Below are 72,089 nucleotides of genomic sequence, written 5' to 3'. Positions count from 1 at the left end.
GAGAGTCGATACTCCAGTCCGTTTTCCAAATTCACATACATTACAAAGTTACAAAACAATGCTCACACATAGGCTTGCACAACCATATAATTGTTGCTTTGAACCAGAATAATTTATTATTCTGGTATTTCAAAAATGACCCTTTTCGAAGAGAAACACTCTTTTACAATTACTAGATTTAAAATCATAGAAAAGAATGAACCAGCATTAGCTCACCAACAATGGAAACACTTGCTAACATAAAATAGCTTAAAACACTCAAAAACATTAGGTTTTTGTTTAATCATTCACTCACCGATGCTTAGAACAACCTATTTTACAAACATTAAAGGAAAATGTGGGAAAACACATCTACAACGATATTTAGTCATTTAAGGCATCTATTGGGGCATGTGCAGCTTACCAGAAGAAGTTCCATTTTCAGTTTGCCACACGGGACGGAGCAACACGTACAAGAAAATGCTCCGGTCAGACGACACAAAATTGTTACTCTTTTTTAACCTCCATAAGAACTGAAACTGCACATGTACAGAGGTTTACCTCACAGCAGGATATCAGCCCTAACATACAGCCAGAGCCACAATGGTCTGGAAAGGCAGTAGTTGTAAATTCATGTTCACACATCATCTCCATCTGACTGAGCTTTGAGCTATTCTGTGAAGAGGACAAAAATTCAGTCGCTCTGCAAAGCTGCTAGAGACACACTTTAAAATACACTGCAGCTGTAATAGCAGCGAATGTGGTTCTAGAAAGTGTTGAGTGGTGGAAAGTGAATATAAATGCTTTGCACACCTTTTACTTGAATTTAAAACCATGTACTACTTGGTGCTGGTCTGTCCTGTTGAATGTCAGTGAAAAACATAAAATGTAGTGGTTGTAATGTGACAAAATGTGGAAAATCTTCCAGGGTTATGAACATATGCAAGGCAATGAAATACGTTTCAGCAGCAAGCCATTTTTTTTCTACCTTTTTTCTTTGGATGTGGTTTTTAAAACATACTATTCAAATGCACTGTATGCACTATTGTTTGGGTCTTCCAAGGCCAAAGGATGCGTCCAAAGATGTGACATTATGCAAGTTATTTTTCAGAAAATGCTGAAAAGTCAGGCCTGCAGAGGCAAACAGTCATAGCGTTGCATATTTTCCTTTTTCAAAAGCATTGCAAGTCTCCCACAGTCAGGAATACCAATAAGTATTGCATAAAATATTTAATCCACCCCTCACTATGCTAATTAGGGGCAAGGTACTCAAGAATTTGTGCACAAAAACAAATATTTCAGTAAAAGTGAGCGAAAGGCAGGGCTGATAGATTCACTGCAGCTGTTTACTAGAGCACACGAGCCAGAAAATACACCAGAAATTCAGAGATTAGCACAAATAACTTTTAGAAAGATGTCTATCTTGTCTTTTTTGCCTTTAGTACGACATGTACAAGTCGTCAATTTTGTCAAGGTGCTCAGTTTAGGAAATTCTTTTGCTTTTTTTCTTGGAATAAGTGCCCTCCTTTACTCTCTTTCTCTCTCTCTCTCTCTCTCTCTCTCTATCTCTCCCCCTCTCTCTCTCAAACATAACAGTAATCTATTTCGCACTTAGATCACCAGGAAAATGGTGGAGTAAGTCCACCAGGGTAAAATTCTTATTGCTTCTTGTGACAATACATTTTCCTAATAGCTCTTTCTTGCCTAAAGAAGACAGCATCGTGTGTCTTAGAAGGGATTCCCTGTGTTCTGCACAGTGCAGAACATACAGTTACTATGTTTGAAGAGCAAATATTTGCTTTCTTAAAGATGGTTTATTATTAATGTTTTCTGCACACACTGTCATAAGTTTTCCGCACGGTTCTTTATTGCCCGCTTCTTCAACCAGAGTAAGCCATCAGGGGAAGCCAATGGACTTTTTCTTGCCTCTATAAATCTCAGGCCGGACTTCTTTAAAGACACATTCTTTCCGTTCCGGTTGCTTTATGACCCACCAAAGCTTCATGTTGACCTGTTGTATTTGCTGCAGAAGGGATGGAAAGTTTATCCCAATCCTGTGTCATGTAAGGTCATTTTAGCTCAGGAAATGATTTAGGAAAATGGCAGCCATGATTGATTTTTTTTTCTTTACTGTGCTTAAAAATCGTGCTCATACAAATCCCTATTGACAAGCCAAGTTCAGCGCTGATCCATCATACAGCATGCTTTTGGCAGTCGTGTGTATCTTATGCCCTCTTCCAAATGTGGAGTAATGATGAGACATATCAAGATGAGCTATTGCTGTCACCGAAAAGAACAGCCCCCCCAGAGGACAAATGGCTGGTCCCTGGATCATTGCGCCCACATTAACCTTCCTGTGTGGGGATCAGGCACAAGCCTATACTTTCACATGGGGAGTTTGGTCATTGTTCTCAGAATGCTATTTCTGGTGCCCCTCACAGGAACTCCTGTGGCTGAAAACATTTCTGGGCCTGGCAGAAAGACAAAATGGAAATGAAGCCTTCCGTAGAAATGTCACGTGTGCGTTTCGGAGGGAATGGGAATGGCATCCTATGGGTGCACTGCTACTCCCACCTGAGTTAAAGCCTGGTGCGCATCTAAACTCTTTCCATTTAATTAAAGTGAAAGGGAAAAGGGTGATTAAGTTAATTCAGTTTTAATTATTGTGAGCAGGATTCATTTTTATCCCTCAAAATGAGGCATTTGAAAAAACCCAAAAAGGATCACTGAACAGTAGTTTCACTGCAAAAACGGAACTAAAAATAAGTAAACTTTTCTTAAAATTAGTGTATCTGTCCTTGATTTAAGCAGGTAAATAAGATGATCTGCCAATAGAATAAGATTTTTGCACTTAAAATAGGAACAATTCATCACCATCTTCTTATTTCAAGTGCAGGATGTCTAATTATCTTGATTTAGGGGTCAAAATACTCATTCCATTGGCAAATGATCATATTTACCAGCTCAGATCAAGGACAAAAACACTATGTTTAAGAACATTTTGCTTATTTTTAGATCCGTTTTTGCAGTGTTCAAGGAGGCTCTGGAGCAGCCATACTTAGATCCATAACAGCCTAAATTTAACTGAGAAAAGTGAAAATCATAGCCTCCAACAGGTTTTCTGTATGTCTAATATAAGGAGCTTAACATAGTAAACCGCAGAACAGAACGTAGAGAACAACAAGCATAAAAACATCATCATCCCATATGTTGCTGGAGTCTCTGAAAAACTCAGCAGGGTTTTCTCTAAACACAAGATGCCAGTACATTTCAACCCAAACAGGACCCTCAGAGGCTGGGCCCTCCTAAGGACAAAACCCCCAAACCTAAGATGAGCGGAGTTGTGTATGCAGTTCAGTGCAGTGAGGAATGTTCTGATCTTTATATTGGAGAAACCAACCCACAGATGCATGGCTCAACACAGGAGAGCTACCTCCTCAGGACAAGACTCTGCTGTCCACCTGCACTTCAAGGACAAAGGACTCCTTTGAGTCCTTTAAATGTTCATGTTGTGGACAGAGAAGACAGATGGTTTGGGAGAGGGGTGAAGTAAGCCATTTACGTAAAGTAAGAAAAACGACTTTGAACAGAGGAGGAGGGCTCAGGGTTCAACTTTCAAAAACTTACAACACAGCGATAGGTTTGATTCCTGCCAAGTTTCAGCCCAATTCATGCATGTGACCTCAACATTCCCCCTGTGAGCCAGGCTAACGATGAGCCTAACAAGTCCCCATTGTTGGGGCGACCAGTTCCAGGTTAATCTACATGTGGATCTAAGCTCTAACGAGGACTCGCCTGCAGGTCTAAAAAGCTTGGAAGTCCACACAACTCCAGACGTTTTGAACTGAGAAAGCTTCCTGAATGGGAAGCGAAATGTCTTCAGCTTCAGAATAGAAGTCCGGTTGTTTTATTTTTTAACCTTTTTTTGGGCTGGGCATTGGAAGCACAAAGCAGAGTGAGACAGTCTAAACGGAGAAACGAACAGAAATTTGAATGTGACACTTAAAATAAACCACCGCCAGCAACCATAATCAGAGACATATCAGCCAAAGAGACCTAAGGAAAGCAGGTAATGTGTATGTGTCAGACAGCAATTTGAAAGCCACCCTACCTCATTCGATTACAAACGATCTCATTACTGCGCCCGGTTGGAGTGTTTGTGCAGCACGGTGGCCATGTTGGGCAGGATACCGCGGACACATTTTTCACTCAAGCATTATTCGCTAATAGTGTTTTAAACAAGCTGAATCGTGAATTATTTGAGCTAAAAGCAGACACGCACACTTCACTCTTTATGTTCAGGAATAAACTCTTAAAAGTAGCATAATTCTGCACATGCAATTTGAACAAACCTTCTATAGATTTACTCAAGCCCTCCTGCTGCCGACTGCATGTGTGACTACTGTCCATTGAAATTGTATTGAGTGCTGTCGTTTTTAATGACTGCATTCATCAGTCTAAGCTCTCAGTCTTTTGAAATACAGCTGAGCTGCCTTCAACCAAGGTGTTTAATTGTCTGCTCTCTAAGTGCCCTCTTTGTATTTTATTGAACTCATTTCTCTGCAATGGAAACCCTACAGGATATCTGTCTGAAACTGCCAGCTGGAACATGTCTGATAAGAGTGATTCTCAGAAGTGAGGTTAGGCTTAGGAGTTTAAAAATGTACAATGTTGTGAGGTCAGTAAGTCCGAGCTTAGCTGAAAGAGGCATAAAATGGTTCCTAAACCGTGAATGAGACGACGCGGAAAGCACACTGATGAAGTTCTTATTCCGATCTCAATCTTGGCGCCCTGAACTAAAAGACAGAGTGTTTTGGAGAAATCAATAGTCTGCCAGGCGAGGGAAAGAGACGATTTAAAACTGCTGAGATAATAGCTAAACATCTAATAGAAGATAGGAGGAACGATAGAAGACAGAATAAAATTTGTAGAATGAGAACGAGGAAACATTTTTGTTTGCTTGTTTTTATGTTTTTGTGCTCCAAGGCCAGTTGCTCTGCTTTTCTGGGGAAACACAAGCTCACACGGTCAGACATCTTCCTACACAGAGATGCATTTCAGGAGGTTCTGCATAGGGGTGTAAATCACCAGCCTTATCATATATAATGTTATATTGTTTTGTTTGGATGACAATAGGTTATTTGCCGATGTAACAAAGTCTGTAACGATTTCCGATAGATGCGATAGATTTGATGCAATATCATGTGCCCATCTAACACTACTATTTACATTGATATTAACACACAAATAAACCCAAATATGTTTTGTCATTTCATTTCTAAGCAGGCATTTAAGCAAAAAAAACTAATTTATTCTAATTTTAAAATAATAATAATAATAATAATAATAATAATAATAATAATAATAATGATGAAAATAAAAATTATAATAATAAATCAGCAGCTCAATTTAGTCGTATGCTTTTTTAATTTCAAAATAAAGGCGCATCATAAAAATTACGATATGGATCGATATTATAATTTTGCATCAATGTAGTTGAGTCATTATTAATTTAATCCATGTGGATTGATGTATTGTTACATCTCTAGCGCTGCATGGGCGTGTAGCATGTTTGGTACTTCAGACTTCCACATGAAGAAAAGGTCCATTCTTGCAGAAATGTAACTATATGTTCTTTTTCTGACTGATATACAAAGAACATTATTAGATGTCCCGGACATTGGTGCTGTAACGTCTTACGGCTTACTGTGGGTTGATCTTAGGTTGGTTCTGAGCATCCATGCCCGCTTCATTTGAGGGACAAATGGTCAAATATGGGAGTGTATATATATATATATATATATATATATATATATATATATATATATATATATATATATATTCTAGTCTGCATGTTCAATGTATTATCAGTGCAGTCTGAAAACTAAAATGTTTCAAAATGGTCAATTGAAAGCTGATAATAAGTCAGCCATGCAGATGAAGAGTGTATGTACATTTCTGACACTGGGAAGCTCAGACAGTCACTACAAGCCTACCACCCAGCTGTGTTTGCACATCACATAGATTTGAAGGTGACATGTTAGCTGTATTAGGGGCCAACATACACAGTATATATGGGCTCATATAAATATCTCCCAAAATGAATCTGAAGCACGGAAAATAATCATTTTTTTCAAGATTATTTATTGTCCGCTGAGCCGACAAGTTGGGAGTTATTTATTTCCGCTCCATCAAAAACATTTATGAGTCTGTTACAGCAGTATGCTCTGAACAAGAAGTCATAAATTCAGCACCGTATCCTCATTTCTCTCCTTCTCTCCTCACCTCTTCCTCCTCTCTGCCTTTCCTTTTTTTTTTCTTTCTTTTTTGTTGCAGTGTAAACCCACATCAGCTGACAAAGTGCCCTGCACGGATTGAAGATTCGCCGTCAGATCAGAAATCATCACCCGAGATTAGAGCGTAGAAGTTTAATGTTGTGTCACTTCCTTAAGAGTGAAGCAGAACACACACACAAAAAAAACAAAACAACAGCTAATGTCCTTGATGCTGTGTTCTAGGGGGAAAAAAATGGATAAATGATGTCCCCGGGGTTGGAAAAAAAGAAGAATTAAGATTAGTGAGGGACACAAACGTTTTCAGGACTCTCCGCTCCAAAGGCATATTAGAGCATTTTTTTTCCAGATAAACTCATTCCCCTTTAATTAAAAATTCAACAGCCTGCTGGCCTAAGCAGAACATAATGTTTGTGAACACAAAGTCAGCTTTTGCAGCTTGTTTTGCAGTCGGAAATCTGTGTTGTCTCCACAAGGTGGTGTCATGTTCATTAGCTGAACGTTTGCACCTCACGTTGGCAGCGGATCTGACCGCACTGACACGTGCTTTATTGTTTTAATATTTAACTCTGGTTCAACAGCGGAAATACCCGCGCTATCATTTTCCTAAAAGGGTTCCATAAACGTGCGTTCAATTTTGATGTTTAAGACGGTCCTTTAAAACCATCAGGAGACCTTTATTATCCAGCAGCGAGGCTCCGAGCCTCTCTCATTCCCTTGCAGAGAGCACTTCAGCGAGCGGAGACAGCGAAGCCATTATCTCAATTTGAAGAGTAGCTGCCTTGACCCATCCACTGACCTTTAAAGCCATAGTTGCTGCGGTGTAGAGTGAGTTCATTATCCGCAATTGCTGTCAGTCCACGAGCTTTTGTATCATCAATCACAAAATAAGGGAGAGCAAACAGGGCATCCTGGAGTGGTGAGCGGACTCTCATCTATAACTCCTGGCTGCCCCCCTTTTTCCCCCCACCCCCCTTCTCTGCGCTGAGCCTTCAAACTTAATCTCTTCCCCTGTGTCTTCCTGCTCTTCAGTCTCACCCGTTACGTTCAGCCAAACGTGCGCGCACAAACTTACAATGCAAATCAGACTTGTCTAGTTTGTTGACGATCATCTTCAAAATCCTTTGCTGTGTGCAAAGGTCAGCGATAGGATAGTTTGCATTTCAGTCACCGTGAAGCGCCTTCATGTCTGGGGACACACTGCAGCGACTGTCAGCTCTGCCTCTGACCGAGCGTACAGTAAGAGTCCAAGTTAACAAGCTTTGTCTGGATCGAGGAAGTGGAACTAACCGGGACTCACGACGGGCTTACAAACGGACACCCTGTACTCGAAATAGCCAAGTAAAATAGGAGAAGGGAACAATTTTTTAGCCCGGAGGAAGAGCCACGGGAAGTTTTACAGAACTTTAAGAGCCAGTTCAAATACTAACTTTCACTTGAGCTCATCAACTTAAGTGTTTGACCTTTTCTTGGCTGGATGTCTCTGTAATGGACAGTTACCCGCATACATTTTACATTTCTCGTGCCTGGTCTAAACATGCCAGAAGCAGAGGTCCCCAATAATTCAACCAGGCAACAAGAGCAGTTTCAAAATCTTTATTCAAATTAAGATTCTTGATGTTAGACAGGAAACAGCCGGGAATCACTGAAAGGTGAGCAAAACGGAGACAGGTGTTGCTGCACTAAGCCAGCCGGACCAAAAGACGACAGATCAGGGCAGATGCTTTACAAGACCAACAAAAAGCGGTGCATAATTGTAGAGTAGAAGGAAAGGGATGCATGGTTTATAAGATTTTCTACCAATGAACATCAGAAAACTGTGGCAGGAGTTTGTGTTCACCCCCGTTGCTCTGATATCCCTAAAAATAATCATATATGTACAGCTGTATCCTTGTGAAACAGCTGCATTCCACTCACTCATTTGAAAATGTGAAATGTATGGTGCTATAATAAACTTGTCCTCAATTTAACTAAGCAATTAAACTTAAGCAATACATTTGTAGTCATAGTACGTAACTGGGCCCTTTTAACTGTTGAAGGACTAAAGCATTTTCTACTCACAGGTAAGTGAGTACCATTAGTTCAAATCCCACCATCATTTTAATAAATACAAATATGTGCGTTCCACTGTACTGTATATTATCAATAATTAAATATTTTAGATTTTAAATGTACCCACTGGCACCATCCTTCAAGCACCAAACAAGAACCCATGTATAGAAATTTCCCCCTCTAATCTCTTGGCCTCTCCTGGAACATTTAAATGGTGTCTGGACCCCTGGGGAAGCATTTTTTCAAACACTCTGAAGAAGACAGAAAAGAAGGGTGATTGCACACATCCTAACAACACACTTCATCACACGCAATTTTACCTCTAGACTTTGACCAAAATTTGCCTCGGTTTTACTGAACATCAGACCTCATTGGATCCAAAAGGCAAGCCCTTGTCTCCCCACCAGCAGATTCCACACTTCTGAATTAGGTGCAGTTGTGCAGGGCCTGAAGCAAAAGGCTACATACTAATTATTAAAATATGCAATAAATATCCAATAAATGATGAAAACTTGTATGCAAATGGTTATTGGTGTGCAGATCTATGCTTAAAGCGCAGCACTAATTGAAGTGGTAGTTAAAGTGCTTTTAATAAAGTGCACAAATGCTCATAAAGTGTTACCACAGTACAACGGTGCCAAAAAGGAAGATGTCAAGCGATGTTAGGTATCCTGTGATGCTTTTTTCCCCCCTATTTTTCTATTTTTGTACCACATGCTATGTGTATTCTGAAAACAAACACTGCCCATCACACTGGACATCATCCACATGGCCAAACATGGTGTTGGCAGTATCATGCTATGAGGAAGCTTCTCTTCCACAGCAACAGAGGAAAATGGTCAGAGTTGTCGGGATGGGAGTTGAGAGAGGGACCCAGATCAAGGGTTTCCTGGAAAAATCTGAATCTAACTAAAATAACTCAACAGGGCTTTTACATAATCGTACATAGAGACCAGAGATTGTCTGCATGACGTGTCGCTGGTGTTGAACAAACCAGCCTGAGGAACAGTGTTTAAAATCAATGTACTTTATTTAATATTGGTTGTTTTCTGACTTTAAGTGTAAGTTGTTTATGTTTTTTTTTTCTTTGGGGATGGGGTGGGGGGGGTCCCCTGATATTGTTTGACTCCATAGACGAGGACCTTCCTGGTCCCTCCCTGAAGTGTAAAGGCAGTGCTAACCATCTGCGCAAGTCTCAGCGCTGACAGCTGGAGGAATATTGTTAATGCGGATTATAGGTTGGCTCAGGAGAAAGTGGTCCTTCGGGTGTATCAAAGGATGCGTCGGAGAAGCAGCTGCAAGACACAACGTTCTCTTCTTCAGTCCTGCTGCAGTATTTCCGTAATCAAAATGCAGGTAAGTCGGTGGTTACACCCGACGTGACCTCAGTTTCATTAATCTTCCAGGTACAGAATAAATATGACAAGAACAAAAAGAAGAAAACAATTGGAGAACTTTAAAAAGATAAAAATGCATACTGAAAACCGACGTTCACAAAATCCGCAGAGCACAAGGCATTCCCAAGTGTGTGGGGGCACGGCCTTACAAACTGAACAGATGGTCTTGCTGGGATGGAATAAAAACGATACCGTCTCTGACAAGCAGTGGCGGCAGTCCGTGTAGCTTATGATTGTTTTTTTTTTCTTCTTTTTTTTTTTTTTTTTTTTTTAATTTGAGCTGTGTGAATCCACACACAGATCATAACAGGGTCCAGGATGAAGGATTTAGACACCCAGGGGGGTTCCGGCGGTTTTAATGCCCCCGGTAGTCTTCAGATAATGTAGTTGAGCCTGCCTCAGCTTTACTCAGAGCAGCTTCAACAAATAGAAAACAAAGAAAAGGGATGAAAAGGGATGAAGAAAAGCACCTAAAACTAGAAAACTCCTTTTGATAGGTTTTATCAGTGATCATTTTTGATCCCTTGTCCATTTTTTATTCTGCTTGGGTTGTGTTTTTCAGGTGGATTTCTTCTCTCCTCTGATCTTTATTATCTTCCACTGAGTTGGTTCTCTGTTTTGTAAAGCTAGCCTTGGTTATGTTCTTGTTTTCACGTTCCATTCCTCAGTTTTTTTTTTTTTTTACCGGCTTTGTGCTTTGCTACAAACCTTAATCCCTCAGTACATTCAGCACCTGTTATTTCTTGCCAGCCTCCTCTCATCCACCTCGAAAAGACTCTAATGCTGATCTTCACATAGATCTTAGCAATGATTTGGGCTTTTATTCCTTGATATGGCGATGCTGTGGATCTTTTAAACATTTTTAAGTCATATGTCCTCGTATCTTTCAGCTTGTGTAGTTTTTTTCCCCCTCTAGTTTCTACTTTTTCCAGAATTTGGTCTTACTACAGACAAAAGCTTAAAATCATTTTAAAAGGATTTATGTGATTAAGCAGCACCACGTAGTGCATCATTGGAAAGGGGGAAAAATGAAAATGTGAAAATTGTACAACTATACCACATTTTGATGGCCATTATTTTCCGGCCTGAGTAAATACAGTCGTGTTGCAGTTACAACTGCAAGTCTTTATTTTTCTGCACCTACTGGGACATAAATTGTTGTGCATTTTCCTTTGCAAAAAATACCCAAAAACCCAAAATTTAATTTTGATGTAAAGCATGGTGCATTCAGTAATTTTTAACGTCTTGACTAAGATTCTTTGTTGAGTTTTAGCTGTACTTTGGACAAGGCCATTCTACCACATATTCTTTGATCATTGTAGCTCTGACTGTACTTTAAGGATCTTTGTCCTCCTGGACGCTGAACGTTTGCACACTAATTCAAATGTTTTGCCAAATCCAAACAGGCTTTCTTCCATGTATTCAGCTCTTTCCATCTTGCCATCAATTCTAAACATCTGCCCTGTCCCTGCTGAAGAAAAGCATTAGTATGATTGGGATGGTGTAGTTTTGGTGATGTCCCACACAAAGAATTTCAAGTGTGGAAAAAAATATTTTTTCCTTACCTGACCACAACATTTTTTCAAATCTTTGGATTTATATTTAGTACCCTTCCATAAAAGCAACATTTGTAGAGTGCATGACTGAGTTATGGATCTCTGCAGCTCCTCCTGAGTAGTTATAGAGTTGCACCATACTCTCCATTTTCAGACGATAGTCTGAACACTGTTGTGGGAGATGTTCAAGACTTATAGGATATCATTTATTAACCAAATCTTGATTAAGACTCCTCCACCACATTGTCCCTGAACTGTCTGCAGTCCTCCTTTGTATTTTGTCACTAATGTTCTCTAACGGACCACTGAAGGTTCGGGTTATAGTGAAGTTAAGCTACACACAGATGGACTCTTGGATTTATCAATAATGGGCCTTCTTCAGGCACTTTGTTACGCTGTTACAGCCATAAATATTCTTGAAGTTTTTGAATGCGATCACAGGGTAAAACCCTTTACCAAACTTGCCAATCGTGAGAGCTATGCAAAATATATCTTCTCGGCATTTACCTCAAGAAGTGCATCCATCCACAGGAGCTATTGGTCATGTTAAACACCGCCGTTACTCAGATCTGACCTCTGCACATCCATCTATGTGCGGTTTGGCTCATCCACAAAACAGGACATGTCTAAACTACAATGAACTATCGGGTCTTCAGAGAGGATCATCAGGGCTGACCTTCCGTCCATTCAGGACTTCTATAGGTCTAGGCGCAGGAAAAGGGCAGCTAACATCTCTTCCACCAGGCTGTCTGTCTGATGGACACCTAATAAACATCTTACACTACTCTGCTGTGAAACAAAAGAAGCATACTTGCACCAACACAACCTTGGAATTATTTATTCTTATCTATCTATCTATCTATCTATCTATCTATCTATCTATCTATCTATCTATCTATCTATCTATCTATCTATCTATCTATCTATCTATCTATCTATCTATCTATCTATCTATCTATCTATCTATCTATCTATATATATATATATAAACAAAATGGCTGTACACACATACATGGACACACTGTTCCTTCTATCCTTTATTTCACTTTGTTTAAAGTTCAGATGTCTGTGTATATCTTTAAAGTCTGTACGCTGTAAGCACTTGAAACCAAACTCAAATTTTATATCTTGTGCCCACAACCTTGGCCAACAAAGCTGATCCCGATCTTGAGTTTGTAAGCATTGTACATTCGTTCCCTCCAAATCTATGTGAAAAATGTCTGCATACGACAATGACAGAAAAACGCCTGAACAGCTTGCTTTGAGCTCTTAATTATGTGCTTAGAAAGAATTTAATCCCCAGTATGACTAAATGGATTCCCTTTGCAAACACATTTACATTCCAATTTGCATCCCCGTTTCAGAGCTATTTGCATTGTCTGTCGAGCTCATCCCTGCCAAGCAGGGAAATCTCCACGAAGGAGACGGCAACTGTTACATAAGGTTCGATTTGAAAGACGACTTCTTGTTTCATTGGAATTCAGCGATAGATCCAGTAAGACTCCAATCTGCTGAGTGACTTTTCAACAGGGAACAGATAACGTGTGAAAAGGCATTCTGGCACCAGGCCTGCTGCTTCATCCCCATTAGAGGCAACTTCATTTATAAATGATGGAACACCTATGCAGAACCCCATGGTACTGGGACCTCAAACCTCCACACACACACACAATAAAAACATTTAGCCCGTTGTGAACTTCTGACTGGCACTTCTGAATTAATGCACTCGGTTTATAGCTGCTCTCAGCCACTTTTGTGTCCCACCACACCAACACTTTTTACTTTTTTATAAATAAGAGGTTTTTTTTTTTCTGCAAGCAAGACACTTAATCTTACATCTCCCTTCTTTTCTAAAATTCAAGTACTTAAACTTTGCTACGTATGGACAGCAAATTTAGACACCATGCAGTTTGCAAATCGGGGCAAAAGTTTAAGGCTGGAAATAAATGACTGAATGAATAAATAATTGAACCAATGAATAATTTACTAACGCATTACTTTCCGCTGACATACAGTCACAAAGCACAAAATATAAGATACGATGTATACTATTTTGTAAATCATAATCAAAAGCTATGAAAGCAAAAAGTATTAAAAAATATATGAACATAGAAAGGCAAGGCAAGGTAAATTTATTTATATAGCACAATTCAGTACACAGACAATGCAAAGTGCTTTACATGATTAGAATACAGGAAATAAAGCAGAAAAAAAGCAAGTAGGAAAAAGCTGTTGGATTATATATAATAAAAAAAAATTGTATTAGACTATTTAACTAGTGCAGTCGAATGCAGTCCTAAACAAATGTGCTTTTAGCCTTGATTTAAAGGAACTTAGGCTTTCTGCACTTTTACAGTTTTCTGGAAGTTTGTTCCAGATAAGTGGGGCATTGTCATGATGCAGCCTGTCTGCTGCACCATGCACAGACTCAGGACACTTTCCACCTTCCATACAGCTCCAGTCTCCAGTTCAGTAATCATTCACACCTGTCAGCTACTAAACAGCCAGCATTCAGCACACCTGTCAGCCTCACTATTTAAGCTCACTGCATTCTGTCATTCCTTGTCGGTTCGTTCTGTTTTCCTGCTTACCTCTGTTTCTGCTGCTCACCTCATCCAGTCTCGTCCAGTCCGTAGTTCCTCCTTTCTCCGCCAGCCTGCTGTAGTTTTGGTTTCAAGTCTCCATTCTGTTGTGCTGTGAGTCAAGCCTGGTTCTAAGTCTCCATTCTGCTGTGCTTCTGGTTCTGCTGCCTCCGTGCTCTGGTTCCAACCTGCTTGCCAGTTCCTGCCTTCACCATCTTCCTGCTTCAGCTCAGTACTGACTCTTGGTTCCTTCCTCCACTATCCACAAACTTCAATAAACTGTTTAAATTTACTCTGTTGTGGTTGTGTTCGGGTTCAGAAAACAAGTCATGGCAGGCATAGGTACTAAATCCTGCTTCTCCGTGTTTGGTTCTGGTTCTAGGTATGCAGAGTAAGCTGGAGCCAGAAGACCTTAATGGTCTGGATGGTTGATACACTGATAACAAGTCTGTGATGTTTTTAGGTGCTAAGCCATTCAGGGATTTATAGACTAACAGAAGTGTTTTAAAGTCTATTCTCTGAGATACAGGGAGCCAGTGTAAGGACTTTAGAACTGGTGTGATGTGCTCTACTTTCTTAGTCTTAGTGAGGACGCGGGCAGCAGCGTTCTAGATCAGCTGCAGCTGTCTGATCCACTTTTTAAGCAGACCTGTAAAAACACCGTTGCAGTAATCAATTCTACTAAAAATGAATGCATGGATTAGCTTTTCCAGATCATGCTGAGACATTAGTCCTTTAATCCTGGAAATATTCTTCAGGTGATAGAAGGTCATCCTTGTAATTGTCTTTAGATGCTTTTGAAGGTTCAGGTCTGAGTCCATCACTACACCCAGGTTTTGGACCTGATCAGTGGTTCCTAGCTGAAGCTGTGTGCTAACTTCTCTCCTCTATTGGTCCAAATATTACTACTTCTGTTTTGTTTTTGTTCAATTGAAGAAAATTTTGGCACATCCATGCATTGATTTCTTCAAGACATTTACTCAGTGCCTGAACTGGTCCATAGTCACCTGGTGACATGGTGATGTAAAGCTGTGTGTCGTCTGCATAGTTATGGTAGCTGATGTTATTTTTTTATTATCTGAGCTAGAGGGAGCATGTAGATTTTGAATAGGAGGGGACCCAGGATGGACCCTTGTGGAACCCCACAGTTACCTACTGATACAAAAAAGTCCCAAAAATATAAATATAAAGTACAAATGCTAGTTGTAACGCTTATACAATTTCTGAATAAATGACTTGGGTTCTTAATTGTATATATTTTTTTGGACTCAGGTGTACACAATGATGAAAGCAAGGAACTAAATAATTGCACACCAGATTTGTCAGACATGGTGACCCCTGACCTTTCACTGTTTCAAATGCTAGCACATGGCGTGAACAGCCCATGAATTTGAAATGCTTCAGTCAGTCTGACATTGTATCTTTTAAGAACAAAGTTATCCCAATTTTATAGTTACATCAAAACAACAAATTTGCAACTTTATTGGCTTTATTCTAATCTCGCTCACATATGATGAAAAATGTAGTTTCATGGCTACTGCTACCATAATATTACATTTTACTGTAAAAAGTACATTTCTCATCAAAACTCTAATCTTTTTAATTTTGAAATATTTCCCTACAGTTGTTTTATTATCTTTATTATCATGTACAGAGATAACGTACGTGAATGTGATGTTAATTATCTGGTGGATAAGCCTGACAAATAAACACCAGTTTAGACACTTTAAAGGTTTAGAGACTAAACACTAGATTAGAAAACATGTTCAAGTTATTCCTATTAGTTATCTTTTATAATTGTTACAGTGAGGGCCAGACAAGCTGGAGTTATTTTGCCGACACTGTCGTTCAGATTGTCGGATTCAAAAACCTTTGCTTAATGGAAAGGACGTATTTTCTGTTTCTCTTTTGTCGCTCTCTCTGTAAACTAGCCATATTTTATTTGTTTAGCAAAGGGATTTATTCAGGGGAATTCTCATTAAACTCAGCGCAGGGACAGCTTGTAGCAATTTTCGTGGAACGAGAACCCAATTCTCTGCATCCTGAAGTTCTGCAATGTTTATTTTTCTCTTTCAAAAAAGGAAAATATGACGCATAATATTACCTGTCTTTAAAACGTAGATTTTTATAACAAGTGGTGTGCCATTAAAATAACAACTGGCAAACTTCTTTCACTGATAAATCGACAGTTAATATACCAGAATGGTTGATGTTTGATTTTGTTTTTATCTTGTATAAAGTAGATCTTCTGCACATAGGCATCATTGTTCTCAGCAAAGCTGATTTATTACCAAATAAGTTGTTCAACTGGATCTGGACAGCTTCACCGGATAGATAAGTGCACATGCCCTCTTTCTGAACGACATGAAATTCTAAATAAATTATCATTACACAGTCATTAGACAAATGGGCACATTAGTAAAGTCAACCCTGAATCAAATTAACTCACAACGCTCATTTTCTCCTCACCCATCCTTCCTCCTCTCCCCTCCATCTCCTTTTTGCCTTAATTTACCATCCAGTGCAATTTTCCAGGACAGAAGCAGCCATATTGTTCCGGCAAATGTTTGTTTAACAAATGCAACCTGGCGCTGGCAGCAATTCATGAAGCTTGGCAGAAGAAATAATGCTTAAAAAAGCTTAATCATCCTGATTGCGCACTCGCGGCTGTTCCACAAATAGTGCCGGGAGAACTCGTATCTGTGATGACCTGTAAGAACAATAACTGGACAAATATTAGTTTTGTGCCATAAACAGTGGTGGTGGGGCCGAAATAAGGATGGATGAGTTATACCTGGTGATGTTTATTATGTTGGCTTGTTCATAATTTATTAACTTGCTGTAGAATGTGCCTCAAAGGTCTCTAATTAAAAAAAGTTCAGGGTTTTTTAATTTGCATTTATTATAATTTTAACATGGCTTCTATTAATCAGACCCCAGTGGGTGGTTTCAAGTCGGTGTTGCTGTCTTGATACTAGGAGCAAAGAGTTGTCTTTGTCGCTACATGCATCCTACCTTTTCCCTGGTAAAAAGACAGCTGATCTAATGTTGAAGTTAACATATATTATTACAGGTGTGTTTTTTTAAACAATGTGTCCTAGACTGTTTTGGGGAAAAGGTCAATTTTAGTTACTAATGTAAGGATGAAAAGTGGCAAAGGCTGCAAGGAAACCTGGATTACATTTTCTGACCCTCCACCCGTCACCGGTGAAGACGTCTCACTAGAGATTGCCACCAGGTGGCATTATAGCTAAAGTCAGGGAAGCCCCCAAACTAATGGGCATGGTACCTACTATATACATGGATGGCACTAAAATACCTTTTCCTGTTTGCCGGATCTGTGCCACAAGTGAGCTGGAGCAATACCACAAGCCGCGCCGATCCAAGGATGTGACAGGCCCTGAGGTGAATTTCATTTTGAGGGCCCACCTCCAGGTAAGCCATCACAGCAACATTGGTCCTTTTTGTATTCTGCAATTGACACAACTTGTTAACAGTTAACCAGAAAGCCGGCAATTAAAACAGTGTGTCTATCCGATTAAATGTGCGAGGCTTACAAATCCCACAAGCCGCTTCAATTTTTTATTAACCAAAAAGCACTTACTTAGAACTCTCTTAACATAATTTCAAACTATATAGCCTCTCCCTATTATATGTACAACTGGTGCACTTGGCAACCTGTCATGTGTAAATTGTAAAGTTCTCTAGGGGTCTCAAGGCCTGCAGGGGGCCCCAAGCAGTTCACTAATACTTCTGGCTGGCTCTGAGCACAAGTCCACCCAGACCAAATCAGCTGAATTTGAAGTTAATCAAATCTAGGCAATAGTTCACTATCATTACAGCCCAGATATGGACCAAACGCCCCCTTTTTTCATCGTGCTGATGTTTGTAACAACACCACTTTGGAGTTCCCCTCCGCTTAGACCAACCCAGGCCACAACAGATGTCGGCATGCCAAGTCATTTGAAACAGTAAAAAAAAACAGGATCGACCCAAATCTGTTTGGCTAGACCTAATTTTATTTGACCAACATCCCATGTTGTCATCCAGTCCAAACACCGAAGGAGATGATTGCGCCAACTGGAGTCAGTCCGTTCATGCAATCAGTTTCAGAGTAAAGAAAAAAATTATAATCATATTTTTCTAAATATCATTTTCAAAAGCTCTTTCAGACATGTTTTAGAGTTTATTTTACATATGGAGTAAAAAGTATAAAAAGAGAAAAATGTAATCACATAACTGACTTTTTTTTCTAGTTATTCTTTAGAGTACAGGAAAAAGAGCTTTTCCCTCATTTGCCAGGCTGTTGTCTACATCCTCCTGTCCTGTTCATCCCTCATTCAGCCTTTTCCTCTCTATTCTTCAGAACCCCTCTCTTTAACTGTTTTAACAAGAAACATTTAACCAGAAGCTTCAATTGTTTACAGCACTAGAAAGACAATTAGCTCATCAATAAACTCAATGATACCCAAACCTAATAACAACCATGTCAATGCAACTAAGAAACCAAAAACAAGGATCTGATACGTAGACTAAAATAGGTTTGAGGGCTTAGATATCTGATATTTTGTTTTCTTTTGTCATTAAGCTCCCTCTGGAAACCTTCGGGTAAGATAGCATGATTTGCTGCAAGGCGATATCTTGTGGCAGCTAATCAGAAGTGGTGAGCTGTTTTTGGAACAACTAGTTTGCAGTTTAGCTAAATTTCTTCTTTTTTTGCCTGTTTCCACAATCAAATGGTTACAGACATATAAATGTGAAGCCTGGACTATTTGCTGCACCGTCCCACAATCAGATGAGGCTTGACTTGTGGTCCCAACACTTGTGCTGAAAATGTACCAAACCTGAAATTGGATTATTCCTGCAATCAGTGTATTATTTTCAATTGTCAGCAACAGACGAGGAATAAAGACGATTGTGGAATCTGGTTTTGAAGCAGCCAATTAAAACAGCGAGTGATTGATCCATTCAGGTTGTCGGCAAAAAGCCTATGGAGATATTCAAGATACTTCCTGCAGCAACTCAGGAAGTACAACCTGCCAGAGGAGCTGCTGGACATCTTTTACACTGCCGTTATTCAGTCTGTCCTTTGTTCTTCTGTCACTACGTGCTTTGGCTCATCCACAAAACAGGACAGGACCTTCCCTCCATCCAGGACTTGTACAGGTCTAGTGTCACAACAAAGGCGGCTAACTCCTCTGCAGACCCCACACATCCTGCACACAAACTGTTTTAACTTTTACCTTCAGGTTAGCGCTACAGAGTGCCATTTGCAAAAACCAGCCCCCACAGAGACAGTTCTTGCCAAGGATTTCTGTAAAAAGATAATTGATAATTCAACCTTTAAGCCCTCTTTTTTAAAAACACTGGATATATACATACATATTACCATAAATATTTTTATTTTATTTCCATTTGTTTTAGGTTTAGATTTAAAATGTCTTCATGGGCTCCACAATGGAGCAGTTGTAGCACTGTTTGCATAGAGAAAGAAGGTCCTTGGTTCAAATCCTGACCTGGGGTCTTTCTGCTTGGAGTGTGAAGGTTCTCCCTGTGCATACTTGGGTTCTCTCTGGGTACTCCGGCTTCCTCTCACCGTCCAAAAACATGCCTGAAGGTCTCCTTGGGCGTGAGTGTGAATGGTTGTATGTCCTAAATGTGTCTGTGTAACCCTGTGATGGACTGGCGACCTCTCGTCCAATGACCACTGGAGTTGGGCACCAGTACCCCCCCCCCCCCCGACCGTGCACGGATAAGCAGGAACAGATAATGGATCAAAGGAAATGTCTTTATTGAGAGTGGAACTGAAGTCAAATTCCTAGTTTGTGAGCACAAACTTGGTAAGTAAAGCTGATTGTGATATTGTTGTTTGGTCATTATGATAGTGCACATAAGCTGGAGTGGCTTATACACAGGTTAAACATAACCATCAAGGGAAGAGCTGAATCAGTCAGTTTTGGACCAAAACTAGATGTAAGCTTCAATAAACAAGCATTGTAATTATTTTATACTAAACATTGGTTGTTGTTTAATAGTTTTACTGCACAGTGACTTGGCTAGGAGCTATCTTACATGTTCCTAAATATTTTTTATGAAATACAATAATAGCAGAAGGGCAGCTCTTACACACAGTTTGTACAGTCTGAGGCAGAACCACAATCACATACTTATTCCCGTGGCAGAGATGCTTGTATAATCCTTAGTTAATGATATACCTTATCTGATAATCCTGTCTGATAAAGATTCCCTGAGCAACATTCCCTAATCCTCCCCATCAACAAGGAGGAATTAGAGCTTGACTTTATTGTGTCATGTCAGGAGTAAAAAACAGCAGCAGAACAGGCCTAAGCACAAAAATCACATAAAACTAAATAAATGCTGCAGGATGTTGGAAGTCAAATACAGCAACTCACACCCATGTTTTCCTTTTTTTTTAAGTGAAAATGTGAATAATCATTTTTGAAACTTTTCCCAGCTATAGATCCCACAAAACTATCCTTCACAATTTAACAGAATAAAATAAATGATTGGGGGGAATGCTGATTCAATAAAACATTCAATCTTCTTTAGTTCATACGCGCCATCAATAGTATTGAATCTGATTAAGCAGAAATAAAGTTCACCTGTCCTACTTAGATTTTCCTGACTCATCCACATTTGTGTCCTTCAGCGACAGCCATAATTTACTTAAAGGTTACCCTGGATCACAACAACGAAACTGCACAAAGCTATCCAAGGCACAAAAAGGATGGCCATCTTTAATGGACAACTGTAACATCACATAAATATGTATTCCTCTAAAATCATGTAAGAGAAAAAAGAAACTGTAGGGAAGCTGAAAGAAGCAGAGAGCAACAATAAATAGCCTGTAAGACTTTCCAACAGGGACTGGTTGTGTCCTTCATGAGATCAGAAACTCTCAATGTTCTCCATATGTCAACGATAAAGGGCAAGGGTGCGATGCAGAAGTCGTCTTCTGAAGAAAGCATCCAGGTCCGGCCAAAATCCCTCCATCCAAATTCACCCAAAATCTTGTGGGAGATTGTGTCGGGGTCCAATGATACCAAACTTGAAATTTTGGCCACAATTCTCTTAATGTTAATCTGACACAAAATCTGCCCTGAGCATCCCCAAAAGTAAATTATGCTCACAGTGAAATAGGGTGGTGGCAGCAACATGGTCTCAGGTTTCTTTTCTTTAGATGGAACTGGAGTATCTGTTAAGTTGGATAAAGTTTTCAGTTTTGACTCAAAACCTTCAGGGGATTATATTGTTCTGCAGCATGGTGAGTCCAATAATCCATCCAAATCCATATAAGAATCAAGAGTCTTTACTGTCATTACGTAACCATAATCAAATGTTTGATGAGACACCGGCTCAGAATTCACATATAATATACAGACACAAATCAAAGACCTCCATGGAAAAACGAAGAATGAGCATTCATAGAGAAGACCCTCAAAAATGCAAAAACACATGTACCAAACAACACTTCCTGAGAAGCTAAAAAGTGTGCAAATAATCCTTGGTATCTGATAAAATGTAATGTTCAAGTTTTAAAAAAAGTTAAAAATAAATAAAAGACAGCCAGTCAGTTTAGAGAACGATGTAAAATACTGTGCAATTGCCTGGATGTATCTGACAAAATACTCCCTGAGAGGTTGAAAAGGGTGCAAATAGTGATTAGCAAAAACTAAAATTTTCAAGTTAGCTGAAATGTTCAATTAGTTTATGTTCAAGTAAAAAAAACTGTGCAATTTGCATGGATGTCCAATCCATGCAATACCAACAGACTATGAACTGGGCTGGTGGTTTATGTGATTCTTAGCAGGGGGCGATTGCCTTCACAGCTTCCTGAAAGAAGCTGTTTTTGAGTCTATTAGTTTTTGATTTAATGTTCCTGAACTGTTTACCTGATGTAAATGGGAAAAAAACGTAAATTGCATGGGTGGGATGGGTCCGTGGCAATGCATTTGACCCTTTTCTGGACTCTTGTGGCATAACCTGTGTCCCGTTCTTGTATATGGCATCCCACAATCCCTTGTGCTGTCCTCGCATGCTAAATCCTTCTTCATGTGTACCGTGCAGCTCCCATTCCAAACTCTCACGCAGAGATACAGGATGCTATATATATATATATATATATATATATATATATATATATATATATATATATATATATATATATATATATATATGTATATAAGAATGACTCAGTGAAAGAGAAATTGAAGTTTTGGAATAGCCTGGCCAGAGCTCAGAATTAGTTCTGACTGAACGTCTGCAGGGTCAGCAGAAGACAGTCAACTTTTGCAAGGCAAAATGGACATATGACCAAGTCTAGCTAGACAGATACCTGTTGATAAAAACTGAATGCTGAACCCACTCAAAAGGTTTCAAGAAAGAGTCTTAGGTTAACGATGTGCACACTTATTCAAGTGGATTAATACATCTTATTTCCTTGTTACATATTTACTGTTTTTTCAGTTAATTTGTGCATGATATATGACCCATTATATGAAGAAAAGGTTTTGAAATAATTGATCACTGTTTCAGTTTTGTACATCACAAACACCTTGCATTTTAACAGGCTTTTCACACATATGTGTTACCCTTTGAGCGCAACTGTACAGGAAAAAAAAAAAAAAGTCTGAACTTTAATCAAATTCGCTCCCCTTTTAGTGTAATGAAATATCAGTCAAGTCAATTAAAAGTAAATTATGGTGAAAGTTGTTTTTTGGCTAATTTTGAACTTTGACGTTTTGCTTGAAAAACTCTAACCACATTACATACAACTTCTTGGAGTCATTTTGTCTAATACAGGAAACTCACAGCTAAGTCAGTATCCAGTTTTCAGAAAGCTTCATCAAAACGAATTATACAGAAATAAAATGGATCACATTCAGCGTATTACTGCATTGGTGCCAGTCAAGTGTCCTATCAGGTTACAACTCTCCCTGGCTAAGAAAACATCATGTGAGTGATTTGGTCACAGGGGGGCAGAATATTGCCAGCATTAGGCAACACGCATGGAAATGGCTTGCTTCCCACACTATTTAAAGGCTTTTTTGTGGTTAAGAGAGCATCCAGATTGCCCAGCTCAGCAGCAGCAGCAGCAGCAGCATCGCACACGTGCAGTAAGTACCTCCTGTCTCCACGAATGTCTTTAATCTTTTACTGCCTGCATTTTGATCATTATTTTTGCTTTACTGATATTTAAATTTAGAATATTGCTGAATATTCTTTCATTTAGAGAAATTTGTTCTGTTGGTGTTACATTTAAAATATTTGCCTGTATTTATTTGATGGTTTGATTAACAGCTAATGTGGCAGTTTCCAATAATATCTAGCATTTTTATTGTCTGAGTATAGGAACTTTCCTCTCTGCTCTCCATTTATTAGAGATTATGATCATTTTTTTACTCTCTTATAGCCTAAAATCGAACATGGTTTATGTTATAAAATGTTCTGATCATTTATTTATTATATTATACCCTTTTATATCATTCTATTATCAACAGTCCATTTTGGATTCACAAACTGTATCGGCTAGTATGTAGGAACTAATCTGTTTTAAAACTCTTACTTTTTGCTTCAGAACATTAAATATATTTAACTTTTTATGTGTCTTGTAATTCAGCGTTACATAAAAATTATATTATAGATATATGAAAGATAATGAAGTCTATGAAATGCTAAAAAAATCTAAATAATAAGAAAGAGGGACAGTGTAACTAAGAAAGAAAGGCGATAAGATAATAATCAGGACAAATATAATTAATAAATGCAGTTCAATACTAATGTGGAATGCTAACAGTTTCCTTACTTGTGTTAGACTGGTACTTCTCATACTGTTGAAACCCAGCGATGAAACATGAGATTTTTCAGGCAAATCCTTGTGTCTGCTTCTTCAGTTTGCTTTCTTGCTTTGTTTAATAAATTGCTCCACCAGTGCCTATTAGTGCGCATCCTGGACTCTTGGCGCCTGCAAGCAAATGTGTGACAGGCTCAAACACAGAAACCAAAGGCACACATTTACCACAGCTGCTCGGAAATGATGGGTGTGTGTTCACGTGCTCTGGCCTCTTTATCAAATTCACCATATTAGAGGCAATCAAATTATAACAGAAGGTTTTCTTCTGTGTTGCAAAGTTACCTCTGTGCTGCGGGGGATGTGCAAGAAAAGATGATTTAATGATAGTACTGATGGCAAGTCCTCAGTTACTGTCCTGCATTTATATTTGTGGTTAATGCTCAAGTTCAATGTTGAATCACCACAAACAGTGTTGCACTACGCTACTGCTAAATCGTTGATTGAACGCTCTGATAACAAATTGGTAAATAGATGACACCAATAGGTTGAAAATAAATTGGGAAAGTATTTGTATATACGTCTTCATTTATATTATTGCATACACAACTCTTTACTTTGAGTATTTTCTCATCTATGGGCCAAAACAACCGAATACTGTACTGTGGAGACAGTCCTGGAGAAGTGAATACCGCTGATGGCTTTGGTGACCACAGCTCACTGAGCCTACAGTCAATTACCAAACTTTAATCTAAACTGACTCATTCTGCCAACTTTAATGGAAAAGTCCTTGTTAGAGTCAATGTTCAGGGCCACTGGTCCATGTTAGATTGCTTAAATGTTTGCTGTGAGCTGTCACCGACTGTGCAGAAATGTGTTTTTGAATCAGGTGAGCAGCAGAAAGCAAACCATTACCACAAAATAACTGCCCTGCCCAGGCCAAGAAGAAACTCCAGCGGCTTTGTTATCGCATAAAAAAAAAAAGGTGGCAGTTTCTGAAAGCAATGCTTATACAATACGCCGAGGGGATTCCTGGGAAATGTTATGCTCCGAAAAAGTAATTTATGATTTGGCCTTTGGATGTGACTGATGGGCTTTATGCAACACATTATAAGGACTCTCTCAATCTTGTTCACCCAGGATCACCCTGCAAGCCACCTGGGACGGACCCAAACAAGCTGTGAAGAACAGCGTCGTTTTCTTCAACTGAAGGCGTCAACCTCCAAAATACTCAGAGGATCTGAACGCCCTTTTGGGTAACAACAAAGTCATCTATGCTCATTTCCTCTTTTAGCAGCAGAATGCTTGATGTGCACGCTCTGTTCAAGAGCAACTCTGTGTTCTTGAGCTTGTTTAGTAGGCTTTTTGCTCATGGCTTTAATGTTTCAATGAGACTATAGAGTATGTGTTGTCCACGCTGTTATTTTGCTGTTTTGCGTGTGCTGAATGGTTGAATGTTATTGTTATTGAGTCCTTCTCTCCTCAGCTAAGGCATGAACTTCAGTAGGGATGTGGCGCGCCAGACCAGTTGTTATACGTACGTCATAGAGGATGAAGAGTCAGCCCTGGCGAGTCTAAATGCAGTGGAGGTGAGGATAATTCTTTATTGTTAAACTCTAAACTCTTGTAACACAGAGATGGAAACTCAAGTCTTGCAAAAATAGTCTTCAGACTTGACTTAAACTCATGCTAAACAGACTCTGGTGTACATCTCCAGCGGTCATTGGGCGAGAGGAGGGGTACACCCTGGACGGGTCGCCAGTCCATCACAGGGCAACACAGAGACACACAGGATGAACAACAATACATGCACACACATGTTGCTCCTTAAACACCTCAGACTTGAGGGTGAAAAGGCTTCAGATCTGACTTGGACATCGAGCAAAACATTGGTGTGTTGATCTGGATTTGCCCTTCAAAGACCAGGGACTGGACATTGATTTGGCATCTAAGACTTGATTTGGATTTGGGGAAAAAAATGGCTTGTAAACATATTTTCCAGAGTGTCAACTCTTGGTGACCAGACGAAAAGAAACTGAAAGGTTATCGGAGGTCAAAACACCTCTTATTTATTTAATTTTCAGTTTTTTAAATGGATTGATAATGGTCCCTTTATATAGTCACTAAACAAGAAAAACATTTACATTCAAGCAGCCTATTAATGCTCATACTTTAACATAAAATTTAGCCCCCAGATTCCACATCCTCCATGCTTGTTCCGTTCCATTCACGTACATTCACGTCCGTCTACGTAGTCCACATCCTCTGTGACTACTCTGAACGTCTCCGTCAACCGACCCGCTCTCCGAAAACACCAATTTTCTGCTCTGTTCCCGTCTGTCTGGCTCCGGCTGGGTCAAGTTCCACAACTGCAATCATAACAAACATGTAACAGAACGTCAATAATCTCCATTTTTTTTTTAAAGTTAAATAGCGTAAATACAGATCGTTGACTACAAGTTAAATATTTTTTTTAAATATTTACAATGAAATTAACTGTTTTGTTTAAAGGAAAAGAATGTGATTTTTCCAGAAGTATGCCCAAGTCCATTTTTGAATAATTGTGAATGTGCAAAACCGTCTTACGCCCTCTTTCGCTCATCAGGGGGATCACGTGAAAAAAATCTCCCAAATCCTTTCTGGTCTTAGGTTTTTCTACTGAGGCTTTCCTTTTCTTCTCATAAACATACACGCGGTTTGCTTCTCATGATTGTCAGCCATGTTCAAAGTATACGGCGATAGCAACGGAGCTACAATGAACGGCTAACAGTGAAGCTAACCGCTAAGCTAACTGGATACATAACCACCAGAAGCGTGCATGCGCATCCAGCAAGCAGAAACTAACAGGGAGTGTTCACGCACACTGGCGTTACGTGAGCGTGTCAGAAAGATCGGCATGTGGGACAACCAATAGATAAGGTGATGATACCCCAGGAACTTCAGGGACAGAGGGGGGTGAGGGCAGGACCGAGACTCTGACCAATCCCCCCAGGGCTTTGGTGTGAAGGGCAGGGATTGGTCAGAGTTTATAGCTCTCGCAGAGATCAAACATTTTAACCTCCTTTTTCTGAAAAGTATCCAGTAGTGTTGACTACAGTTGGGATGGAGGAACCATTTCACCCAGTATAACAAAAAGTGTTTCTGAACAGGATTAGCAGATTTGTCCTTTCAACATTTAATTTGAAACGTGGTGATCGTCTCCAAATAGATTTGCATTCTGCTTGTGATGACGGTGATTGCGCATGCTTACCTCGGGCTCCGAGAAACTTTGGAGCGGCTATAGACGGCGTAACCGCGAATGTAGTGGGCTTTGTTTTTCACAGACTCACGGACACGTCCAGTAGCGGAGGATGTGGCGTTACGGGGTAAGCCAATCCTATTCTATAATGTATTGCAAATAAAAATAAGAAATGGATAGAGAAACCAAAAATTGTACCAATGTACAAGTACAACTACTTTAATGGTATGGCAAAGAATAACATTTAAGAAAGTAAAAATGATCACATCATTACAAAATAATAAATTGTAGTTAGAAATTTTACTCAAGTAAGTGTAGGGATGCTTCACAATAATGTTACTCAAGTAGAAGTTAAAAAGTACTTTGCAGTAAAACTTCTCCTAGAAGTACTTTTTCCCCCTTAAAAACAACTCAAGTTTATGCAATCGAGTAAATATAAATCTACTTACTACTCACCTCTGGTTAGCTCAAAAAGAAGCCTTGGCCTAGTGATGTTTTCTCTTATCACTCATATTTCTCCCTAGTGTTTAGCAAATAAATCTGTGATGTTTTTCCAGGAGAAGAGCGAACAATCTTCATTAACCCTGAGGTCTGAGCAAACAGATGGCTTGATCTCTCTGCTGTAAAAAGCCCTATAGCTACATGCCTCATCCTGTTGATTCTGAGCTATGAGTTTGATTGCTGTGATTATTAAATGCGAGCTTATAAGAAGTGGTTGCTTCTGCACCGTAAATAACGGTGCAGATTTTTGACAACTATTGAGTCTATTCCACTTAGATCCATTAAACCAGAACAGTATGTTTGTTCATAGAAACTTTCATTTGTGCAGTTAGAACAGGCTGAGAATATAGGTAATTAAAACTTCAAACCAGTATTTCCAATAGTGGGAAAACATTTTTAGTATTTGTAAACATGCTGATATTTAGTTTGACAGTCTGTTGCAACAAAGGCGGAGATCTCAAAAAAAGAAATCGTATTTACATTTTAATTAATATTTACTGGTCTGTTCCTTATAAGTTCTTTCCAATGTCTCAAATAATTACAATTATTGAAGTGGGAAAGATTAGTTATTTATGTGTTATGTGCTTGCTATAAAATGTGGCATCAAAATGTCTGTGGTGACCTGTTTCCCCTCACAAACAAGTCTTTCTGCACTTCAGTCTAAGAACCTGTCTGGGTCACAGCTTTATATTGGGGCAATGACTATAAAACTTTAGAGTTATAATGTATTTAGTTTTCGGTCAGACGTTTGCATGAATGCCCAACGATTTTTTTGCCCTTTTAAGTGTTTATTTGAAGCATTCTCTTTCAAAAGCAGCTTTTTAATTCCTCAGTCAATGATGGAGTCAAAGTTGAACTGATGCAGGATTTTCTCTAATTGATGCAGGCTCACTCATACTGGCTCAAATAAAAGATTGCACACACCCAATCTGGCTAAATATTTTAGCATTGTTCTTATGAGAAAAGGTATAGCTTATTCATATGACAATGTGTCATCATTTTCAGTATGGCTCGAGGTCAGCACCATTTCATAAGCCCAAAGTTAGCCTGCTTAAAGAAAACCATTTTTTGGGATCATTGTCGTATTTACACACCCAGGTGGGTTAACGTTGGAACAGACTAGGAGTTCATCTTAACTACCTACAAATTGTTCGGTTTAACTCTACATGTTTACATTCAGTTTGGGAAACGGACCAGCACACCTGGAACAACTCCACGGCAAGACGCTAACGCCGCCGTGCTTAACAGTTTGTGAAGTGCTCTCAGATTGGTATGCCACAGTCTTTTTCACGTTGTGTCAATAGAAATATTAAAGATAAATTCACTGAGAAAAACCATGAAGAGCTTTACACCCCCCCTCCCCACACACACACACACAAAAGTTAATTAGCATAACACACTACAGTCCCTTCTACTTTTCTGTCTAAATTATGAACAAAGTCAATGTTCTTTGTTAAAAAAAAAAAAATCAAGGTCCTTTGGAAAAGACACATTTAACAAATGTTCCCTTGTTGAAAGAAATTATTATTTTCAAATAATTTATTGTTTTGTTTCAAGCAATAAATACCACTGTCTACTGGTCTGATGTTACAGCTAACGGCTACAACTTCTCTTCTCTCTCCCTAACTACTCATTAAACCCATATTGAACCAAAAAGAGAGCTATTTAAAAATAGAGACTTTTTTCGGCAAGACCAGCCTAAATAATAGCTGATTAAAAAAAGGCCATGCACCACATACACAGACCACGTGCGCCAGTGTTACATTGCAATCGATATTACTGTGCAGTTGGCGGAGAAGGGAGACCTGGCGCTTTTGGAGAACCTGGTGAGGAAGAGCCCAGAGGTCCTCGGTGAAAAAGATGAATGCGGAGCCAGTCCCCTTCATCATGCTGCTGCGGGGGGCCACGTCGCCCTCATTCAATTTATCACCTCTGTCATAGACTCACAGGGTAAGCATGACTCAGTCATTGATCATAGCGCCCTGCTGTATGCTCTGTAGGAATCATCATAATTGGATCTCCAATGGGCTTTGACTAAATGTTAATTTCTGCTTTCTGTGATATGGTGCATATGAAAGTGGTCAGGATTTTAACATTTGCATGCATGTTTGTGTTTTTGCATGTGTTTGCGTTTCACGTCACAGAGCTGAACAGCCGTGATGACCAGGGCAACGTGCCCCTGCACTGGGCTGTGGAGAGAAACAAAGCAGAGAGCTGCAGGGCCCTCTTGGACCTGGGGTCCGACCCCAACATCCTCAATAATGCCCTCATGTCCCCCCTGCACCTGGCGGTCAGCTTCGGACACAACGGCCTGGTGGGGGTGAGAAGGCGCAGAGTGCACAGTTGACTTTACAGTTTGGTTTTATCAGGTTTTTACTTCAGAAATTTTACTTTACAAATACACAACAACTTTCTTTTTTAGCAATAGTCCAATCCAAACCTCTTATTTAACTTTCTTTTTCATTTATGCATCACTCTTCACATGTGTTGACACCATTGCAGAATATGTTTAAAGAAGCCTTAAAATAAACTAATCTTTAAAGCAGTGGCATAATTTCATACTTAAGAATCCAACCTTTACCCCCCATCTCTAAAGATTTCAATAAAGAGCACCTGTTTTCAATATATGCTTTAATTTTCCGATTAGCGGATTGTTGAACTATTTATTAATAATTGATGACTTCCTGTTTTGCTGCGGCATGACAATGACCTGACACAGACGCCCGTTTATCTCAGTTCACCTACCAAATTAGGGAACACATGAGAATAAGTAATTCGGATGAGACAGAAGTATTTGGATATTTGCTAAAGAGATCTGTCAGGAAAATTAATTAAAAACCTAATAAATAATTAAAATGTGTTTTGGCATTACGCAGAGGGAGGAGGGTGGTAAAGGAGATAGAAAAATCTCAAAGCTCACTGTTTAAGAGCTGGACTATACAAATTGGATCAACAAAAGTAACTAAATAACATAAAGTTACATTGCTAGAAAAAAATGCTTATAATCTCCCACATTTGTATTAGATTGACATTCTTGTCGTAAACAAGTAACTTATTGTACTCTAGGCCCTGCAAGAGTATTCACATCCTTTAACTTTTTTCCTCAGTTGTCATGCTAAAACCCCCTTAACGTACTTTAATCTATTTTATTGGTATTTTATGTGATAAGCTGACATGAAGTTGTGCACGGTGTTGATATGTAAGGGAATATATGCATAAATATATATATATATTTTTAACAAAAAGTATCTTAAAAGATTGGCATGCATTTGCGTTTAGCTCCCTCTAAAAACTTTATGGCACAACATGCCAATCTCTGTTCTCCCCTGGAGGTCCCTCTGCTCAGCACGAATCAGATGCTCAGTCACTGTCTTGCTCACAGGAAGCCATTATGCCTTGTTTACATCTGGACCCATGTGAGTTCAGGCCAATGAAGTGGAAGAGGCTTGCAATGCTTAGTTTGGCTCTGCAGAACCAGTGCAGTCACTATTCAACAAGTGATCGAATCATATTCTGTGGCCAAAAAATATGAGAGTTAAAATTACAACTGATCCCTAGGTGAAAGCAACTGGTTTTGCTGGATTTTACTTAGGGCTATTTGAGCAAACTGTGGTCAGTGTGAACATGAGACACACTTTTCAGATTTTATGTTTCTAAACAGGTTTGAAAACCAATTATTCTCAACGTTCTCCTTAGCAACGATGCACAACTTTGCTTCAGTCTAGCCCTCAATATACCAATAAAACACAGTGAGTTTGATGGCTGTAATGAGACAAACTGGAGAGACACAAGAGGTGTGAAAACTTGCCAAATGACAAACAACTTTCTTGGGTCCTAGTATTAGCAATGCAACATTATATTGGTTAAAATTAAAAACAGAAATAAAAAAAATTGTATAACATCTTGTCCCAGATAAGCCTAGATGCTTAATCTCCCCTACAGGAAGATATAATGGTCAATGGAGCATTTTGGCTCTTCTCCACAACCTGACACAGCATGGTGCAGAATGAAGGGCATAGATGTATTGGTAGGACACATGATGATATCACAGATTGGATAACCCTCACTATACCTTTCAAATCCCTGCCCCCTTTAGCTGCTTTTGTCCCACGGCACGACAGACTGCAACCTAGAAGGAGACCTTGGAAACACCCCACTAATACTGGCCTGCTCCCTCAACAACTGCGAGGCTTTGAGCATACTGGTACGTACCGATTCCAGTTCCCCATTTACCACCAGCTCAGCATCTCAACAGAACTCCGCCAAAACGTGGCTTCTTTCTCGTCCTTCTTTTGAAAGATAAAGCACGGAGCCAGGCTCTGCACGCAGAACAAGCTGGGACACTTCGCCATGCACGCTGCTGCCTTCGCGGGAGCAAAGAAAGCCATGGAAGTCATTTTGAAGGCTGGTATGAGAGAAATAAATAAGATCTGTCAACAAAATTTCAGAAGTGCTGACAGTAATGAACATTTCTTGCAAGGCCAAATGGTAAATTAGGATGCTAGATAACAAGAGTTCACCTTGGCCCAGAGAGCCTCAAGAGACATTTTTAGGAAAAATGCTTGTGTACTCAATGCCTCAGAGTGACTACGTGCTTGAGGGGAAACTAATTGGTAAATTCTGGTTTGTTGGAGCAACTTTACCTCAAGTACAAAGTATTTATACGCTTTCTAAGATTTGTTTTACAGCTGTGGCAGTTTGGAGTTGTTTGTATCGCCACAGATAATCCACTTGGATGGACACGGTTATTCATGACATCCTCTAAAATACGAACAGAAACGACAAAATGAAGCGAAAAAGAGACAAGCTGGATAGAGAGTGTCAGAATGCAAGCAGCATGTCATAATCATTGAGCATTAAGTAACGGCTGATTTCATTCGTTGGCAGGAGAAGAGCATGGCCACGCTGCGCTGTCCCACATCAACTATTTGGACAAGTCCAAGAGCAGCCCCCTCCATCTGGCGGTGCGCGGCGGCAATTTCGAGACCATCCGTCTCTGCATCGCCACCGGGGCCAAAATAGACCAGCAACAGGTACGTGGCCAACAGACAGCATGGAAATGTCCACGACGGTCAGCATAAAGTTACACTTTCCATAAGCGCTCACAGCATCAATAACAACACAGATGTTCATTTGCTTATCCCCGCACCTTTTCCCTATCTTTAAGGATGACATAGTCATAAACTCATTACAAATGGTCCAATTCATCTTCCACCTGTCAATTGCACGCTTTGTTAGATTTGCATTTTTTTGCTTGTTTCGTTTAGCTGTTTAAATATACAGCTCATTTGCATACACCTTTTCCTGGCAATGATGCTGTTAGGACACCATCCCTCTGTTTCGCGAGGGATGAGCTCCGGGCTAGCAGCCAGCGCTACAGCAGGAACACGGAGAATAACCGCAGCTTTAGCTGGCTAAATTTATGCAAATTACCTCCACTTGCAATATGGAGCCTAGTGGGGCAATTACTGCTCCCCTTTCTGCAAGTGCGGGTTATATAATCAAAGGCTTGTGCCATAGCCCCCAATGTTAATCCAACCAGTCTGGGAAATACACCTCTAATACGTCACAAGGGAGGTATAAAGTATGTGCAAGATATGCTTGTGTGCATTTAAATTTCTTTATACGTTTAACGAGCATAGCATGGAGATATTTGTCATACATTGTCCATTGCTAATTCTACATACAGTAAAGCAGAGATGTTTTGCCTTTTAGAATGATCGCTGCACACCACTTCATTTGGCCTGCACCCAGGGAGCTATTGAGGTGGTAAAACTGATGCTGTCCACTGTGGACCAAGTAGAAGATATCATCAACCTGACTGATGGGGCTTGCCAGACCCCTCTGCACAGGTGGGTGTTCTCCTGTCATGCCAGCCAGAATGAATGTCAGTAGTTAGCCTTCACCCATGCCTGCTCAGAAACTGTTCTATCAAAGTGTCTTTTTTATTTATTTAGACTTAAACAGAGAGAGTTCTCTTGTGTGGGCCATTTACAGTGACGTTGAAAAGAAAGCACACCCTTTTAAATTCTAGGTTTTAATGGAGTTTTTTTTTTTTTTGCATACAAATCATATATATGGTTGTGTTGTATTTGACTTTTCAAAACTGTTTGAATTAATTAACAAATAATCGGTATGATTAGAAGTTGTTGTGTACTTTTCAACCAAGACCAAGAAAAATTAAATTATAACCTGAAAAAGACCAGGGGTCTCATTTATAAAGCTTGCGTACGCACGAAATGGGGCCTGAAACTTGCATACCTCACTTTCCACACAAAAGTTGTGATCTTTTTCTTGACATACGTACACTTTTAGTATGGATTCCACGCAAAGCAAACAGGCCTAAAGCTGTATTTTTGTTATACTGGGTAAAATCGTCCTTCCCTCCTGACAGTTGTCAATACATTATGTATTCAGAAAAAGGAGATTAAAAAAATCTATCTCTGTTAAAGCTGCAGGCCTGTAAAAACTCTAACCAATCCCTGCTGTTCGGTCTTTGGCATTTCTGGTGGCTCACATCTGAGCAACCTGCGGTTTGTGCCCTGCTGTCTTTAAGGACATGGAAGCCCTTCCTCCTAGGTGAATTCTAAGGTTACGTTCACACTGCAGGTCTTAATGCTGAATTCCGATTTTTTTGTGAAATCTGATTTTTTTGCGTGTTCGTTCACATTTCCAAATATATGCGACTTGTATGTGATCTCCTGTGTGAACTGAACGCGTTCAGCCGAAGTGTCCCGCATGCGCACTCGAGGACGCGGTGACGTCACACGTAGCAAGCGTCCTCAGTGTTTGCGGAAGTAAACATGGATTATAATGCTGGCGCGCATTTTTCGGTCTTTAATTTATTTTCTAACCGGAGCTTTCCCTCCACTGACTGCTCTTCTCATTGTAGTACGCTATGGGTGTCATCTTTCTTCCCGTTTCTGCATAGCAGGACGCAGAATAGTGACGTTTGTCGAGTATCGGTGACCTACAGGTCGGATAAATGCGACCCGGCCGTACAGACACAAGTCGCATTTGAAAAGATCAGATACGGGTCGCATATGGGCAAAAAAATCGGAATTGGGTCACTTTAGGCTGCAGTGTGAATGTAGCCTAAATCAGATGCAAATCACACCAAACTATTGCTTGGTGTGAGTGGAGTACTTGGTCACCTGAATCACGATGAGACTCTTGATTTAATCTCTTTGTAATGTATTGGAGAACTGAGCTGTAAACACTGGGGAGTTGAAAGCACAATCCTCCCCCTCTGTTTAGTAATGGCTTTTCTCTTTTGACCAAGATGGCTTCTTTCACCCTCCATTTAAACCATCAGTTCTCCCTGTCCAAAATCTGGACATCATTGTCGTCAAAAGAGGGTCCTTTGTTCTTGAGGTGCAAGTGGACTGCTGAATCTTACCCTGAGCTGCTGGTCCCCCTGTGCTGTGCCATGCGTTTATGTAGCTGTTATCTAGTTTCTCCAATGTAGGAGTCTGAGCACTCCTGGTTGCATTGGACCAAATACACAATACGGCTCAGCTGTGGTTTGGGTGTTCTTTCTTTGGGATAAACCAGTTTTTGTCTGAGAGTTTGAAATTTACTGATATGTTGTGTTTGGACAAAATTCCCCTGAGTTTATGGAATGACAAAGTCTCTCTGTTTTCTCTTCTGTTGACGCTGTGTTTTTTTTTTTCTGCCAGCCTTATTGGCTGATTTAACCAAGGCCCATTTCAGGTAGCCACAAGTTTGCAGTGATTTCCTGAAATGTGTTTGTTCTTTTTGTTTCTCCTCTGTGGCAGAGGGAATGTTGTCAGCCCGATAACTCCGAGTTCTGATAACAGAGAGTTTGTGCTTCAGTGGTTGATGTGAATCAAAACGTAGATATTGGTCTGTGTGTGTGTGTGTGTGTGTACACTTCCGGTAAACTCACTTTTGAGACTCTCGTCTTCCTTAATGTGTACCGCACAGTCCAGAAACGGCAAGATGTTGTTCTATCTAAACCAGTGAGTCGGTGGTGTTCCCTTGTAAGCACTGAATGGCCTGCTCTCCAACTCCTCCATGTACAAATTGGCCACAGTGGGTGACCCTGGGGCGCCCACGGCACACCCATGTTTCTGTCTGTAAGTGTAAGGATTTATTGAACCTATAAGATGAGGTGATACACAATGTTTGGGGTCATAAGACTACACAAAATGTTTTTGAGAAAACTATTATACTTTTTTTTCCAAAAACAAATTAACTTTGTTTAAAAGAATCTGCAGATTTGCAGTTTTCATGCTTACTCGGATTAAAATGGCTCTAATGCTGAACACATCACTGAGAATGATCTTTTTGCGTAAATCATAGAGTAAAGGTTTCCTTTATTCCACACTTTATAATACATTTTTTTAGAAGTTTTGATCAGTATATTAGATTTTGGACTGGAAAGACTAAAACCCTGTTAAATTCTTTTAAAGCTCTAAAGCAGAAGCCGACATCAGTGGTTAATGGTTAGCCTTTTTTTGTTGTTGTTTTTCTTAAGCCATCGTGTCTTTTTCCTCAAACAACTCTAAATGCAACCAGATCATTTAAAAGTGGTAAAGACCTCCTAAATGCTAAAGTTACAAAGTGTTGTTGTCCAGTCCGGCAAGCAGCCGACCATGTCATCAAAATGGTCTCTCAAGAACAACTTCATTTATTACCTCAAACTAAAAAGTGGAGAGTGCCAAGAACCCATCTTCATATCTTTTAATAACAGCTGAGATTCATTTCACTACATGAAGCCACATAGTAACAAGATAGCACCTTGTAAAATTCATTTGAGTGAGTTTTACAGGCCATTTTTATTAAGGAAACATTTCATTATAGCCCTAGAACTGGAACAAAGTGCAAAGCAGTAGATGTCCATTAACCACCAGCCAATAAGCAAATAAATACTTTCCAGAATCTTTATACAAATGTACATCTTAAAGAAACTTTAGTTACAACATTTGGTGCTGCCTCATTTGATAAGACAATCAGAAATAAACACGTCTTTGCTTATTCCTGCTCTTCATTTACCTCAGAAGTTGAACCTCGAATTTGGGAAAAGAGTAAAACCCAATTTATCTTTGTTCCAGTCGCATGTCAAAAAAAAAATAGTGGACAAATGCTTAAATAATGATATTTATTTAAAGGGACAAAAACTCTTACTGCAAGCTTGCTGGTTTGATGTCTAATCTGAGCCCTTTAATGCAACAGCGATGTTGCCTGCTGTCCTCAGATTTGGGGTTTACAGATATGTGGATTAACAAATATTTTTTCCGTCAGTCCCATCGCTGCACAAATCATCTACTTTAGCCGCTGCACATGCATAACGCCACCAGACGGCGAGGAATTTATGATTGACGTGCGTCATCTAAGGGAACAACTGCAATCCAGGAGATAAAAGATGAAACAACAATGGAAAATCTGGTTGTTATGTCACACTCTGGTGGAGCAGAATTAGAGTTAGGTCACTCTTATTCAACGCTGGTCACCGTGACTAGGGTTTTTCGGCTGCCGCAGCTGTGTTTGTTGGTTTACAGCGACTGTGTTTGCTTTTCCAGGGCTACAATATTTGACCATGTGGAGCTGGCGGAGTACCTAATTTCTTTGGTAAATAAAGCACTCGCAAACATATATGGACACACGTGTACACATCTGTGGGAGACACATCCTGCTGCAGATTTAGCAATCATGCAAATAATCTCTGTTATTTTTGAAAAGCTGTTGCTGTACTTATAGTCATCCTGTACTGAAAGCACATCATTTCTGAGAAGAGTCCTACTAGATCATTAATTATTAATGGAATTAAAATATGCTGACCTTCTTCAGGTGTCTCCATTTGCTTTATTCAGTAGTATTGTGACTCTAAAGACGGCGCACTGCTGAGTAAATGTTCAAAGTGCTGGCCATTGCTCGTCCACCATCTGTTGCACACATTTACTCTTTTATTGGAAGTTAATAGCCTGGAAGGAGGAGTTGTCTGAGTTTATTGATTATAAGCTCATTCTGTTGGAAGAGAGCAGGGCAGAATATCAACTTGAGTCTGTTTAGTTCTGAAACTATAAAAATGTGAGATGATCTGGCAAGCATTACAAAGCTAGGCCAGTCTTTGCTCTTTAGCTCAGACAATTAAGGCCACAGTTATTAAAGTAATCAAACAGGATGTATAGTTTTTGGGAAACATTTTAACACCTATAATAGTAAGAAGGTAGAAGGACAGCGGCCTATTGTTTTTATTTATTTCATATTTTACAAATAATAATAACAAAGTATGCTATGTATTGTTGTCCAGCCACCTTTACTCTAAATGCAGAGCAACCAGTTCTGTTTAGCAATTGTCCAAGAAAACGATTGTTAAAAAGAAAATCTTCTTAGAGTTTGATGCAACAACTCCATGAAGGGGTCAGAAACATGTGGAAGGAGGTGCTCTCCTCCGTTGAAACCAAAAGGAAACTGTTTCGCCTACACACAAAATATTATGTGAACCGGAAAGCTAAGACAGCATGTCACCCGGAACACACCGAGCCCAATGCGAAACATGATGGTGGCTGAGGGACAACGCATGTCATAGACTTCCTACTGTGTGTTTTTAGGAATCACCTTCAAAACTTTGTTCTTGTACATGTTTATGATTTATTCTTAAATGTGCAACATCAGCGGATTTCTGTTTTTTTTCCCTTCTTCTTTGAACAAGAAAATATGCTTAATTTGGTCATAAAGCAATGTTAAGGTAGCATGTTAGTGCAGCAGTTTTCATACTAAAACCCTATCCATATGTAACGGGAACCTAAATATGCTCTAATGATCCTCTCACATATTCAATTTTAGCATTCCAGCGATTGAAGCCGCCTGCTTCCAATTGTAAAGAGACAACACTGATCATTAGGAGTTGATTTGCATGTAATATAATCATCCTCTTTATAAAACCGTGGGACAAAAGAGTTTTGGAAAGAGAGCACCTGCTGAATAAAACTCTAACTCTGGGCCTCCGTGGCAGAGTAAACATTCCTAGAAGTTAGGCAAATGCTCTTGAGGAATGGACACACTTGCTCCCAAATATTGAATTTTGCCAGGCAGAACAGTTACAACTACAGTGTGATATTACCTGCAATGCCAGCAATTGCTTTCGTTCATACATATCCATGCATATCCATTCACATCCATATTCTAAGCTGTTTACAAAAATAATTACAGTTAAAATGAATGTGGGAATGTTAAGGCTTTTGTTATTTTTCTCCCTAGGGCTCCGACCTGAATCGCACTGACTGTAAAGGAAACACTCCCTTGTTGTTGGCAACCAGCTGTGGAGCTTGGAAGACTGTAGCCCTGCTGCTGTCCAAAGGTGGAATAAAATGCTGAACACCTCTAACAGAAGCACACAGAGAATACCTAAGATTTTTGATAATGTTGGCTTGGAACAGCTTGTGAGTATATGATCATATCATTTAAGGAGCCAATGTGAATGTCAGAGACAAGTGCGGCTGTAACTTTCTTCACCTGGCCATTCTGCAACCCAAGGGTCTGAGAAATCTCCCTGAAGAAGTGCTGCAGGTACCCATACACTTGTTGCCCCACAGTGAAGTTTAAAGACAGAGATTACCGTTTTAGAATCTAACTGAGGTATCTTCCTCAATCATTTGGCCTAAAGCTCTCCTGTGAATGGCTCATTGATGACTGGCTGATAAAGAGGACTGCACTCCTAAAGCACAACAGTAGATTTTACTGAAGCTACAGTGGTTTCACACATTTCAAAATGAGACTTTATCACAACATGAAACTATGTTTTTGTATGTTTAAAGTTAAGATTTAAACTCTACACCTCGTTCACACTATTGCATCTCAGTCATGTGCATCTATGGCTTACAGATATGCACTCCAAGCACTCAGGCATCCTTTGAATGCATCTGATACTCAAGCAATTTCATTTCCAGCCGTGCCAGGCTTTCACAGATTCTCCGGGCATGTCTCGAAAATCTATTGCACGAGCTATGCAGCTCAGAGACACAACATATCGCTTAGGTATTCTACACTGCTAAAATGTACACAAATACTATGCAAATGTCATAGCAATGACCAGATATGGACAACGCTTATATTATTATAAGCTATCCAGTGCTGACACTGATGCTGTTTCACTTACCTTAGCAATCCTTGGAGTGACTGGAGCTCCAGCCAGGTGCTTTTGGAAAGTTTTGTGTGCCCTTTGAACAAATCACCTAACAATGTTGTCAGTTCCATTCCAGCCTTCCCTGCTTGATGTTAATGTACCTTGTATGTACTAAATCTGAAATGATGTATCTGTGTATCATTGTGTGAGAATGTGAGTCCTGTGAGGGCCACTGACTAAGTGTGACGTAAAGGACTTCAGAGTGACTAGAAAAGAGCGATATGAGTCCTGTCAATTTACGATTTAGACTGTTCAAGCACCATGTGGTTTACAAGTGTACTTGGCAGCACGTCACCGTGGGCCAAAGTTTGATTTAAGTTTGTAATTGCATCGGATGTGCTGGATTAAATCCCAGACACTCCATCAAGTTGGATGTTGGAGGCAATTTGGGAACATAAGGTGGAGGACCACATTTTGGAGATGTTGAACGCAGACCAATGGGAAGAGTTTTTCTCAACAGAATTGACACCGTTCAGGACTTCCAGTGCTGATGCTGTTTCCAGGAGCTGTGGCCTGAAGGTTGTTGTTGCCCATTGCAACAACACATGGAGGCCCGTTGAGAGAAGCCCTTTTGGATCCCAAGGCAGGAGAAAGAGACCAAGCAGATACGAGTACTTAGGCTTCTGTTATTGCAGAAAGAAAAAACACAGGATGGGAGGGATTTGGAGAGACTATGAAGAAGTTATTTCAGCTGACCTCAAGAAAGTTCTTAAAAACTATTAAAACCTAAAGATAACAGGTCCTCTAAAGACTGTGTCTGGTTAGTGAGGATAGTTGAAGACCAACATTAAGGATACTCTTGGAAGGTAGAAGGAGTATTTGTAGGATCTCCTCAATCCAGTCATCAAAACTTTCACGAGGACGCAGAATCTAAAGACTTGGGAGAAGGTGAGCCCACTTGAATGGTAGAGATCAGCAAGGTCTTTTGTCTCGGTTGTCATAGTTGACCCATCTCACCAATAGTGCTTCAAGACCAGGAGAATGAGGTAGGGAATCTATCCTTTTTTCGAGCAACTAGTGTTTACCAAATATGAAGTGATCGTACTTCTACGCTTACTTGAAGGTGCTGTCCATTTGTCAAATCTCAGATTTTGGAGGGACATTGTGGCATTTTTTTCTGGCAATGGAAGTATGTTGTTCAGTTCAGGATATGGAGTAGGCTTATGACCCTGGCCCTGCGAGGTATTCAGTTGAGGATGCCACAGCAGTATGGGGTACCCAGCGAGCTTGAATGGTCATTCAGTTGTTTTATGGCCAAAACAAGACTCTTGAGTGAGAGTTGGACTGTGTGGGATAGACTTGGGTTGCCACTTGGAAAGGTTTGTCATAGAGTGTGAAGCGACCAGGACGAGTCTGCCCTCTAAATCTGAGCCATTTATATCAAAGAAAATAAGGAAGAGTCCCTCGATGTAGCCTTGTTTCATCCGAAGGATTGTGGAGGAGCTTGAGACGTGTGTTTAGTCTCGTTTATGTTGAGGGTTTCCCATTGGGAAAAACATTTGAGGCTTACAGTTATAACTAAACTGGTCTCCTCACTCAAGGTTCGAATTCGTCCAGGATCAGGTATAGATCCTGCAATTTGTATTAATACCCAAAACTAAAAGAACTGAAAATTCTAATTCAATAAATAGTTTGGAATAAAAAAAAGGAAGTGTTAGGAAATGAACAATTGTAGTTGTGAAATTGGCAAAAGTTGGCCTTTCAATGTGCATACAGCTTTCTTGGAATAGAGCTTGTTTGCTGTTAATCCAACATGTTTCTAATGTTTCTGACTTTAGCTTACCAGTGTGAAGGCGTTGCTGAACTGTGAGGATAACGAGGGCTGCACACCACTACACTATGCCTGCAGACTGGGTATCCATGACTCAGTGAAAAACATGCTGGGCCTCTCAGGGCAAGTCGGCCTTGCATGCAAGTCCAAAGACAAGAAGTCTGCTCTTCACTTTGCTGCACAGTAAGTGAAACACCGATTCAACAGGGATTTGATTTAAAGTTGCCTGGTTCTTTGCAACAGATCACTGGTAGTTAAATTTCTGCTCAATCCAACAGCCTTTACAATTGTCATCATATCTTTTTAAAGCAATGGCATTAGTCCTTTTATTTAGAATTTCCCATTTTCAATGAAAAACAGGTGACAAAAGTAGGGACCTGGCTTTTTTTAAGTTGCTCTGTCCAACTATGGCTTTATTCTTCTAAGTAATCAATTGCTGCGCAATATACTAAAAAGGTACATTTTTAAAAAATGGCTTCCTCAGAAGACTTTCCCTCATGATCTAACGATGTAAAACTGAGATTTCTTTACTAGGTCCCTGTAATTAAGCAAAAGGCAGACAGGTAATAAATGAGTGTTCCAACTACATCTAAAAATGTCTCCCAATGTTTTAATCCAGTGAGAAATCTTCTTACCTCATAACCTTTTTTCAAAGATTAATTGCAGCAACATGCGGCAAGTCTTCTGGAAAACCGAAGGCGCTGTCACAAGAACAGAATTCAATTAGCTAGAAATGTGAGGAAAGGCAATAAATGTTGTGAAAGAATGAACATCGGACATTTATCCGCATTGATTTTTCAATCACTCACATCTCTTTAATTAGAACCCAGTGGCGAAAGAAACCCATGTTATGATATCATGCTTTAAATCTTGATTCTCCATTGATTACGGTGACACAAAGTCTTGCTGACTTTCTTGAACATTTCAGAGGCATAGAAGGGCATTTAAAAATTACACAGTAGGTCCATTTTCAGGGCTTTAAGAATGGTTGGCTCACTTTCATTGTAGTATTTGTAGACTCCATTTTGAAGCCTTGTTTAAGGAGTGTAACTGTAATTTGGGGGATTCAATTCAATTCAATTCAATTCAATTTTATTTATATAGCGCCAAACCATGAAACATGTCATCTCAAGGCACTTTACAAAATCAAGTTCAATCATATTATACAGATTGGGTCAGATTATACAGATTGGTCAAAAATCTGATCTCAAAGATGATAAAAAAATTATAAACATATGCTCTTGGGAGCGAAAGTATCTTAATGTCGTGTTCACGAGTGATGGAAGGATGGAATGGGAGGTGAACAGATGGATTGGGGCTTTGTCTGCAGTAATGTGGGTGATGCTCCGGTCTGTTGTGGTGAAGAAAGAGCTGAGTCGAAAAGCAAAGCTCTCTCTGGTTACTCTGGTTTCCTCTTGCAGTCCAAAATTATCTTTCGCCCATTGAACACATCACATGAGACCTGTACCCCCTACAAAGGGAGCTTAAAGTCAACTTAAATACATTCAGTTACCTTTTCAACAACTGCGTAGTAGATGCTTCTATCAGGGGTATGTGACTCTTTGAATAAGTACCTGCAGTCTAGCAGTCTAAGATGCGGAAAGTAGATGAGATATTGAGTTAGAACTTCACACGTTGCATCTACTCAATTAGGAAGGTAGGCATATAGTTAAGCCTGAAACACATTAAGTTAGCATATCTTTTGTTGTAAATTGTAATTTTCAAATAAACACAATGTTGAGGATGCTCCTAAATTATTTTGCCTCCATCGCAGTATGAACTTGGTTTTAAAGGAACATCAACAGCCACACTACTAAATTAGCAATGACTTTGCATAAGTCGTAACCAGATAAGAAGAAAAAAAAAAACAAGTACCAATCTGCCTTATGTTTCACATCATTGCATATTTAAACAACCTCTCGACTTAACCTTGGAGTCAGACTACATATTAGAACATATAAGTGTTTCCACAGCACAATACTTCCCTTCATCATTTTTTTTTTTTTAAGATACGGGCGCATCAACACCTGCCACAGGTTACTGGAGACTATCACAGACTCCCGTCTGCTGAATGAAGGCGATGAGCGGGGGCTGACGCCTCTCCATCTGGCTTCAAAAGGTGGGCACACCAAGGTGGTGCAGTTGCTGCTGCGCAAAGGAGCTCTCTTTCACAGGTACAGTTGCTTTCATAGGCACCATGCATAGCCTTTGTAAAACTAAAAACATAGTGATTTGTGTGTTCTTGTTTACACTGATACATTAAGCAAAATCAATATGTTGGCAAGTTTGACAACTTTGTGTTACACAAACCTGTGAAATATGTTTTACAGTGATTACAAAGGCTGGTCTTGTCTGCACCATGCTGCTTCTGAAGGATACACACAAACTATGGATATCTTGCTCTCCGCAAATCCCAAGTTACTGGATAAAACTGATGAGGATGGGGTATGAATTAGGATTTTGGTCTAAAATGGACTTTCTTTTTAATAAAGCTTTTTTTTGTGTGTGCGTGTGTGTGCAAAAAATTCCCAGCATTTTCTTTTATATCGGTCTTGTGTGGGTAATTATGCAGCATTACTACTAATTGAGTCCATTGTCATCACTCGCCAGAACACTGCGCTCCATATTGCTGCAAGAATGGGACACGTGGCGGCAGTCAGACTAATGCTGGTCAGAGGGGCCGACATCATCCTGAACAAGAACGACACTTCATTCCTCCACGAAGCGCTGCAGAACGGGAAAAAGGATGTGGTCAATGCTGTGATTGACAGTGAAAGGTAAGTCATCAAAGTTAAAGGCTTGGTCTGAAAGCAATGTTTAGCATCAAGTTTTAATTCATGATCTTGTTCCCTAAGTATAGAAACATTAAAGGTCAATGAAGCCTTTCTTCTTGCAGGTGTGAGGAGGCTTTGGGAGTGTTTCTACCCGGCTCCACCCAGCGATGCCCCGTTCTTGATATGATTGAGTTTCTGCCTGAGACATACAAGGTTTTACAACAAGCAAAAAAAACAACAAATGTCATAATTCCTTTTCTCCAGTCATCATAAATCATGTCTTTCATTTTTTTTTCTGTTACGTAACCTGCTTTGATTGAGACCTCAGCTCAGATGTAAAGCTCTTTTACTGTGATTTCCACAGCATCTGCTCGACCGCTGCGTGAGGGAGTCTGACCATGACCACAACAGCCCCGATTACCATGTAACGCATGTACAAAAGGAACAATCAATACATTATTATCATGATCATGTTAAGGAAATAATTTTTTTTTTTTTTTTTTTACGTGGTGTAGATTGAATATAATTTCAGATGGCTCCAGGCTCCCGTTTCGGCAAACTTAGGCCTGCAGGGCAAGGCTCCTCAGCCACTTGTAGCAGTCAATGTAAGTTTTGCCCTCTCAAATCAAACTTTGGTGTTGTCAAATGCAGCTGTTTCACATGTGGCTCCGTTCGTTTATCCGCTCAGTCCCAAAGGTACAGCCAATCACAATTCGACTTGATCTTGTTTAGTAGATTTGCTGTGTTTAATGAGGCTTTGACAAAATGAAAAGTCACTTTCTCGGTTCACTTTCTTTTCTCGGTAAGTTAGTAAAATCAAATTTCAGAAGCTTCCATCTACTCTCTGTGCTGGACAGCTGACAGCAAAAGTGAAGATTACCTTTGATCAATGTATTGTTAATGCAGATATGGCATTATTGCCCCACTGAATGTACTGGTCCACTTAAAATAGAACTAAATTCTTAGCACTACATATAAATATCTATATATTAATGTTTTAGGAGCAGATTCATGTATTTGTATTACTATATTTTAGTATTGAATCAATTGGTAACAAAAGACTCAACCCCCCCAAGTCAACCCCCTGGGGTGCAGTACATCATCGGACTGTTTCATATGAGTGCATTTGTTTCCGCCAATCGCACCAAATAATCTGGTGACAGAGTGTAATTAAGAGGGACTTTAATTTGCATACAATTTTAATAAGATGTAAGTCCAAAGAGAACTTTTGTAAAATCACTCATCAATAACATGGATGCGAATTTCAAAATAATTTTTGGGTTTAAATGACAGATTTGAAAATTGTTATTTATCTTGTTTAAATTGATTGAACAAAATATGGTTTGAGAACCGAGGATTGTGATTGAATATGTTGTGGGTTTACTCTGGTGCCCACAGGGTCCTTTTGTTCCACTTGTCATTGTGACTAGATTGCTCAATATTTGTCGCCATAAAACGTTTGTCCAGAGAGCAATTGATTGGTCATTGTGGGCAGCGGCACATTTCTGAGGTTGAAGGTGTCACTATTAGGAAAAAGCTATCTTCTTCGTTTCAGCATTTTCCAGTTCATGCAAGTGATTACCTGTGTTGATTTCTGTGCTGCTGTTCATCAACATCTTTACCAATTTCCTCTCATCTGTAGTGGACAGTCTGGGTCTTCTTTCAGACCATGGCAAGTTGCTTACAAACCTTAATTATTTAAATTGTGCACAGTTAATTGAACTGGCAATCCTAGAATTTGCATCTGTTCAGAAATAATCTGTGTTGGTCCCTTTTGGGCATCCTTGCTCTGGGTTTTTTGTCGGGCATCTGGGGTTCTGGTTTCCCTGGTGTGTGCCTCGGCGCTCTGTGGGGGGGGGGGGGGGGGTCGAGTCTGGCTTCTCACAACCTCTATTGATCATTTTACTTATGGATAAACCTTACATATACAAGCACACTCTCACAAAGACCTACAGGTGCTTGGATCCAGGTGCTTACAGATTCACTTCTACACAGATAAACACTATAGTTAGCTTTGGTTGTCACTTTATACAGTTTAATTAAATAATACTATGTATTCATCAGTGATGTTATCGAGGCTTTAGTTGTTTGTACCTGTGATACCTTTTGGTTGGTTTTGCTGTTTGTTTTACATCTCTCTCTGCAGGTGTAGAAGCAGACTCCGAGGATGTTGTTTGTCACATTTTCTCCCTTTTAGCATTTTGTTTTTCTCTTCCTTTTTTTCCCTTGTACCTGCCCGTTTTTATGTCAGTTGAGTGTTAAATAGTCCCAGAATAAAATCTAATAAAGCTATTTGCATATATAAATCATGAGGAGCACTATGGCAATACCAGTAATGCTCCACTTGTGAAAGTAAAATCTGTTGGGCTCTCATTAGCATGTCTACTACCAGACAGGACATGTAAAAAAAGAAAAAAAGAAAAAAGAAATGACTCCAAATGATTTTCCCAACTTGTGTAACTTCACAACTTTCCGTAGCTGAGCTCATTGGACTTTTCCATGTGTCAATCTAGTGAACGCTGTTAACCAAATCTCTTAAAGAGATTTAGCTCAATGTGACCGTGTGTGGACTTGAGAAAATCTATACTAAGGTAAAACGTTTGCACTAGATTCTTGTTTTTTGGGAAAATATTTTAAATTGTATCTGTATCTTCGTTTCACGTTTGAAAAATAACAGTTTGAATAAATCTAACATGACCACAACTGTACTTATGAAGATGAATAAAATAAATCTTTTAATCTGATATAAGATGTTTTTTTTTTTTTTTTACAATCTCTGCAGGCGATGGTGCAGTATAACCGAATTGAGCTCCTCAACCACCCAGTCTGCAAAAAGTATCTGGCAATGAAATGGTGTGTATCAGCAGTGTTGATCCCACAGAACGCATACCTTATTCTCCTTTCTCAAATTTCATGCAGGGTTTTAATTATATTCAATCCTAAATCACTTCTGCTTCTGTCCTCTCCACAGGGTTGCCTACGGGAGCAAAGCTCATGTGCTCAACATGTTTTTGTACCTGTTAGGGCTGTTGCCTTTAACAAACCTGATAGTGACCCTTCGACCCTCAGTGAACACCACTGAGACAGGCGAGCTCGACGTTATCATGGTCCCCATTTCATTCACAAAGGTACCATTCAATGGGCTGCCCTGTACTCCTAATTAATTTAACATAAATCAAACTAACAAAGGTTTAATGAGCTACTTTTGATTTTTTATTTTTTTTTACCAGCAAAGCGTCTTCTTGTCAATCTGCATGGTGATGGTCTTGATCACAAACATCTATTCGATCGGAAAAGAACTGGTTCAGATATCGCAGCAGGTGCAGAATTATGTCTTTTTTTGGTGATATCATAACAATGCGTGCAATAGTTTTCGATGAATGAATCCTCTTAAATTTAACTTGGCCAGATTGGTTGAACAGAATCAGTATTTCCTTTTTACAGTTTGCCCTTGAATATTGTTCGCATAAAAAAAAAAAAACTTTGCATGTAATCCTCCACTTCTACCCCAAAGCGCTGGAGTTACTTCAGAGACGGCTCCAACCAGGTTGACTGGATGTCAGCCGTCAGCTCTCTTCTGTTCGTCATTCCTCTCATGGTCAATGCAGAAGGTTCTTGGTACTGGCAAGCAGGGGCAATGGCAGTTTTAAACTCCTGGATCGGGTTTCTCCTTTATATGCAGAGGCACGTTGACTCTGACTATCACTTTTTTTTGCATTTATTTCATAGACGTGTGCTTTGAGCGTTGCTGGGGTTGTAACATTTCCACGTGTTTTAGGTTTGAGGGTGTCGGCATCTATGTGGTGATGTTCGGGGAGATCATGAGGACGTTGATCCGTATTGTGATGCTGTTTGTGTACCTGATGCTGGCGTTTAGTTTGGCGTTCCACGCGCTGATGCTCAACCAGGTATGGGAAAACAACAAGATATCCTACAGAGCACATATTGTTCTTTTATTTTTGTCTCATTAAGGTACATCGGATTATCAAATTGATTGTAGTGTCAGACAAAGGTACTTTAGTTAAAATTAATAAATTTTTCAATGGATGGATAAAGGATCAAGAAATTACTTGAACAGAATGTGAAGTAGGCCAAAAGATCTTAAGACACAATACACAAGTGCAGATCTAAAGAAATTTAAGAGCGGATGAAAGACATTTCTCGACACCTGTCTGTCAGAAAAGAGCTAAAAGTCATTTCTAAGCTTTTAGGGATCCAGCAGACCACAGTGAGAGAGCCATTATAGACGAATGGAGATCATATTGATCTGTGGTGAGCTTTCCTAGCAGTGGCTTGCCTACCAAAATTACTCAAAGTGTACAATGATGGCTCATCCATTAATTCACAGACGTACCCACAAAACCTCCATAGGCCTGAATATCCTCAGCTAAGGTTAGTGTTCATGATTCAACAAAAAGATTTCCAAGGCAAAAACCACTGCTGACCCAAATTAAGACGGAGACTGTATGTCGTCTAAGAAATATATACGCATCCAGTTTTTGTTTTACTGTAAATTGATTTCACTGACATATACTTAAGCATTATCACTTTGTTTTTGTCAACAGAAAGAGTTTAACAGCGTGCCACTCTCTGTGATTCAAACCTTTGTGATGATGGTCGGCGAACTGAACTATCAGAACAACTTCCTGGATGCTTATTTGAACAACGAACTTGCATTCGGTTTCTTGACATATGCCATTTTCGTGCACTTTGTTCTGCTCATGCCGATCCTCCTGGTGAACCTGATGGTAAGCATGCTAGCCCTGTTTTTTTTAATTGCACCTGGGGCAGGTTGGTGATTTTAGAAGGCCAAAATATATTCCACAGCAACGCTTTCAAAGCTGTTAGGATTTAGGACATAAAATTGGTTGAGAAATTTGAATACATTCTATATGGTAACATTTTAATCAATATGTATGATTTAAAACTTACAAGACAGTTAAATAATTTTATAATGTTCCAAACAATTTTAAAAATGTACTCATTTGACTAAACCAATTACATTCTAAGCAATCATGAAAAACATTAGACTTCACTGGGTTTTTTTAAACCAACAAAAAACAGAAGAATTTGTTTGTGATGTTACTAAAATAGTAATAACTTATTAAATACTGTCAAAAAGGCATGTAAACAATTTATGCAAACAACTTCCAGATGGTTCAGAAGCCTAGCTTACTAATAGGTTTGAAGTTTGTCATAGCGCTGTCAAAAAGCTAGGTACAAACTTTTACAGCTACAGCTAAGGTCCCGTCCACACAAAGTCAAATGTAAATTTGCATAAACGATAAAACAGTGTGCCCACACGAGAGGATGCTGGACCACTGAAAACGCTGTACTACCACAGTAAACATGTAAAAAAAAAAAAACGCTGGGCATGCACAGACCACTCACACGAAGTAAAAACACAGCAACGTGGCAGAGGATCAGACACAAACATATCGCTTGACAGGAGGAATCCAAGGATGCTATTATCAGACATAACAAAACCAACATTTGCCTTACTTAGGATGACCGCAGCACCGAACGACAGAATGTTTGTTGTCATTTGAGAGCGTGAGGCGCATGCGGGTTACAGAGTAAGATGGAGATGTGACGTTATCGTTTAAAAGGGGCCTTGACAAAAAAATTCGCTTTTCTGAGGTTTTTGGGGTATAATATCTGTTGTGCACTGATAAGGCCATGAGGGAATTCAACTCGGAGTTTTCCACTCGGAGTTTTCGGAGAACAAACAGAACAGCATCAGGTACAGAACAAACACTTCTGCGCCAACACTGAAGGTGGCGACCACAACGCTGTCATTACCCGTGAGTTTACTTAATTTCTAAATGCTGTCAAATGTAAGGAAGGTGTGTCTGTAACTGACTGACGAGCGTTTGACCATTTTTCCAAATATGGTTATAGACAATCAGAGAGAAGTCAACTACGCAGAGCTGCTTATCATCACCGCGACCAACCCATATACTGAGGAGGGACATTTGGCCTGACAGAACAACAAGCTGGTGTTATTTTTTTTTTTAATGAAATTCTTTGGAGAATTTACATATGCAGCAATATGTAATTGTTTATACAGTGATACCATGGCACCTTTAAGGAAAAACTCACAGAAACATGAAACTGCTGTTTTTCTACTCCGGCAAATGCTGGATCTGTGTGGACACACTGCCTACATGACAAGATACCTTTGCCTATACACCTAATCCCATCTCTGTGTGGACAGGGCCTAAGTGGTTTTTGGTTGAGAAGATAATTAATTTTTGTTAATTTTTGAAACGATGAGGCTTGCTTGTCACATTAAAAAACAGCTTTTGAAATTAGCTTCCTTTACGCAGGTCTTAAACATATTCTTTAGGTCTCTGTATCAAAATTGTTTTTGTTATTGGTCTGATTTATTATTCAAATCTTAAATGTGTTTTCACTAGCTGTAAATCATCATAATTAACAGAAATAATGGCTTGAAAACATCAGTTTGTGTGTAATTAATCTTTGTGAATTAGGTTACTGAAATAAACTTCTAAAGATTACTCTAATATATTAAATACGATTGTAAGCAATAGAAAATGTATTCAACTTACAGGTTACTTTATTCAGCGCTTATGTTACCCCACAGCTCACATGTTGGAATTTCTGAAAATTACCCACTATTTGGTGTTTTGCGACCCACAAAAGCGCTTCAATTTTAGGAAACATGGCACAACTAAAATCTTTCTCTTTTTTTCCCCAGAACAGTTCCAATTTAAATAATCTTGTTTTGTGTTTTCTGGAAACATGCATCGTTTTTGTCAGTAGTTTTGCAAATATGCTGGTTGCTATAATTGTGCGTTGCTCGATGACACATTGAATTGGTTCTGTCCTTACAGATTGGTTTGGCAGTCGGAGACATTGCTGAAGTTCAAAGAAATGCTTCTCTAAAACGAATAGCAATGCAGGTAGGCATGGAGCTTTCATCTTCTTCTTGAGAGCACATCGAATCTACCAGACATGCAAATAATACACACAGTAGATGCAACTGTGTGTTGTTGTTGAGGCTCTTTGTAATAACTTTGGGATCATGTCCAAGTAACATTTTTAGAAGCATGGAGATGATAGATCACAAGCTAATAACGCACACCACAGAGTAAGCTATTAATATCCTGCTCTACCATGCCAAAACAAACTCCGCAATGGGGCAGTGCTATAAAACGATTAGTATGGTAGATATGCCTCAGAATGATTAACTAGGTTTGTTTAGTTTTCTAATGTAGAGTTTATATGTCTCCCCTCTGGTCTAAGATTGATCTCCACACATGCCTGGAAGACAAGCTCCCTTACTGGTTTATGAAGAGAGTGGACAAACCCTCAGTCACCATCTACCCCAATCGCAAATGCTCCAGGGTACGCGGCGTGACTACAATAAACATGTTTAATAAATCATGTCAATTCCCCCTCTTATAAATATTCACACTTTCTCACAGCACTTCCTGAAACAAATGATCTCCGGTGAGGAGGAAAGAAGTGAAGTCTGGACTCGTCTGCAGTCCAAATCCCCGAGCTGCACATTTGTAGAGAATGAGCTCCGAAAGCAGAAGGCCAGGTAAGGCCCCCCCCCCCCAAAAGCAGATGCCGCATGATCACGAGTAGTTTGTTTCTTTAATTTCCTAAAGGCTTAAAAAAGTGTTCATTTAGGTGAACTTCAGGATGTCAAAGAACATTTGAAATCATCAGCACAAACACAGCACAAAGTCATAGAGTGCAAAATCTGATATTTAAAGAGGGAAATGCTGTGAAGGGTTGCGATAATTATTTTTTATATTTGAGCGCCCCCCAGGGGAGGATAATTGTAGCACTTTCTCTAATAAGATTTGTTCACATTGCCTTGCAAAAGAATTCATATCCTTTCAACATTTCCACACAAACTTCATTGAATCTTGTTGTTTCTTTTTTTTTCTTTTTGTTTGTATTACACTAACACGACGTGGTGCATGCCTGTGAAGTTAAGAGGAAAAGATACATGTGTGTTATTTTTTGCAAATTTGATGATAATCATTTTTATTTGTCATTGCAACACACATTCCAATGAAATTGGCCCTCTGCATTTAACACATCCCTTTTAGGGGCCAGTGGGCTACCACTGTGCTACACCTGTGGAAAAAGCTTGCAAACTCTCCAGTGACACCCTGCTTGAACCACTAGCCCACTGATTTCTTGCTCAAAGGCGAATCAGCGCCTAGTTTTTTTTAAGTCAGTTGAAGCCTCTAACAAAATTTTACCAGGACCGCTATCCATATTCCCTTAAACTCTGACCAACTTTCATGTCCCTGCTTAAAAAATAAAAAATAACCTCCACAAAAGAATGCTTCTACCACCATGTTTCATTGTAGCGATGGTGTTAAGGGTGTTGTGAAGGGTCATTTTCCCCTACATGTAGCAGATAGGTGGATTGTACTCATTTCAAAAGGTTGCTGCACAAGATACAATGGGTAGCCCTGAAGTTTATTTAGGGGCATTATTTTAAAATTAAGTCAACCCAAAATGCATGCTTAACTTTTCAATATTTTACTGTCAAAAACTGGAAGGGGGGGGGGTTATCTTCTACTTCACATCTGTGTGCAATTTTGACTTGGTCTAGCATCAAAAATCCAGATAAAATGCTTTAAAGTTTCTGATTCGAAAGACGTGAATAATGAATGCTGTAAAAAAAAAATTTTTTTTTTTTCTCGGCAGAATGAAAGAAATGTCAAGCATGCTAGAGAAGCAGCATGGCCTTCTGAAGCTCATCATCCAGAAGATGGAAATCTCTTCTGAGGGCGAGGAGTGTGACGGTCCGGCGACGCCAAGAAGCAACATGTGGCCCAACTTGAGTCAGAGCAAAGCAAGAGGCCGCAGCACGTCCCGCTGGGTGCCGTTGATTAAGGCTATAGAGGCCAAACGCAAATAAGCAGTAGAGACCTACACAGCATGAACTTTTCTAATTTGCACAGTGAAATTTTTACTATGTTATACAAGTGTAGCTGAAGTCTGGAGGTGTAAAATTGTGTGTGTAACTGTAATTACTCATACGACGATTCAGTGCTTAATTTCAATATTTATTTTTTCCATGTAGCCACAAGGGATTGTTTGCGATAATCCGAATTATGTTGTCATTTTTTTTTATATAATTGTTGCCTCATTTTGGGTTGCTACACATTTCCCATGTAGAAATTCCACACAGATTGAAATATCCACAATTCTTTTTGGAATAAAGTCTAAATGCCACAGTTGGAAAGAAGATAGCCAAAAATGAAGCAAGGAAGGAAGAAAAATGTATGAATGATGGAATGATGGTTGGATGAAGTAAGGATGGATGGTTGACGAATGGACATATGGATGGATGAAAAGCAGATAGATGGATGGACAGATAGATTGATGAATTTATGAAAAATGAATCTTTGAAGGATGGATGGCTGAAAAAAATGGATGAATGGACAGATTGATGATGGAGGATGGACAGAAGGACAAATGGATGGATGGACGGACAGACAGATGTATGGATGGATGTAAGGATGGATTGATTGATGGATGATGAACAAATGGATAAATGGATGGACAGATGGTTAAAAAATGGATCCATAAAGGATGGACGGATTACAAATGAATGGATGGACAGATGGATGAATGGATGGATGGGCAGATGGATGGAGGCATGGATGGATGGGTTAAAATGGATAGATGAAGGTTGGATAGATGAATCGATGTATGGATGATGGACAAATAGGTTGATGGATGGATCAAAAATGGATGTATGGATGATAAATGACAAATGGTTGAAAAATGGATCTATGATGGATGGATGGATGGATGCATGGATGGATGGATGCATGGATGCATGGATGGACAGAATGATGGGGACGGACAAATGGATGGATGGATGGATGGATGGATGGATGGATGGATGGATGGATGGATGGATGGATGCATGGATGGATGCATGGATGGATGCATGGATGGACAGAATGATGGGGACGGACAAATGGACGGATGGATGGATGCATGGATGGATGGATGGATGCATGGATGCATGGATGGATGAATGGATGGACAGAATGATGGGGACGGACAAATGGATGGATGGATGGATGGACAGAATGATGGATGTATGATGGGGATGGATGGATGGATGGATGGATGGATGGATGGATGGATGGATGGATGGATGGATGGATGGATGAATGGATGGATGGATGGATGGATGGATGGAACAGAACATTGAATAAAGCCTGGAAAAGTCTTTTTTCTGTTCATATCCACTTCTGAATAAATCCCTCAATTAAACCCCACACAAGCCCAGACTCTGTTGGAACCCTGCCTATTAAAGTTTAAATCTCTTGTGAACAAATACTCTCATACTGGAGCACACTGTGTTTAAATATCTTTTCTCTCTGAAGCTGAACCAGAACCGTAGACAAATTCTAATTACTGGCTCAATCACAGAGATGCAGCACTAACATTGTTATGCTGCTGTACGGGGAATCCAGACAGGGGAACAGGTCCAACAATAAAAACTCAACTTTACAGGGAGTAACACTCAGCGTGTCGATCAACGTAACCTCTGTGTTGTGTGTGCAGCGTTGCTGTTACAGTCACAGTTGCTGTAATGCTTTAGCGTGCCTTCGTGTGCCTTGTCTGCTCTCACGCTCCCAAATAAAGCCTGATAGAACATGCACGCATTTAAATCATTTATTAGAAAGGCTGCCCTCAAGCATATAACAACGGTCACATAACAAAAGCATTTCCATGCGTACGGCGTGAGAGACAAACAGATCAGACAACTGACTTTATCGTTGCTTTTTTGCCTTGAGTTCAGTGCTGCAAACGACTTTAGTGGAGATCATGGGAACCACAAGATGCAAACAGAGTTCAGCCTCTGACATCATGAGCCCGCACCTGTCCCTCTGCTTCTCCAGCCAGACCTCTGACAGAGGTCAAACCCCCCGGAAAAGTCTCCGCTGATGGACAAATGCCTACTCTCCCTTCAAGTCCACTTTAACGTGTTATTTATCACCACCGGCCTTGAATTTAATTATCCCCGGGGCAAATAGAACAACCATAACGCCATCAATTACATCAGCGTTTGGGGCAATATTTTTCTGTTTTACTCCAAGAAGTGTGTGCGTAGAATGACCAATGAGCGCAATGTTTTATCTCCGCCTGTTCTCCCAGTGACAGTGAATGAAGCGCCAGGGTGATTTATGTCATATGTCATACAGCCGATGCCTTTTTGTGTCCGTCAAGAAAAAAAAAAAAAAAAAAAAAAAAGGGCAGCTCATCGGATGAGCCGTAAATCCGACAGCAGAATCCCTTAGCTTGCACCTTCACAGGTGTCAGTCAGGCCGTCCGGCTTGCTGACGGATGCGGTGACGGAGGATGGGGTTGGCAGACCGCCCGAACCGCTCCCTCTCTTTCAGGCATAACTCAACATCCCAGCGTCATGACTCATCCGAGGAAATGTTAAGAGCAGGGACCCCTGCAAGGTCTCCTAGTCTTTTGAAAAGCTGCATGGAAAAGCACAGGTGCAGGAATGTGTCTTTGCTTTAAAGAGCACTGTTGGGCTTAGAAAGACGGACGTCTGGGCAGAAAGATGTGGAGCATTTTTAAATTGCTAACTTGCAAGGAAATTTCAGAAGACAAAATACTTGAGTTGACTAAAGCCGGCTTAAGAGTTAGCTCAACGTCCGCAAACATCAGTTTTCTAATCTTGTCACAGACTGTCATTTGAATTTGGGTCTGGACTTTGACCGGCCAGTCTTCACGCATCAATATGCTTTAATCCAAAAATGTCCATCTTAGCCGGACCTTTGTGTTCAAAGTAAGTGTTGCGGCAGAAGGTGAACCTTCATCCCGGTTTCAAGTTTCTTTTTTTGTTTTTGTTTGCAAGTTCTGAAAAGTTTTCATCCAGTCTAGCTCTCGGTTTACCTCCATCCATCTTCACTTCTCCTCTGCTTCCCTGTCCCTGCTGAATTAAAAACACCCCCACATCAGGACACATTTCTGCACCTGTGCCACCAACAAGTCTCACTGTGGGGATGCTGTGTTTAGGATCATTTGGATCATTATCTACTGCCACAAATGGGCATTGCTGAGAGAGCCAGAAATGTAATTTTGACATAATCTAACGGTTCGCCTTCTCTGCTTGTAACTTGTAATTGCCGTTTCTTAAAACTTTCTTTCAACAACGGATCATTTTCTCGCCACTTTTCAATAAAAGAGAGATTTGCAGGGTGCCTGATCAATAGTTATCCAATCAGAATGGTCTCTCAACCAGCTGTGTGCAGAAGCAACTGAAAGCCATCGGTTGCACGGGAGTTTTACTCCAGTAAAGTGGCTAGAAAACAAATGCATCCCACATTTTGCAAATTTTTATTAATGAACAAAATATATAATTCAATTTGGTTTTATTAGTTTTGTATGTAAGGAAACCCAGTACATTGCATCAAGTCTTGACAAGCAGCGTTCTCTCCTCCTGAAAGAGCGTAGAGCCACAGTGGATAGTCGTCTGCATTGTCCATGGCTTTGCAGCAATAACTCATACTGAGCAAGCATGAAGCGATGGTGGAGAGGAAAACTGCCCTTTAACAGGGAGGAAAACTTCCAGCAGAACCAGGCTCAGTGTGAATGGTCATCTGCCTTGACTGACTGGGGATTAGAGAAGACAGAGCAGAGACACAACAAGACAGACAAAAAAGCACAGAAGCACACATTGATCCAGGAATACTTTCTATGTTAAAGAGGGTAATGGCAGATGATCTTCCTCTCCTGGATGGAGTCACAGCTAACAGAACACCAGACCAGATTTGCCTATTATGAAGAGAAAAAAGACAGAGAAAACAAAAAGTTTAAATAGCAACAAACTATGCAAATTGGAGAACGGTACAAGAACTCAGCAGAGTTAAAAAAAATAATAGAATTTGATGTCCTCCAGTAGCCTAAGCCTATAGCAGTAAAACTATAAAGGTAGCTCAGGGTAACATGAGCCACTCTAGTTATAAGTTTTGTCAAAAAGGGAAGTTTTAAGATTAGTCTTAAAAGTATACAGGGTGTCTGCCTCACGGACCAAAACTGGGAGTTGGTTCCACAGGAGAGGAGCCTGATAGCTAAAGGATCTGCCTCCCATTCTACTTTTAGAGACTCTAGGAACCACCAGCAGACCTGCAGTCTGAGAATGGAGGGATCTGTTAGGAACATACATCATCATTCATATCAGATATCTGATATATGATGGAGCATGATTATTAAGGGCTTTATGCGTGAGAAGGAGAAGTTTAAATTATATTCTTGATTCAACAGGAAGCCAATGAAGGGAAATTAAAAATGGAGAAATATGATCCCTCTTGTTGATTTTCATCAGAACTCGTGCTGCAGCATTTTGGATCAGCTGAAAACTTTGAAATGCATTTTGTGGACTTCCTGATAGTAAAGAATTACAATAGTCCCGCCTGGAAGTAACGAATGCATGGACCAGTTTTTCAGTGTTATTCCTGGACCAAATATTTCTAATTTTGGCAGTATTCAGGAGGTGAACAAAATGTACCTTCCACTTCAAAAACGTTGATCTATCACATAAAATCTAATTTTAATACATTGATGTTTATAGAGGTAATTGTGACAAAAGGTAAAAAAAAAAGAAAAAAGTAAGGCACAGTACCAGCCTGGGAACAACTGGAGTGCAGAACAGCTTTGATACCGGTGTAGCAGTGTAGAAAATAAAAATTCTTATCTCTTTGAGATATATTTTCTGGGGCTGCTATAAAAACTCAGACATACACACATTTCAGTTGCACATAATATTTGCCAAACTCTTGTTCATCTTTTTTGTAGAAATTTCCCACATAACACATTTTTATCATCGTTATTATTTAATATTATTATAGTTCCCTGTGAAATATCCCAAGAAATGAGAGTGAAAGCTTTACGTTTGTTCTTCAAAGCTGTGGCCTTTTCACAGCTTCGGTAACAGGTTCTTACCGATGCCTCGTCGCCTTTCCAACAGGTGTCACTCCTGACTCTCCACACCATATGTTTCAGTGGATTGTTCTATGAGATTTTTCAGAGGGCGCAAAACAAATACATAATCCCCTACATTAAACAGTAAAAAAAAAAAAAAAAAAAAGAAGAGAGAAATGCTTCTACATGTGAATGAAGATGGGGCCTCCTTGCATCTGCCACACCCTTGTCATGCCAGTACTCCAGATGTCATGGGAACCACCAGCAGCTGGGGCCGGTGCACAAGGGCTGCGTGTGAAAGGCGGCTCCATCTGCAGAAACCCAATCCCTCTGTGAAATCAGCAAAGGATTAGGTGCTTTTGATAAGCTTCCCTAAGACATTTCTATTAAAGCACATCTGTAGGAGCAACAAACAGCAAGGGGTATTTTTTCCGTATATGTGCACAAGCACATTCTCTTTACGGTGCGCGCACAGTTGTAGCGGGAAGGTTGCGACCTCCTGCACAATATGCTGGGGATCTTGTGTTGCTTCTGTAAAACCAAATCCTCAAACAGTGACTTGGATTACCGATAACTAGCCATTAATTCACAGGGCTTTACCGAATGATTTGGTTGGAGATGGGCGACTTAAGTCTTCGACAGTTTCCTCTGAGACAGAGCTCTCACCGGGGTCATGGAGGTTTGAAGAAAAGGGGAGGAGAAATGCAAAGAGGCCAAGGGTAGGATGCTTAAATTAGGGGGGTCCAGACTTCGCTGGTGGACTTTAACTCGTTGCATTGTAAGACTGCTGAACGCTGGCCTTTTGGGGCCTTCAGCTACAGGGTTATCAAATGGATATTGGCTACTGAGCTACCAATTTAAAAAAACTTTTTTTCCTCATCTTTGGCAAAGAGAAGCTCTGCTGCCCTTCTGAGGCCAAATCGGAACAGCCATGTCGACAGGCTCGGCTCCAAGCGATCCCGAGGACGACGAGATCTTCCGCGGAAGGACCTCCGCAAACGTGAGGAAAGCGACCCGCCTCAATTCCGGGCGGTTTTCAGACACGCATCTGGATGAGGAGGACGCAGAGAGGAGGCAGATCCAGCAGGAGCGCAGCGGGCTCCCCAAGGCGCAGCAGAAGGAGTCGCGGCAGTCCCAGAGAAACGCCGCCAACGCTCGGGAAAGGGCGAGGATGAGAGTGCTGAGCAAAGCCTTCTCCAGACTGAAAACGAGCCTGCCCTGGGTTCCCGCGGACACCAAACTGTCAAAACTGGACACGCTGCGTCTCGCCTCCAGCTACATCTGCCACCTCAGGCAGATTCTGCAGGAGGACCGGCTGGAGAACAGCTTTGCGCATCCAGTCAGTCTGGTACGAAACTTCTCCAAAAGCCATGTTTGGTGAAAATGCTTTTAATGGGGAAACGAAGCTTCATTTTCTAGATAAATATGACCAAATCTATCTCACAGAGCCATGTTAACCTTACGGCTCAAGATTGTTCTTGCTCATTTCAACACTTTGAGAATAAGATATGAGCACATTTCTTCTGTAATTATTCTGTTATGTATGAATTTTTCAGACATGGCCATTTATGTCGACAGGAAGATCAGAGGAGGACATCTCATCCGCTGTCAGACTTTGTGGAGCTACAGCATAGTCCATCTTTCTTCATTAGACAGCTAATCTGCCAGAACCTCCAGATCTGACTCAGCTATAATCCTCTGGGCTTTGCATTCATAATCGACTGTCCTGGTATTATGGTTTTGTAGTTAAATGACTCCTGACTCAGAAGTGTAGGTGTTTTACTGTGTACACATGTAACATTCAGGCTTACTTCCTTTGTAAGCTTGTGGATGATTTTTTTAAATTCAAGATTTTGATCTTTTTGCAATTGTATGGATCTGTGCACTGAATCAGAGTATCATTAAATAGCATGGGTTTGATTTAACATCATTGAACAGGCTGGTTATTGGTAAATGGACAAAGCCTATATTTAGCACTTGTTGAATCACAATGGGCAATAAATTACGATACATTATTTCCTCTATTTCCATAAACACATGTCAAAATCGAAGCCTGCATTATTACTTTGGATTGCAGTGTTATGGTACTGAACAGAATGGAAAAAAAACACCTTTACATTTTTACCATTATCTCATTGTTTCTTTATATTTACTGCACAAGAGACGAGATATTGTGTTTTTAGGTACTGAATATTTATTTAAGGCTTTCAACTAAAACACTTAGTTTCAGTTTAGTCGTTTTTCTTGACATTTTTGTTTATTTTATTTTTACTTATGTTGCTTAAAGGGGCCTAGTCGCATACTACGACTATGAATTTCTACGTCAGTAGCTCACTCTGGTTTTATGCAAAGGTTTTCCGATTAAATCATCCTACCCTGCTCACCTATTATATAATATTTCTGTTTTATACTTGTTTTTTGTTAGTAAATGAAGCACGTTTGTGTATATTTGCCATAACAACGCCACGTGACCGGTAGTACAATATTGCACACGTGCGCACTGAGTACACAAGGAGAAGCAATGAAGCAGAGCGATACAGCAACACCCAGTGGAGGAGTTAAAAACTAAGAGGTTAAGTAACCCTAACCCTACAGATGGGGTTGGTCTTCAACCACGCTGAACTGTCCATTTACTGCGAGGCATTGCAGGACGGTCTGCTGGCTCTTACAGAAGCTGCGTCAATTGTTGCTGTCATGCTTTCTGATAACTCCGCAGTGCGGCTGGCAGATGGCACAACAACGTTTGTGTCTGCTGATCTCTAAGCGGTGCAATAATTCTTTTTAGGCTAAAAAAGGACTGAGTAAACACGATCAGAACGAACACTTGGCGTATACTGTTTTATCTGAGGATGAATATATGGTTTTGTGTGTTTTCTTTTTCTGCTCAAAATACGTGACAAGGTCCCTTTAAATCTGACCTTCAAATTCCTTAAACAGAAAATGTTTCCACTTATGGGAAAAAATCTGACTTTTCAAAGTGAAGTTGTTATCAGTTAGTGTTTCCTTACAAGTAGTCGTCATAAAAAGCGTGGAGAAATCCAAAGAGCAGTGGAAAACCAACATCTAGTCAGACTGATTACAACATTTGAAAAAAAAAAAAAAAAAAATTCCACAAGAGACCACAATTAAGTTTGACGGTGAGCTAAACAACATCCATGTTATGATGCTAAAGTTATGTTGGCCAACACTGTGGGCTGAATTGTTATTTACCAAGAGAGGAAGAAACTTTGGGATTTTGTGACTGATTATCATTTGTGCATGTTTGTGCATCACATGTTTGGAAATGATACAAGTGACTCATGATCAGCTGATTGTGCAGTCTTATACAGAAGCCTCTGCCAATGTAAGTTTGCACAGTGACTAATTTAACAACAGTCTCTTGTGAAAGTGTAGATGTTTAATGGCTGCTAATGCTCTATCTCTTGGATACAAAGATTTTAAATTGGACTCGTTTCAAGTAGCCAAACTCAGTCAAAATTATGTGTCCGTCTGATTAGATGTTGGATTAATTTACTTTACTTTAAACTCTTGGTAATATAACATGTTCGTTTTTTTTTTTTTTTTACCAACGAAAAGTCCAAGCTTTCCCTTTAATTTCTTAAGACCCAATAATTTTAGTCTAAACATAGGCTTTTTGATGCCTGAAAATTATCAGTTTCTCTTCAGATTTATATTTTTCTTTCTCCTGATAGATCTTTAAAAGAGGTTGACAATTGCTCAAACATATTTGCTTGAAGAGAAACTGATCTTTTTCAATATTTCTTCAAGTGTCTAAAAGTCTATGTTTGAACTAATGTTCTCAGATCTTAACATGTAAAAGGGATGACATACTTTTGTGTGTTTGGGCTGTGCAAACCAACCAAAAACAAAACAGCCTCCTCTTCTCTCCACGCCATGACCTGTGTTTGTCGTGACCTTAGGTATATCCAATCAGCCCAATGTGACTTTCTTAAATGAAAGAGAAAAGTGTTGCCTCTTTTCGGCCAGCTCAACTGCAGTGCACAGCAACGGTTGAGGAACTGTCCAGCGATTTAAAGAGCTGTTAGAAAAGCAGAAGATTTTCAAGTTTCTATAACATAAATTTTTTTAAACCTTGGTAAAACTTGTGACTGGTGACCTGTAACCTGTATATCAAGGGTCTTTCTTATTTCAAAGCTGTGACAAGTTATTTAAATTTTTAAGGGTTAAAAGCTTCCCATTCACAAAATGGATCAACTTAAGAAGTGACAACACCTGACTTTCCGAAAAGGGACGTACAGTGGTGGTGAGGTATTTAGCATTACTGCCTCAGAAGGAAGATCCAGCTTTGCCTTTTCTTTGTGTAGTTAGCTCAGTCCATCGATACATTTTAGTTTACTTCAGGTCAGTCAGCGTAAGGAGTCACTGTGTGCACAGTTGACAACCCTGCGCTACTCTGTGTTGGCGCTCTGATTGACTGATGACGTGTTAAAGGTGTAATCCAACCCTCACCTGTTAAAAAATGGTTAGAAACTCGTGGGTGGATGTCAGATAAGGGTCATCTGCTGTCATTGCATAGTCCTAACTATTGTTTTTGCATCTTACACTTCTTCATTGTTTTATTTTTCACTGTCTGCTTTAGCCTGTTCAGAGATGCCAAGATGGGCGCAGCCTGCTCTGGTCCCAGGATACTTATCCAGGCATAGTACTAAACCATGCACAGCCATGCCCTATTTTCCCTTGTTGTACTTGAGCAAGGTCCAGGAATACTTTTATGATGCTTGATAATCTATTTCCGTCATTATTTTTCTGTAGCTAAAGCCAGACAAATGGTAACTAATGTTTTTGGGTGCAGGTTCTCCCAAAAAGAAAAAGAAACAAAAAAGCCTTTTTGAAAGCTTCTCACACAAACGTCTTTGTGTAGAAGCAACTCTGGTTGCTCCATTGTGCGTATGACCATTTATACGTTTTAAGGGATTATATGTTGAAACAGCACAATGACTGGACAAGCAAATAAATTAATACCTGTTATTTCATGTATTTCAGCAATAATGGCAATACACTGATAATTAATTATGAATCAAAACCACAACAGATAAACAATAATAAGCCTATTTCAACAAAGAGCAGTCTTCAAACTGGTCAGCAAAAGTACTTTGCACACACACAAAAAAAACTAAGAGAAAAGGAAGAAATAGTTAAGTACTCTCCACAGAGAAACTTGAAGAAACATTAAAGTTTTTTGCTAAACAATTTTTTTTAATGTTAGCATTTGCAATAATAAGAACTGTTGTAAAAAATTACATCAGATTTAAAAAGAAAAAAAAAAAAAGTTATTGCAGTACAATGTCTTCCAAAAAGTCTTGTTCCATAACCAAAAGTGTACTCAGCAGTATCTTTCCTCTCTTGCTGTGTGTTTAAACCAGTCAACCCAAATTTTTTCATTTAACATACACCACTTATTATTTTTTATTACTCCCGTGGTGACATGAAACAAAGAGAGAATGGGAAAAAAAACTACAACGAGAAGGTCAAATGTGTTCGTGACCTCAGATGTTTTGAACAGCCTATAATATATTGATGATGTACAAATGTTTTTATTTGTTATGTAACAGTTTTAAAAAAATGGTTCAATAGTTATACCTCTCTTTATAGTTATACATGTGTTTAAAGACATTTTGAGCTTAAATTCTTTCCAAAAAATTCTGCCTGGAGCTCATATCTGCTAGCAGGAGTTTTGAGAGCTCGGCCCGTCTGTAAGCTTTGAATGCAGACTTCTATTTCAGAAAAAAAAACATCCTGTAGGTTTAGGTGGAAGTTCAGGGAGACGGTGAAGGTCAGTAGCAGAGCATCCCGTTCAATCAGCCAAACTTGCAACTCCCAAATGCGCAAGCTTGCACTCAACAGCCTCCACTCTTAGCAGACAGAATGGATAACGGTGATCTCTTGATGCAGCAGCTCTTTCATCCAGTTAAGCCCCACAATGATGGGAGCACAGATGGATCGAGATGTTTGCCGGGGCGGTCTGCTGGGACGCCCTGACAAAACGGTTCAAACTCAAAGAGAAAAGAGGAGAGAGAGAGAGAGAGGTTGTCTTTTCATCAGGTTAATGCAGAGCTGCAGCTGTTGCCATCTTGGTGAGTTTCCCAGATCCTTAAAACCGTCCTCCTGGGACACACCGGTCGCTCTGCTGGACCCGAGCGGCTAATGAGCTGCCTTCTCACACTCAGCCTGCCTCTTGTTCTTGGACCGTCCCCTGCAGTTGTTGGGACAGAAAAGGCGTAAAAAAAAAAACGACAGGGAAATGTCCAGCGTGCAACTTGACTGCACTGAAAATGGGCTCCCATTAATCAAAGCTGGCATGATGTCAACAAAGCCATGAGGCAGGAGCCGAGCTGAGTCAGCAGGTGCCGCCGGATTTGCATTTTAAAAAGCATTTTTTTTTTTTTTGGCTACATGTGAAATCATTTTTATGAAGATTCTTATCCTTACAAGGAGGCTGCATGCTGAAGGAGACTAAAACAAGGCGGCATTTTATGGAGTATTTTAGTCGCACTGATGCTGACGTCTTTAATGCTACAAGGGTGTCACCTAGTGGAGAGAACGTAATCGGCGGCTAAACAATGTCAAACTGCATGGGAAGGTAATTAAGATAATAACTAGCATGGACTACTGATTTATGCAACACTCACCTTCCGAAGGTTTTTACACTTCTAAACATTCTGTTTAGGCCAGGAAAGAAATTATAAGTGTTTGTGTGGGTGGGTCACAGGCGGAATATTCAAAATGCACAAAGAAGAAACGGGGGGAAAAAACAGGAGACAGATAAATACACACAAAATGCATAGCCATGAACTGCATTTAAACTCAAACAAGCAGTTCTTTAGGTCACCGAAGAATTAAGAACATTAGCTGTACGAAGAAAAAATCTCTCCTTTGTGTCAATGTCTGTCAGGCCTTCACACTATAATGACCCTGATGACAAAGGCAAAAGGGCTATCTGGCTTTCAACGCAACAAGATCACTGAGCTACAGAAACAATCCCTCTTGCAATGTGCCATCATTGCCAAGGTTGGACGCAGTTCAGCAGTAATTTAAATAAATATCCTAGATATTATAAGACTAAAACATACAGTGGCAAATCCAAAGAAATATCCCCTGCGCTGAGCTGAAGAGTCCAACAAACTGTCTTTAAAGATGAAAGCAACCCCAACTAAAAGGAAGGTCTTTCATGATGTTGACTGCTGCCTGCTAACCATATGACGGCATCAGTGAGAGAAGTGTTACAAGAAAAAAAAGCATCCCTTTTAATGCCACAAACTGGCCCAATTAGGATTTGCAAGGGAGCAGCAAACATGGGACACTGAAAGGTGGAAAAAGGTTTTTATTATCTGACAAAAAACAGGTAATATTACCAATATTAATAGCCTCCAATGCTACAGACGCAGCATATAGATCCCACCAGAGTTGTTTTTCTCTTTTGGACGAACCTGCTTGCTCCCCTGATCCAAAACCCATTGAAGACTTTTGGGGATAGCAAGGGAGTTTGATTAAGAACACGGAAGCCCCTTTGTGATGAAGCCATTTTCATTACATGTAGCTGCGTTTCCACCAGGATGCCTTCACAGCTAGCATGCCTAAATAGTTTTTTGAGACATCAACGAGTAAGTTGGGCCTACTCACCACTGAGCCCTTTGTCAATACTTTTAGCTTTGTTTTGGGTGGTTTTTTGGACCGCGGTTATACATTTTTCATCAACCCATGAACAGGCTGTTTTAGTTAAAATGTCCTCCAAATGAACAACCTCTTATACCTCTTGGATTCTTGCTCCTGTTTCTTTGTTTTGCATTTTAAAGCTCAAGTGAATACTTTTTGTTTTAGAGGTGACATGTAATTATTTTCAGTTCTTCCTTTTCACATTGAAATCATTCAGTTGTGGTCTATATGAAGTGGAACTGCAATGTTTTGGTCTGAATTCCTTGTTAATTTACCCCCACTTTGCCCCCTTTTCCCCTGTTCTGAGGTGCGTCTGAGAGCAACTTGTTCGCGTGCTGTCTCTTTAAATCTAAAGCAGGCACTTCAAGTGGATATCAAGCGAGGTGGACTTGCTTATACATCAAGTCATGCAATGGATTGTGTGATACCTTATAGCACCTTGGCGTCGATGAGGTTCCTCGGCTAGACTAGCTGCGAGAGGAAGCATACAAGCTCCTTTTCCTGTCTCTTTCCTTACTGACTGCACTATCCAGACTGCACTTATCATGGCGACCGCTGACACATTTCCTCTTTGACTACAGAGTCCTTACTCAATAAGGGTACTTGGATCTACCCTACATTTTATACCAACCAGATGGGCCATTTTTTTAGTATGCTGGGGGATGTTGTAATGGACAACTGAGCATTTTTATTTATCCACTTGTAGCTTCGGCATCCTCCAGCCTACAAAATTGCTCCAAGAAATTAAAATGCTGGATTAGAGAAACTGGTAAACCATAAGTCCATGATCTTATTCAAATACTGTGATGCTATCTTTTAAAATATGTAATAGGGAACAGAGAAAACAGAACGGCTTGAAAAGTATGACCCAAACAGAACATAAAAGTATGTACAAAGCTCCTGGATAGATGACGTTCAACTTTTCTGCACTCCTGGAGCCTCCAAGTACACAACAAAATGTATTTAAGTCCTAAAAAAGTGCATGATATGGCCCTTTGTTTTAAAAGTGTAGGGTATGATTGCAAAATCCCAGAATAAACGTCGACCAGTGTGACTGTTATAAAATGGATTGGGGGGGAAAAAGGAATTTCACTGAAATAAGAGCAGATTGTTACAAGTCATTCATTTGAGTTTCAGCAGGAAAACTGAGTCAGTCTATTGTGTTTCAATCTGGATTAAAATTAGAATCACAAAGCAAGAAAGACTAACACAATTCCACCACTGAGCCATTTCTAGACCCTATAAATTGACTCATAGACAAAGTAATGACTAACCTTAAATATTAAAACGCTAAGGCACAGTTTTCATTTGTCGGTATTTCAGCTAAATGAAATAAAATCAGACTCTTTCTAATGCTATAAGAAGCTGCAGGCACCAAGGGACTAACTGTACCATCAGCAATCGTCTTCTTGGACTGTGGAAAGAGGCCAGAGTACCCAGAGAGACTCCCTGCATGCATGGGGAGAACACGCACACTCTGTGCAGACCCCAGACCGGGATTCAAACCTATGACCTTTTTTCGCTGTGAGGAAGCAGCTCTAATAATGTCCACCTCACATTAGCCCTGCAAACATTGTAAGCAACGCCTCTAAGCATAATATAACAATATTTCCAATACTCAATAACAATTATAATTGTACTGTGTTGTAAGTATTCTGTCAAAGTGTTTCATTCGTCCTCTTATGAGCTTATGAGAGCAATTTGGATCTTGTGAATCATTTCAGTGCAGTACTCCCTTGTAAGAGACACCTGCAGTATGTTTTAAATATGGTACTACTTTGAAGAGAGAGAGAAAAAACACTAATTATCTGTTAATCTGAATTAGGTGTTAATAATATTATTTGTATTATTATTCTATTGTTTCACAATGATGACGCTTGCAGTGTTATTATCAGAGGACACGGAGTGCAGTCTTGCAAATATAATCAACTACAATGTTTCTTGTCCAGCAGAGGTCAGTGTCTGTTCATTGTTGTCAGCAACACAGCAGTCTACAGCTCTGCCTGCTCCGAATTAGGAGGCAGATAACACAATTTTGCTTTCCACACAAATTACTGAGCCAATTTAAGACATGTATGTATTTTTGTTGTTGTTGAAGTGGAATTTAAGCAAACGCCTTTCAGACAAACAATCACCGCTCTCAAGTATACAGCAAAGTCAAATTGTTTTTATACACCAGGAACATTTTTCTTCACTTGAAAGACAATTTCCATGAACAGGAAGGTACTTTATGTCCAAAGTCAACATGAGGGGTTCAGCGAGGCTGCCTTTGTAGCTGCACCCAAGAAACACTGAGCTTAGGCCTGGGTGCTCTGAGCTGTCCTAAATCCCTGTCATCTTGTTTCTTATTTCATATCAACTGAAGCCTGAAGCACTAATATCAGCAGAAATATTCCAATCTCATACGTTCCAGTCATATTTGTTTAAAAACACATTTGTTTGGGTCCTTCATTCCTTGTTCCAGACTGAGGAATTTTAACCGCTCATCTCTTCTCCTAAAGTTGCAATTTTTACACAAGAGTCTTTTCAACAATATTTCTCCCCAAATCTTTTTTATTTAGTTTTATTTCTAAAGTTTGCTAAAGATTGGAATGGAGGTGCCAATGAAATCAGAGAAGGTTACAGGGGAATCTGAGCTGGGCCTTGGCTGGAACAAACTCGTTTGTAATATTTTAGGCTCATAATGCGCGGCCTTAAGAGTAACATGTTTGTAATTCGCCGCTTTAGCAAATACACCGGAAGATTTTAAGGTTTGGATATTGTGAAAGTATTTTTTACCCCCCGACAAATTGACAATAATGCGATCAATGTTCCAACTGAATTCGTCTTTATGGAAAAGGTGTAATAAACTGATGGCAACGCTCTGGATGACATGTTCGCATGAGACATTAAGTTGTCATGATTCTAGATTATTACTGCATCATTTTTTTCTCATTTTATTTTTCAACCAAAGAAAAAAAAACTATCTCCGGTGGTTTTTCTTTTCAGGATTTACGCTGTCTGAATCAAGTTCATTCTGGACATCATCTGTGTAAGAGAGAGGGCTCCGGTGCACCGTGTGCTCTATTTGCTCGCAAAGAGACGCTCTCCTCTGTTGCACAGATGAGCGAATGACTGATGGTCTCCCTCTCAGCAGACGACTAGCGCTCTTTGTGGCAAAGAGTTGACTTCTACGAAAAGAAAACAACAAAATGAGAGATTACAGGCAGAGTGGAAGGGCGATGCGTAAAGGTGGAAGCATTAAAAAAAAGGAAAGCGTCCACGGCAGCCTCACGGGCATTCCTCTGCCTCGTCTGCCTTTGTCTCACTGTAACTTGGCATCAGGACAGAGAACAGACTATCAGTCCTGGGCTGCTTGGGTGGAGTCCTGGTTCCTGCGTTACTGCCAATGAGAGCCAAGAGGAAATAGATATTTTTGTTTGCTCTCAGGGTGTCATCAAGACAATCCAGGCCTTGTTTACAAGAACTGGGCGGTGGCTACAGCTCATTATCTCCTCCTAACCTTTCTGTCTCTCTAACAGCGAAATTTACACCGCTTGCCTCTTTCCCTGGGCTTGTTTTGGATGTTCACTTACTTTCTCCAGAGAGAGAGAGAGAGAGAGATAGGTTCGAACTGTTAAAGCGAGGTTCTGTGAAAACATCGTAGGTGGTTCAAATCTTAGCGGTGGATTACTCTCCTGGCTGTTTCATTTAATATGAATCAGGATTATTCGGTGCTGGACCGTCAGTCCACGGCATGCAAGGACCAAACTGGACTTCTACCAACAGGAAACAACTCCAGTCTCCAAAAACGTCACAATGGTTTCTGCAAAAACAATTTTATGAACCTTTAAGCTGTTGCCTTGCTTGTACTTGGCTGGTACTTGTGCTACACAGCAAGGGAAACATCTCCGGTCATAATAATGGTCCGAGAAAATGATAAAAACAAGTAAAAAAAAACCACAGATTTTTACACTTCCTTACGTATCTGTCAAACAATTAAAGAACAAACTGATGTTATAACATAACATTTTGCTCTGTGAGCTAATACTGTTTAATGAATCGTTTGATGCTGATCTTGATGCTCTTTTAAAGCATCAAGACGGGTTGCCATTATTCTATGAAGGTAGGGTGTCCCATAAGGTGTTTTTGTCCTGGTTAGGGTATTGATAAAGGCATTTTCTGATAATGCTGATATATAAGCGACACGTGATAAAGCCTAAATGCCGTTTCTAAACCTGTTCAGTCCTGGAAGTGTTTCAGTGTTATCCAGAACCACTAAGATCCAAATAAACCCAGTTTTGCTACACTTTATAATTAATACTGTCCACCATACATTTTAGGACAAAAGACATTATCAAAGTAATTTTGGGATGTATCAGCTCTGAGACATGCCGCAGAAGGAGAATATCTGAGGAGGAAGCACAGATCTTCAGAGCGCTGGAAATGCCTCACATCTTCCACCCTCAGTGCGTGTTTCACCCAGGAAGAACTTCAGGACACACACACTCTCCTGTCAAGACTGCCCTTTTAAAAAATAAGTATCTTTATTGTGAATAAGCACCCCATGCAAACATGAAAAGCAGATTAAAAGTTCGCAAAACAGCGTTCGTTCCATGGCAGAAGTTTGTTTGGTCTCGACTGGATTTATAGAAAAATTAAGATGCCATGAGAGTTGCAAGAAAGATAACTTTTTAAAAGATAGTCAGGTCAGAGATCCTGACAAATCATTTTGCCGTGTTGCCCAGGCATGCATTTGTTTAGAAAAAGACAAAAGATTAGAGAAAATGTTTGTAGATTGCTAGATTTGAATAGACTTCAACAGGGCTGATAAGTGTTTTTGGTCTATTTGTAATGAGGACAGGAAAACCTGTTTTGAGACAACGGTTTTGAGCAGAACCCTCTTAACCTGTCTGAATAACTTTCACACAGACGGAGTTGGTCCCATCCCCGTCCCATTCGCCCTCCGGTGCCGTATATTCTCCCCAAGTTCATCTTCTGATATTACAAAGACGACCACAGCCTGACAATAGAGATGATATTTTTCCCTCCACAATGGCTCCCAGTATCTGCTCTGGGCGTAGCTCACTAAGTAGCGCGGGGTTTCCCATCCCCGTCAGACGGTGGCCCAGCCCGGTGGAGAAATGAGTCCCCTGGTTGCTCTAAGGCCCGACCTGTCAGCAGTCCAGAGGGATTAGCCATTCACAGCCTCCGCATTGTTCTCCAGGCCACAATAGGCTACGTGGGGCCCATTCCTTTGTCATCAAGTCTGTTGTGAACTTCTGCTGGGGCAACAACAGTGTAGCACACCTGCAAAATAAGGATTAGACCCTTTTTTCCACATTCTTCTACTTGTTCTCTTGTGTCGTCTTTTTTTTCTTCTATCAGTGAGGAAGTTGCCTGTGGCGATGATGCCGACATTAAAAAGGCAACTTCATGGAAATTAACCAAAAACGTGACCGTTTTTCACTCAGATGGTCCCTTTTTGTTGTCCCATTCTTTCTGTTTTTCATATGCACAGTGAAAAGAAAAACGAAGTATTTTATTGTTTCTAATCTCACAAGAATCTTTGACTTTATTGAAACCATGTATGTGTTCTGAATGTTTGCACGAGTCCAAATTAATGTCAGGAAGGGTATCTTTTCACATCATCTGTCTTATTTTGACATCCCCGCGCCACCTTTAACCTCGCAGAGAAAATATTCGGTCAGGGCTCTTCGGCTGCCGCGACCGAGCAACTAAATCCCAAATCCAACCTTTTTCTCTAAGAGGCCTGAACTTTCCGTGACCACAGCCCGAAATCAAAGGGATTTCACGCTTATCACGCAGAACGTGACGTCTTAAACAAAAAGTCTCGGTGGAAGGGGGAAAAAAAATGTATGGAGATCTGTACTTGTTTATTGCCACCGAAGACGCCTTTGTTTGCACAGGTGCAACGCAAGAAAAAAACTTTTTTTTTCCATTGATTTGGTGTAAATTACTATTTTCTTTGCATTTTTCTTCAACAGTACACGTTTAAAATCCGAGTGTAAATCCTAGTCATGAGTGAATTGTAAAAGCAGTCAACAAGGTGGGTATTTTTTCAGATTTTTTAAAAATAAATAGTCAAGCACGACTACTGGCTCTTGGTTATGCACAAATCATTAGACGTATTAGCTTTTGGAACATTTACCTTCTAATCGTCGACATGAGAATATTCCAATTATTAGTCGGAGGCCTTTACTCAGACATGATATTTCAAGATTAGTTTTATGACGCATCCACAGTCAGCCTGGCGCAGTGGGGATTACCATTACAGCCCATGATGGTCTCTTCGGGCGAACCTTCGGGTCACTATCATACATAACACACGTCTGACAGCGACACTCGGCCAGT

At 39.9% G+C, this 72,089-nt stretch overlaps 2 protein-coding genes across 2 annotated transcripts; both read left to right on the top strand.

The window, feature by feature from the left end:
• Positions 1-22,955: 22,955 nt before the first annotated feature.
• On the top strand, positions 22,956-53,608 carry trpa1b (transient receptor potential cation channel, subfamily A, member 1b). The gene is made up of 29 exons (XM_036125729.1): positions 22,956-22,996; positions 24,811-24,926; positions 25,157-25,259; positions 29,197-29,359; positions 29,554-29,729; positions 31,506-31,613; positions 31,709-31,817; positions 32,297-32,442; positions 33,125-33,261; positions 36,955-37,003; positions 38,636-38,735; positions 38,844-38,944; positions 41,339-41,514; positions 43,341-43,505; positions 43,662-43,776; positions 43,942-44,108; positions 44,228-44,318; positions 44,470-44,529; positions 44,621-44,710; positions 46,888-46,958; positions 47,077-47,233; positions 47,336-47,425; positions 47,620-47,789; positions 47,884-48,013; positions 48,671-48,853; positions 50,963-51,031; positions 51,375-51,476; positions 51,557-51,675; positions 52,806-53,608. The coding sequence occupies exons 3-29, from the start codon at positions 25,164-25,166 to the stop codon at positions 53,017-53,019; spliced, it is 3,354 nt and encodes a 1,117-aa protein (XP_035981622.1). The 5' UTR covers positions 22,956-22,996; positions 24,811-24,926; positions 25,157-25,163; the 3' UTR covers positions 53,020-53,608.
• A 4,936-nt stretch (positions 53,609-58,544) lies between these two features.
• LOC105921629 (musculin) lies at positions 58,545-59,986 on the top strand. Its single transcript, XM_012857477.3, has 2 exons — positions 58,545-59,409; positions 59,618-59,986. Exons 1-2 carry the CDS (start codon positions 58,993-58,995, stop codon positions 59,693-59,695), a joined length of 495 nt encoding a protein of 164 aa, XP_012712931.2. The 5' UTR covers positions 58,545-58,992; the 3' UTR covers positions 59,696-59,986.
• The last annotated feature ends 12,103 nt before the right edge of the window (positions 59,987-72,089 follow it).

This window comes from Fundulus heteroclitus, chromosome 21 (genome assembly GCF_011125445.2).
Source record: "Fundulus heteroclitus isolate FHET01 chromosome 21, MU-UCD_Fhet_4.1, whole genome shotgun sequence".
In the NCBI taxonomy this organism is placed as follows: domain Eukaryota; kingdom Metazoa; phylum Chordata; class Actinopteri; order Cyprinodontiformes; family Fundulidae; genus Fundulus; species Fundulus heteroclitus.
The sequence above is the reverse complement of the archived record's forward strand: the minus strand, read 5'-3'. Positions and strand labels throughout refer to the sequence as shown.

Coding starts and splice junctions, on each gene's coding strand:
- LOC105921629 (XM_012857477.3), top strand. CDS start 58,993: ATGTCGACAGGCTCGGCTCCAAGCGATCCCGAGGACGACGAGATCTTC. Junction 59,410..59,617: donor TTGCGCATCCAGTCAGTCTG/GTACGAAACTTC, acceptor TGAATTTTTCAG/ACATGGCCATTTATGTCGAC.
- trpa1b (XM_036125729.1), top strand. CDS start 25,164: ATGAACTTCAGTAGGGATGTGGCGCGCCAGACCAGTTGTTATACGTAC. Junction 29,360..29,553: donor CTCTGTCATAGACTCACAGG/GTAAGCATGACT, acceptor TTCACGTCACAG/AGCTGAACAGCCGTGATGAC. Junction 31,614..31,708: donor GCGAGGCTTTGAGCATACTG/GTACGTACCGAT, acceptor TTCTTTTGAAAG/ATAAAGCACGGAGCCAGGCT.